We start from the raw sequence: 72,089 nt of genomic DNA on the forward strand, positions 1-72,089 counted from the left end.
TGCCAATTTTCCAATAATTAAATTATTTTAAGGTTCTATTAAATAAAAGGGTTTGATCAGAAAAATTTTAATTAACTGAGATAAGAATTGAAAACATTAAAATAATACAAAAAACAAGAAGAAAATCATAAATTTATCATTTGGGATTCTTAAAAAACAATTACATATCAACCATATAATGAGAGAACAAGCCACAAATGTTGGTAGAACCCATTAAATAGGGGGAAAGAATTAACTATGATAAGAAGAGTACTTTTTTGAGGGTTTGGCCTTTAGTCTCTTACATAACCTCAATAACAAATAGAAGAGAAGATATCATAAGAAAAACTATAGCTAAGAACAAGAGAAAACTAGATAAAAAGTGAATGATCCAAATGTATTTTGGATGTCCCTGTTTATACTCAAAATTAGGACGGACTCTTAAAGCATGACCATGCATATTAAATAGCATGGTCGTGCTTAATATCCTAAGCTTAGGCTTGCTTAAGGGAGCATGAGTGTTCTTAGGAGTGACAAGACATGTTTTGTTGGCATTCTAAGGAATCACAACCATGCATATTGGTAAGTATGACCATGCTTCATAACATGGTCATGCACAATGGTGTGCTTCTCTTGTAGCACGCTTGTGCTTGTGCATAAATCAAGCACAATCATGAATATCTTTAGCCTTTTGTAATTACTCTATTGTATGCCTTAATTGTACTATTTTCATTCTTTTTCTTATTTTTCCTATTTGTTGCACACTTAATAAAACAAAAAATTAGGTCAATATGTAGCATTTTGACGGTATAAAAAATAGGCCCCTTAATCAGTTAAGGGTTTTATCTCTCAGCTTCATACCTTACTCAATTTGACTACTTTTAAACCACTATGGCTTAACTTGGCCCCCATATGGTGTCAACTAAGGAGCTAGAATAGACTTAATACTTCACTTCAAAAAAAAAACTCAAGAAGGTGATGGAAACCTTAAAAGGAACTAGATTGTTATAACTTCTTCTTCAAATTTCTTCCTAGATTTCCTTCTTGATACTCTTCAAGTTTCTTCAAGGTCTCTGATGAAGGAGGAAACCTCTGAAATCACCTTCAATGGTGAAGGAATCTCTTCAAGTGGTTCCACTTCCAAGAAGAAGATAAACCACTTCAAATCTCTAGTGATGTTTTTGCGAACACACCACTTGGCAAACGGGCCAAGTTTCGTTGTACAAATACAGTATCGTCCTCAGGGATTTAAGAGTTCAATAATTCCTACTCTAATGATTAATAAAAGAGACGTTGATAAAATTTAGAGTGAAATAATGTGAGGTAAAATTTAGGCAAAAGTGTAAAAGTTATAAGAACAATTATGTGAAACAAGGACTGGACCCAGGAGCACTTGCTGACTCTTAAATTTCCTTAAAATAAATATGATTTCAACCTCATGACTTCCATGTTCAATTAGTAATTCAACAAGATCCCTCAAAGTTGAATCCTAAAGTAATTAATCTAAAACATGATTCCTCAATGTTTTGAGATCAACACTTTGCATTAAGAATAATGACTTGAACAAGGTGACTAAACAAATCAAGTCTATTCCTAGAACAAGAGATGTTTAGGTGTAAGATTCAGTTCGGGTTTTAAAAAACGTTTTCCAACCGGATTCAAAAACCAAGATTCATACAACAGGTGATCAAACCGATATAAGCATTAAGAGAAGAATCAAACACAAGTAATGCGACTAAAATGCATAAATAGATTTAAAAAATAGAAGAGTTAGTAGTTACACCAGGACCAATCCTCAATGGGTTCAGCCACACACGACCATTACAAGATCAAAAGAGTGAAAGAAGAAATTACAAGGTAGAAAATAAAGAAAAGAGGTTGATCTCCGTTCCCAAAGGGTCCAACTTCCAAGTCTTCATTCCTGCCCTGTTTTCTCTTCTTCGTGTGCTGCAAATCTTGCTTCTTTCTCTATTTTTTCGTGATGCCCCCTGTTTTCTTGATTTTCCCTTTTATATGAGCTTTAAAGCAGGGGCAAAAAATGATTTTTCCTCCCATAACTGCAACTGTAAATCAACAGCTATGGCTGTGGAGAGTCCTTCAGGGTGAAGAAACCTCCAACGCTGCAGCTGTGGTTTCGCAGCCATAGTTGTGGAAACTCCTTCAAGCTTAAGGAACCTCCAGTGCTGCAGTGGTGAAGCCACAGCTATGGTCGTGGATCTCTGGAACTTTTGCTGGGTCTTGGGTGCTCCATGGCTTTAGTTGTGAGTCCATAGCTTTAGCTTCAAATCTCTAGAACTTCAAAATTGCAATCCAGATTTCCACAGCTATAGCTGCAAAACCACAGCTATAGCTGCAATTTTCTAACCTCCTAATTCCTTCCCAGATTTCCACAGCTCGAGCTCCAGTTCTACAGCTATGGTTGTGGATCTCTGCCTTCTCAAATTTTCTGCACCCAAATGGAGGAAATTCATTAAGATTTTGCTACTACTCTTCTACCCTTTTAGTATAACTTGATTATTCCAATTTAGGGGGTAAAATAATATATATAAATATCTACAATTACCAAAAAGAGTACCAAAAGTTGAGTGTAAATGAAGAATAAAATAAACTCAACAATCTCACCACAATCTTAGGAAGAGGATAAAAGAATTGGATGTAAATCAATGAGAGATTTAAGTTTTTGAGAGAGATAATTATAGAGAGAAAATAACTCTTCAAACGTCAATGATACTCAAAATTTGTACTAAATGGGTACAAAGATACAATATATAGAGTTTAGTTGGCTTATAGTGCAAGTTAGATTAACCATGGTCAACTATCTTGTACTTAAGCTAACTAACTCTAGTTAAATGTCTATAAGTATAGTTAGTTGTCTAGAAGTTTGTGGAGTAAGCTAAGATAATCTTAGTTTAAGAATAACCAAGGTTAGCTTATATTAACTCCAACTACCTAATCTAATCATTACAACTACTAAACTAATGATTACTTTTAATAAGTTGTTGAAATATCACTATCCAAAACACTTACATGAGCAAGTGGAAGTCCAAACTTATGGGCCATAAAAAGATCTGGGTCATCCAAACCCAAATAAGTCTAACAAGACTTAGCTAGTTACACCTCTCCTAATCTACTAATTACACCCTCAAGTAATACAAGGACAAAATTACCTACACTAATTGACCCAAAATACAAGGCCAAAAATAGACTGATACAATCACTACTAAAATGAATTACATGCAAGAAAAAAATGTATAACTACAATAGGAGTCCTTTAAGGTAAGATAGGCCTCCAAAGATTGTGTGTTTTACAAAATAAGGGGAAATGCCCTAAAATTCTTCAAACCAACTTTATCAACCTTCATCATTCTTGGACTTATCTCTTCCAAATAGATTCTTGGGAAGTAAGTTTCCATCAGAAGGGTTTTCCAATAGTTGGACTCTTAGAGCACTACAACACATATTCATACAATAGGATATTTCAAATTTTAAAAATAATACCTCTTCTCTAATCTTAAGTTCACAACACGACTCAACAACATGCATTATGCTTCCATAACAAAGTTGTATACATCAACATGCCTCATGCATATAACAACACAACACTACATATCAACATGCTTCACAAGTGATGGAATCATGTCAAGGCCAAGAAGACCAAGAGGTGATACATTGAAGGACCCAAGAGGAATGAGTTAAATTTGAAGACCTTTCATATGATTGTGTACATAGTAGTTACTTCTATAGGTTTATTTTTCCTTTGTATTTGAGAGACACTTTCTTTCTTTCATTATAAGATATTCCTTTAAGTATTTAGGGTATACTACTTGGAGACTTTTGCTCCATTTGACCTTGTATTAAGGGTCATTCATTTTCATTTTTTCAATAGTAGAAGTGGGGTGACAAATAGTAAGGTGTGTAGGTGCAATTAGTAATTGGGCCAGAAATGGGCCTAGGCTAAATTTTACATATTGAGCTTGTTTTCCTCCATATTTTTCAAGGAATTGATTTAGCTACGTCTCACCATCATTTGGTGAACCTAACTAAACCAATTCCAAGATTTTTGGATTGGATTACATGTTGGAACAAGCCTTGGCCGCCTAGCCTATTCTCCTTGGCCAAAATTACTAGCTTGCTTTGCACACTTGGGAAGCTTGTGCTACAAGCTTCTAACTTAGCTTGCTTCCTAAGCTTCTAAGTTAGAAGCTTGCCCACAAACTGTCTAAACTAACTAGGTCGGTCAAGCTTAGCTAACTATGGTTCTCTTGAACCATAGTTAGCCTAGCTTGCACCACAAGTTTCCCTACTCTATATGTCTTTCTTCTACCTTTGTAATCACTTTTGATGATATATGAGATTAGAATTCAGAAAATTCTTTCTCTCTCAAGAGTCCAAACTGTGGAGAAATTTCTCTCCTTAAGAACCTTCACAAAGGAACCCTTCCTTTGTGCCTTGATTCTTCACAAAGGATTTTTCTGTTAGTAATTATCCGTCGGAAATTTCTGATGGACACATCTGTCAAAAATTTCCAACGGATATATATGTCAAAAATTACCGATGGAAAAATCTGTCAATTTTTTTTTTGTTTAATTTTAATAAATTTATTAATGTAACAACCTTCATATTTGGCCTCTCAAGGATTCTATTTCACGTCACTTCACTTTTCAACGTGTTTTGCCCTTACTACACAGTTTCTGGGAAACTTCCTAGAAGGTCACCTATCCCTATATTATTCCAAGTCAAGCACGCTTAACTGTGGAATTCTGATGAGATAAGCTACAGAAAGGTAGATGTATGTTGTTAGTATAAGTAGTACAAATTAATTCATTTAAGTCATTCTCAACTATACAATCTCATACTTATACTATCTTTGGATCCCTCTCATTTCAATGTATCCAGACCGTTATAAAAATATAATAATATATATAATAATTATATTACCAATAATAATAATTATATTATATTTAATTAATATTTATTTATATATATACTTACTTTTATAATTAATAATCAGATCAAAATTCGATCTGTAGCTCCCAAAAAGGGACTTATGTTTGCTTAGAAAAAAAGGTATCTACGTGTACAAAATTCACTTTTGCTCTTTTCCTCCAAGAATTATCCAAGAACTCTCCAAGCTTGAAGGAGGTTTATGGTACATCCATGTTTAGGGATGGTGGACATGTTTTCATGTCCTTGGCCTTGCCTTGGAACTCCATCACCTTTGAGGCCTTCCAAGCTTCCTTTGAAACCTTCTTTTGCTAATGTGGTCACCTCTTCTTCGGTGGCTCCAAGCTTTTCCTCTCTTCCTCTGCCTTGTTGGAAGGGGGACTCTCTTGCCATCAAGATCCCTGAAGATGCATACAAAGAGGGTCTAACAAGGTGCTCAAAGCATCTTCACGGGAGAGTGATTTTGACTAAGGGACAAAAACCACTCAAGGTAACCGATTTGAAAACTAAACTTTCAGTTTTGTGGCGCCACATAGAAGGATGGAACATCTTCCCTTTCAGTAGGGGCTATTTTGAGATAGAATTTCAGAACCACAATGATCTCGGAATGGTTCTTGCAGCTGGAACATGGGGCTTGGATTCGGGATTGCTGCGACTTTCTCTTTGGAAGCAAGATTTTAATCCAAAGAGTCATAGGAACTCTCTTGCTCAAGTATGGTTGAGAATCTTGGAGCTGCCTCAAGAATATTAGAGCCCAAGAATCATTCTTGCAATTGCTGCTGCAGTAGGAATGCCAATCACCTTGGATAAAGCAACCTTGCAGCAGACATATGGACACTTTGCTCGGGTCTTGATTGAAGTTGATCTTGCGAACAAGATTCTGACTCAGTTGCTGGTGGAACGTGAAGGTTATGCATTTTTTGTTACTTTTGAATTTGATAGGCTTCCTATGTTTTGTTCCAATTGTCATTGTATAGGCCATGTTAATTTTGCATGCAACGTGGATAACCATGCAGAAGAGGCTGGGAGCAAAGCCACAAAATGAACATAAGATGAATAATGGCTCGCGAAAAGAATCTGGTACAGCAGCTGTGGGGCACAATTCTGGTGTGTCTGAAGCTGATCAGCATGAAGGTGATACATGTGATCCAATTGCATCGAATGCCCAGTTGGTTGGTGGCTTGGCTCAGCCAAATCATGTTTTGGATAATCCAATTACTGGCCAACATGTAGTTGAAATAGCTGATTTAGAAAAGCAGATGGCTAGTGTTGAATTGTGGCAGATTGGTGAAGCTAGTGTTGGCTCTCATGGACTACTTCCAACAAATGAACTAGCTGCACCTGCATTGACTGAGGCAGATACTACACTGCTTGTGGCAGCTACACCTGATTTACATTTGAACCAAGGAGCTGATGCAGCTGCACCAGGATTGCAATTGATTCAAGGTACTGATGCAATAACGGTCACAGATACAAATCATGTTGCACCTGCTGCATTGTTGGATTCGGTCCCTGCATCATTTGCTGGAAAGGTAGATGCGCATTCTACAATGATGGCTAGTGCAGTAGCTGGAATTGATGCAGATGCTGATTTAGCTGCTAAAATTGAGCCGCAATTCCAATAACAGCTGCTAATACAGATAATTCTCTCGCAGACATGCCAACCCTGGAGGTTTTATCCATCAATCAAAGTTATGGTGTGGAAACTGATCCAGAGACTGCATCAAGTGATGAAACACCCCTACCTAATCAATATAAGTCTGCCAGAGACCGCATGAATCCTAAGGACTGGCCTTCTTGTGCTGAAATTGCAACAACACAAAGAAAATATAACGCCTATAAGCTGAGGTCTAGAACAAAGGCTGCCAAATCCTCTAAATTCTCTTAATTTGTTTTTTTTGGAAATTTAGGCAGTTTTAGCTATTTGTATATAGCTCGACTGATATGGTTTTGGGTTATAACACTTGATTGGCATTGTTAGCATTAGATTTTTTGTTTTGTAGATTTTGGTTTGGTCCCTCCACTTGTACTTTTTCTTTCTTTTATTCTTTTAGTCCATTTTGATATGTTGCAGATGATTGATGTGGATTGAGGTGCTAACCTAGTTAGGATCTCCTTTCCACATGGTGATGGCCTTAGCATATCCATCTTTTTCAAAAAAATAATAATAACAATTTACTTATTTATATTTAAAATTAATATTATGATACAATTTAAATTATTTATTATAAATTTAAAAGTTTAAATAATAATTTATATATTTTAAAATGAGAAGGATTATAATAACACCAGTGTAACTTTTACTAAGTATTACACCGCTCAATAACTTTATATTAAATGTGAATTTTGTAAATTCAACCGTTAGATTGAAAGTTCATATCACTTTATATGTTTATATCAAATTTTGTTAAAATTGAACAACAACTTGAAGGTAATCAAAGTGTTCATATTTTAGTATATTTTGAAATGTATATATTAAGTTAATTTTATTTTATAAGAAGAAGTATCAAATCATATATTAAATTAGGTTGTCACGTACCATTATATATACTAGGAGAAAGAGGAAACACACACTTCGTGTCTTTAAATATTTTTAAAATTAAAATAATTAAAATTTATTTATTTATTTTTTAAGAATTAAGGGTATAATTATCCATTATTTTGGAGACAAAAATCAGTTACAAGATCACGTATATTTCCCTTTATCTATTATATAGATAATCAAACAATTATTTAACTATTTATCTTCCATTCATTTTCTCTCTCTCTCTCTCTCTCTCTATATATATATATATATATATATATATATAGAGAGAGAGAGAGAGAGAGAGAAGTTATACTAACACTAGTGTAACTTTTACTAAGTATTACACATCGCTCAATAATTTTATATTAAATGTGAATTTTGTAAATTTAACCGTTAGATTACTATAAAAATATAATAATTATATTACGAATAATAATAATCATAATATATTTAATTAATCTTTATTTATATATACTTACTTTTATAATTAACAATCTACTTATTTCTATTTAAAGTTATAATTTAAATTATTTATTTTTTAATTTTTAATGATAATATAATTTATAAAATTATAAATATTTATTTATTAAATACTTATAAATTAAATTTTAACATTTTAAATAAATTATAAATTAATTTAATATATTTATTTATCTTAAAATAAAATAAAATTCACTAAATGTATTTATCTTTATTTTATTTTCTAATTATCAACCATTAATAAAATACTAACTTAAAATCTTATCTAATTATATCATAATATTTTCATATCAAATTTAAAACCAAATAATAGTTATACAAAAATATCAAGATCATATAGTAAATTGTCAATAAGATTTTAGTTAAATAATTTAAAATAATTAATGTTTCAATTATATTGTTAATTAGCAAATAATTTATTCCAAAGCTAATTAATTTTTTCTATATTAATTATTAGTAAAATTTAATAACTTTTAATTTAACAATTAGATCGATAAAATTCAACACACACCATGAGTTATTAAGCGGAATAACTTTACCAAGAATTATTTTGTAATTTATTTGATTCCTCCTCCTCCTCTCTCTCTTTATATATATATATATATATATAAAGAGAGAGAGAGAGAGAGAAGAGGGTTATATTAATACCGGTGTAACTTTTATTAAGTATTACACATCACTCAATAACTTTATATTAAATGTGAATTTTGTAAATTCAACTGTTTGATTACAAGTTCATATCACTTTATATGATTATATCAATTTTTTTTAAAATTGAACAACAACGTGAAGGTAATCAAAATGTTCATATTTTAGTATATTTTAAAATGTATATATTACATTAATTAATTTTGTTTTATAAGAAATCATCTTTGATTAATATATATAAAATTGAGTTAATCACCTATACACTACTAGTGTAAAGTTTTTTTACACTGGCAACCAATCATATCTTTTAATAGTACCATGTCAGTTGTTTATTTAATGAAATAATAATAAAATAAAATAATTTAAAAGATATGATTGGTTGCCAGTGTAAAAAACTTTACACTGGCAGTGTATGAATGATTAACTTTATAAAATTTTGTATATATGATTTAAGAGTAAATTTTTTTTTAATTTAACGGTTGAATTTACAAAATTCTCATTTAATATAAAGTTACTGAGCGGTATAATACTTAGCAAAAGTTATACGGGTGCTATTATAACCCTCTTCATATATATATATATATATATATATATATATATATATATATATATATATATATAATTTTATTGATCTTTTTTAATATATGATTGTCAATTTTTGTAAAAAGATTCTTACATTTTTAACAAATATAAATTTGTCGGAAATATTCCATCAGTAATATAATTTTTTCTACGATTTTTTTTCATCGTAAAAATAAATTTTGACAGAAATTTCCAACGGATAAATCTGTCAGAAATTTCTGATGGATTTATATCCGTCGGTTATTTTTAACAGATTTATATCCGTTGGAATTATAAATTTTCTAACAGATTTGTATCAGTCGAAAAATTTAATTTTCTGACCAATTTGTATCCGTCAGAAATTTATGTTTTTCTTGTAATGCACCATTGTTGCTTCTTTCAAACTTTGTAGCTTGAAACACATTCCGTGAAGGTCCTATTGAAGCCTCAAGAGAAGATTGGACATTGAAGATGATACTAATTGAAGAACAACAATCACTTCAACTAGGCTTGTCCACCAACAAGTTTCATTATAACTTAACATCTTACAACTTTAAGAATAAGCTACTTTTAGCTTTAAAACAACTTAAATCTTCATCTTACATCATCAATCTTCAAATATTCACCCAACACAACAATATATGACTTAGAAGATTGCAAGTTTTCAAAGGAATTAGGCGCTCCAAGCCATGAAGAAAGTATTCTAGGCAACATCCACTTTAATTGCTCTAAGCGAGCTCAAACAGAGAGCACTTCTGGGAGATATAATTATCTTATTTGAGTATGATTTCAATTTGTGTGATGGAAATTCGCTTAGAGCAACCAACGAGTGCTCAAAGTGAGCTAAGTTAGAGAGCATCTCTAAAATGTCACACTAGCTTGCTTGAGCGAGTGACTTATCGCTTTGAGTGAGCATACCCAAACAAGAAACATCACAATTATGCTACGAGGAAGGATTTAGATGCTTCTATGGAGTTAGAAGAAGAAAATGACTCTTTGACTTCAGAGCCTATTTCTCTAAAACTTATCTCTAGTTTTCTTAAGGTATGAACTTATGAAGTTCAAGTCGTAAGAAAACCTTATACCTTCTCCTAAACTTGGTCAACTTGGCCTTAATTCAAAACAATCCACAAACAACTAAACTTGTAAGCATTCCTTAATCTTTAAAGTTTTAAAGCATTAAAACAACACATCAACAAATATTCATTTAATTAATAAAATTAAATAAATAATAAACAAGAACAATATTACACTATATATTAAGTCAATGCAAGGAATCTATCAATAGTTGTTTTGAATTTCTAAGATAGAGAAAAATTAGAAGTTGAATTATTGAAATTTAATAATAAATTTGTTAGATGCTTAAAAAAGAAGAGACTCATTTGAATATTAATGTCTTTGATATAGTAGGCTTGCAAGAAGCATGACCTATACACAATAGAAAAAAAGAAAACTGAATAATAAAAAATACACAGGTACAACAAAACAGATTATAATGCAAACATGTGATATAAATTTTAGTTGTCCATGCTATCTATGCTTTGCATTATTTAGTGGTCATGATTTGTCTGAATCACTTGACACTTATACATCACTAGTACAAAAGAGATAATTTACATCAGTTATTTTAAGCTTTTTACGTCAGAAAAAAGTTCGACGTTAATGCGGGAGGACGTAAATTTATGTCGATTTTGAAAACTGACGTAAATTTACGTTGGACATTACCAAGGTCCGACGTAAAAAAATAGTGAAAAAAAACATAACGAGTGCAAGCAGAACGACCCATTTTGTTTTGAGAACGGATCGTTCTACATGGAGAACGAGCCGTTCTGCTTGGAGTACGGGCCATTCTACTTAGAGAACGGGCCGTTCTGCTTGGAGTACGGGTCGTTCTGCTTGGAAAACGGGTCGTTCTACTTGGAGAATGGACCGTTTTGCTTGATAGAACAACCCAGAAGAAAAGACCAACAACCCAAACAAATAGAACAACCAAAAAACTGAATAGAACAGATAGCCACAATAGCAATGCAAAGCAAAAAGGTGTTAGCGAAACCCTGATTCATACCTGATGAGTTGCAACAGTGTGCGAATGAGTAACGAAGAGTTCACCCCACTCTATAGAAGGCAAAAAAAAAAATGATTCAGCAACAAAGGAGAGGGAGAGGGTTTATAGGGAAGAATCTAGAAAAGTGATGATGAGATCCGAGTGAGTGAATGCGAGCGGGTGTACCTCCCACTCTCTTATTCGCTTTCGCATCTTTTTTTTACGTCGGATTTGGTAGGGTCCGACGTAAAATGTAAAATTTACTTCGGACACAATGTACATCCGACGTAGATTTTACATTTTACATCAGACCCTACCAGGTCCGACGTAAAAAAGTTCACAAAAATTACAAAAATGTCACCGCGTCTTTTTTACGTCAGATATTAGTATGTCCGACGTTAAAGAGGTGACGTAATATACTAATTTTTCACTGGTGCATGTAAGGTAGAGGAACGAATTTTCCATATATTATTATCTAACCTCTTCGTATTTTTAATAAAGGAAACTTGTAAGTTTCTAAATGCCTCACTAAATGTTTCTAGTATATAGTATTAGTTTACTCGTGAACTGAACATGGTGTCAAAATGCCTTACTAAATGTTTCTAGTATATGGTATTAGTTTGAGACCATTTTGCATTATTTGAATATTGGTATATTTTTTCATTCTATTTATGTATTTATTTCTATTAATTTGATTAAATTTGTATTTTGAAATAGGTTATTGAATTAAAATCACAAATGATTGAACAAAATATAACAAAAGAGAAGAACACAATAAAAGATTTGAAATAATGATGAGTTTTTTTTTGCACAAAATTATTAAGGTCAAGGACTTCTTAACTTGGCTCAAGCTTCATTGGTAATTTTTTAAATTTAAATTAATTTTATAAATATTTCAAAATATAAATTTTTGTTCCTAATTGCTTTACATTCAATTTTAGGTGATTAACTAAGAAAGTACACTACCAATTAATATGTCTTTAATCATTCTCCAACCGATTTTCAACACAAAAAATAGATCTACATTTGATAGCGAGAAATGTTGACTCTTTTATTTTAAGAAAATTAATATTTAGTTGGATATGTTTAATTTGTTACATTTTAAAAGTTGTTATTTTGGATATTACTAAACAATGAATTTTACTTTTGAGTTGATTAAGGGTTCTTTTGGATTTTTATTGGATGACTTATTCACTTGACTCATAAAATTTGTCGATTTAATATCATATTATATTTCATTTTTGAAATATTTATCCAATGTGCAGATTTATAAATGCAAACATAAAATGTTTGAAATATTATGCATGGATAAAATAAATTATAAAAATAAAAAAAAAATTATTTTTTAAAATAAACTTTGGTTAACAAGGGTTAAAATCAAATGTAAGGCTCAAAACTAATGTGTTCATAAGTCAACTCTTATGCCAACGAGGGTTAAAAGCCACCGATAAATTACAAGGATTTAATTAAATCCTAGGTATTGAACACAAAAAACAATGAAATTAAAAATTGAATATAAAATTAATGGGGGTTCAAAAACCCTGGTAAAATCCAAGGGTTTATTGAATATGACCTTAACAGAGGTTTAAAACCATTGATTGGTAAAATACAGGGGTTACACCACCGACCTTAGGCATTAACTATGGCATTAGCAAGGGTTTGTAAACTACGAGTATGTTATGCATTAAAAGGGGTTTGTAAACCATGAGTACTTCATGCTTTAATAGGGTTTTACAAACTGTAGGTATGCCATGCACTTCTGAGGTTGTCAAAAATCATCGGTAAATCGTTTGTAATGGAAGTTCTCAATGGAAGGAGGAATAATAGGAAATGCATTTTCCTAGGGTTTTAACTGCTATAATGTCAAAAATAACCTATGCTAACTCCATATTTTCTTGTAGTATATCTTTTGCCAAGAGTTTGGTGCTATCACACGGTGTAATAACTACTAGCCTTGGCAGCAGAGATGAATCAAATAGAAAGGTTTTTTTTATTAGTAAAAATTATAACCACATCATAAAGTTCTAATCTAAGATTTTATGTATATATTATTTTAATTCCAATAATATACTTATTTGTTTAATAACAAATTTTAATTAATAATTTTTTAATTTATTATTTTTTAAGTGTGAAATATTTATAATTAAAAATAATGACTCATTTTTATTAAAATTATGAGCATAAATAAATTAAATATTTTTCTCTCAACATAACTTACATGATAACCAAAATTAGGATTTAAATTCGATGTATATATAATTGGATTATGAAATATAAATTGTCATCGTAAGAACATATAATTTCTCACCTAAATCAAATATATGTATATATAGAAGAAGGTTCAAACAATACCGGTGTAATTTTTACTAAGTACTAGATGTTACCCTTGAAGAACCTTGGCTCTGATACCACTTGATGGAGTAGTTCCTTCCATGGATGATGATAGTGGTTGAAAGGAGACTCCTTGCCCTTGATCTAGGTTCACCAAGGGGTAGATAAAAGGAAGTATATGGGACAATAATGGAAGATGGGCGTGAGAAAGAGATGATAGGCGGAAGTGTTTAAGGTATGGTGTTTGGTGCTCACAAGGTTGGCTCACTCCAAGTGAAGGTGGAGGCCACTCTAGGTTTCCTACTCTCCAAGGGTGGAGATAGGAGGGGGTTAGATGAATCCAACCTAGTGACTAAGGAAGAGATGTTGAGGCATAAAATGCTCACTCAAAATCTATATATTCCAAAGTATTTACAAGTGGTGGGGTGTTGGGTATTTATAGGAGGGGAGGCATCTAGGGTTGCATTTGGAGTAGGCAAATGCATTCCAAATGAAATGCAAATGAACCCTAGATGCAACTTGGTGGCCAATGATGGAATCTATGGGTTTAGATTGGCTATATCTAGGTGCATGTTAAGACCATGCAACCTTTGCCCTCCACTTGGGCCTAAGCCTTTCTAACACCAAAAATAGGTCCAAGGTCACCAAAAAATGCGTCACCTCCTAATGTTAAACCCTAGCCCAAAATTAAAACCCTAATCATCTAGAACACCCCATAATACAAGGGTAAAATGGGAAATACAAAAGAAAATAAATTCTAAGTCCTAAACACCCCAAAATACAAGGGTAAAATTGGAAATACAAGAAAATAAATTCTATGACTAAAATACCCCAAAATACAAGGGTAAAATAGGAAATTAAAGACAAGGGAAAAATAGGAATAAAGAAATAAATGCTATAAAACTTAGGAGCTAAGGTCCAAAAAATGGCCTTACTATCCCATTCCTCTTGCCTCCTTTAGTATATCACCTCTTGGTCTTCTCGGCCTTAGTGTTATTCCATCATGTTACACCGCTCAATAACTTTAAATTAAATGTGAATTTTGTAAATCTAATCGTTAGATTGAAAATTCATATCACTTTATATGTATATCAAATTTTGTTAAAATTGAACAACTTGAGAGTAATTAAAATATTCATATTTTAGTATATTTTGAAATAAATATATTATGTCAATTTTGTTTTATAAGAATGAAATATCAAATCATCTTGGATTAATATAAAATTTTGTATATATGATCTAAGAGTAAAAATTTTTCAATCTAACGGTTGGATTTATAAAATTCACATTTAATTTAAAGTTATTGAATAGTATAACACTTAATAAAAGTTACATCGGTGTCATTTGCCTATATATATATATATTTATTTATATGTATTTACTCATCTTTCCAACCGACAATGGGAATTTGTTTCTCAACTCACAACCACTCTAATTATCTGCACACCGACAATGGGAATTTGTTACTCACTCACAACCTCTCTAATTATCTGCACCCGTATAAGTATTTGACAGGGCACACATTTATTGGCTGGGTCATAGATGTAGTGAATATCTAACAGAGGTGATGGTGATGGCATGCATTCATTCATTAGACAGATATTCACTACTCAGTGGACAGTGGTGATGATGATACCTGATATAGCGTTTTCAGTTTGCATCTTTAACGAAAAAGCAACAACTATGTAGTACATATGGGAAAATTCATCTCTCGTTTTTCCCTTGTCTAACATTTATATATGGCATGCATTATTTTGGACATGCTTGTTTTTATCTTTTTCTTTTCCTTTTTCTAACAAACTGCGACTAGTTTACATTATTGGTAAAACAAAATTTTCAAATTAACAAACAACTAGTTATCCTAAAGTTTTACATGTAGTGTATTCAATTAGCACACATTTGTCTATCATGAGCTTTTCTTTTTCTTACCACTTCTTAACTGAAAATGTTTCAATTACATGTCAAAAGATTAAATTAATTTTATAAGATGTGTTTAACTTTGATTCATTATTAGCTTAAAGATTTTTTCAAATTTTATTTAACTATTTTACCAATGAGTTGAATTAGAAGTTGTAAATTAAAAATAGGACATTAAATTGAAGGCTCTCACCGATTAGAGCCCTATAAAATTAATAATTTTTTTTCATTGAAATCATGATGGAGTATTTTGGGAAATCATAATGAGAATACATTAATAACATGTTTTTAATAAAAACTTTTCACTTTAATTACTTAACCCGCAGCTAGAGTAGCATTTGTCTAAATTTAATGATCATGAAGTTTTTTAAAATTTAAAGTTACTTTTAAATTTAAATTTCTTGTATAATGTGTTTTTGAATTTTGATATTTGAAATAAAAAAGAAAAGGAAGAAAATAGAAGTTAGCTTGCAAAATAAACATTTTAAAATCTTATTTCAAACCATTGCATTAAAACAATATTTTTTATGTTCTTTCTTAAAAAAAAAATATTCTGTTTGGTGTAATTTATTCTATTAAAAAAATAAAGAAATTCAAAATAAGTTACAATTGTTACCTAAAAGGTTTACTTATTTGTAAAGATGATGTACTTGCTAATAGAAGAGGAGTCATGACCTATTATTTGTACATTACCTAAAATTTCATTTTTCTTCTACCTTAGTTTAAAGCGTACTTGATAAAGCTAAAGCTTCTAAATTATGAAAGGACTACTTTATCATTACTAATTTTCTCTAACTCTAACTTACTCTCACCCACCAACACCACTACTTTTGATTTCTAAATTATGAAATGGTTATTTTGTATACCTATTACTTTTGCCCTAAACATACTTGAACCGCTTCCCCACTTCTCTCACCCACCAACACCATTTAGCCCAAAACAATTACACAAAACCCAACACTTTAATGGGGAAATTTTCACCTTTAATTAACCAGAGTCAATCTCCACTGAAAGGCAAGTTAAAAATAAAATCCATTCAAATGAAACATTTCCTTCTTTTCTTCGCAAATCACTAAAATATTTATTTGATTTCATTATAAAATATCTAAGTAATATAATATCATTTGTATTCTATTTCATTTGAAGTCATTTTAACCTATTTTGTTTCATTATATTCTAATCCATTGTGATCACCAATTCAAACAATATGTTTAGATCCAAAAATGACTTTTATTTCTAGTATCAAAACATGCATGATTTCTTTGGGACATATCAATATCTTTTTTTTTTTTTTTTTACAAGTATTACTTCTTTTTTATTTTTTTTTAAGAAATAGTAACATGTTAATCTATAACATATATAAAGATGATACTTTGATTTAGTATACACAATTCAACAACTTTCAAACTATTCTCTTTCGTTATCTCTCTTCCACTATTTTTTATTTTTTTATTTTTTACTTTCAATAAACCTCGTACTAATCATATATATTATAAAGGGGATATAGGGGTATATAATTAGTTTTGATCTTCACTTTTTAATAGATCATTATATTCTTCAGATGTAAAAAAAAATTATATTCTCTTTGAATAATTATATATAACCTTTTAATATTTTATTTATTTATAACTATTATAGATATGAAATATTTCTACTTTTTAATTATTATAAAAGGTTAAAATAAAGAGCTACTAGTTAACATCCTTAACTTTTTTTCCCGACTTGTCATTCGTTTCCACTTATCCAATTAACTGAAATTGAAGACATGGTTTCTTTCTGGGTACGTATAGATTCAAGGGAGTTCAATCTTAAAACCTAATTGTGGTTCTCCACTTAGACAGAAAGATAAGTTCAATAAACCTTAAGCAACAGACAACATAACGTCAAATTCATAATCATTTTGTTTCCCCAAAAGGGAAAAAAAAAAAAAAAAAAGATGAACTTCTAATAAGCCACCTTTTTCAAAAGACAAAGTTCAATTATTCTTTATGTTTTGGGTTTACCGAATTAAAATTTAGGGTTTTTTTAATCACACATTAATTCATGCTTCGTATATTTCTTAATTGTTATATAGCATTTGTCCAAAGAATACCTAGACAAGGCTTGTGGGCAAAAGTGAAATTTCATATTGAATGCATATTGTTGGTAGGTTTCTGGGTTCATGTGGTTTGAATTCATTCATTTAGGTTATGAAGCTTAAAAACTATATAAAGTAGGTTCAGCTTTTAACAAGAAAAACTGCAGTTGCAGTGTCCTGAGATGAACCTCTCAATTATTTTGGCGAAAATCCCAATTTATTCTAGATATTGCTTGGTTTTGAAGGAAAATCTGCAGGCTCTTGACCTTTCACACACTGCGACACACAGCACAGCCTTTTCAAGGCTTATTGTTCTTAAAAGCACTCAATTATGTACCAACTAACACTGTTACAACTTCAGTTGAGTTATTAAGAAATCTGTAAGAAACAAAATTGATTAATTATTTATTTTTCCTTCTTCTTTTTACATCTTTCTATGTAAAGACTTAACTAGGGTTTACCCTCGACTCTTTTAAAAACTAACCTCTACCCATTTTTACTATTGTATCATTGTTGGTCATGCCCCCGTACATTTGAAGGGGAAATCTTAGGATCAATCCTTCAGAAGGAACAATAATTGTCTATTAGGGTTTTTCTTGTTTGGCAGGCTAAAAAAAAAGTACTCTTCATATTTAAATACCTACGCAAGACAACAATATTAGGAAAGGATGGAGACTATATAATAGTGTGCCAAATTATTCAAGTCCGGGGCACTTAAATTCTTGGTGATTTATAACACACGTTGATCAATTAGGACACATGTATCTGCATCTTATTGGAGAGGCACATGCACCTTAATGAAGTAATAAACACACACAATTAGGTTAATAAACCTAATTTAGATAATTTTGTTACAGAATAATGAAAGTCAGATCTTTCCAAGTTGTGCCGTGCAAATCTCACTGCCATCTGCATGTGGTCCCTCTTTCTATGAGTTGAGTGGATGCTTTTTAAGAACCTAAATTGGTCCCTCATCTATAGCGCAGCTACCTATGATCTATTATCTAATCCAACTGATCACACTCAAATATCATACACCACATCTTTTGAAACTCATTATGACTCCTCTAGTTTAATTTCTGTTTCTGTTTCTTTTATGTAACTGCCTGCAAATTTTGATCTTTATTTTCTTAATTAACATTTAAGAATATTTGATATGGGAATAGTTCTAGGACAATATAACAAACCAAAAGGATTTCATTCTTATAAATATTCTTGTGTTTCACTCTTTCAAAGATATTGCTTTTATACTATCAGAAATGCATTAGTTCTTTAGATGATGTTATGTGGAATTCTCTAGTTTCCTTTACAACAGTGCGAATTTCTTGATTATGATATATGTGGTTGCACAAAAATTATAAACCCTTGCTTTTTTATTTATTGTCCAATTTCTTAAATGAAAAATGAATTGTAGCTCAGATCTCTTTCTTTTTCCTTTTTATCTTTCTCCCTTTGGACCGGCAGTTCTTAATCCAATATTGAAGCTTGTGTCTGGTACGTCTTCCCACACATTGAATAATTATATTGACAACAGTTAATCATTAATTCAGTGATTGTTCAGTATGTGGTATAAACAAGGGTATTGATATATTAACATTTGCTATAGTCCAAACACTTGATTGATTCTTTTATTTTCTCTCTATTTATCTTCTTATTTAATCATATTAATTATTTATCACATTTATATTTTTCTCTCTTTTTCTAGTCTAGTATATATATGATAACAAGGTGTACATCTATTAATTTTGTATGAACAAACCGAGGAAGTTACCACTGCCAGTTTGATTGACGTGTCACTTTAAAAGGATGCCACGTGATCATGTATGACCACTTACTTTTTACATTTAAATGCAAGAAAGATGAATGCTGTAAAATTAAAACTTCAATCTCGTTCATAAAATTCTTAATTGTAGAGTGAATTATTATTCGCTTGAAGGAATACGTTGAAATCTAAGGTTGGGGTCATCTGTTCAAATAATTAACATTTAGGTGCTCATTTTGGAAAGACTTTAATTCTAGGGTATTTCTATTTTCTTTCCCTTTCATTTCTTCTCTTTCTAGGTTATGGTGAAAGACATTGAGCAGAATAACCAGATAGCACCCAGAATTTTCTCTCTCGCGTAAGTTGGTTCATGTGATTTTAATACTTACCTGTCTTATCATTCTTCTCATGTTTTCAGCAAATCCATTCATATATGTACAATTTTCAACTTCTAAGGCTGTGATTTTTGCTTCAAATTTGGTTTCACAAGCTATCAATTGAGTAAATAGAGTTCTCTTCTCTTCAATTTTCGAGAAACATGTGGCTTCGGCACCGAAAGTTCTATTATGGAGCTGAAAAACTGATTTCACCGGGCTTTCATATTTTTGGAAACTACTACTCTCATAACCTTTTTATTTCTAATTTTATGATCTGTTTCTTTTATTTACTAACTAACCAAAATGGGAACATTTCTTAGACAATAATGCAACAATTTCTGTATAATTTTTTGATAAATTTTCCAACAGAAACTGTGTAATAATATATCACACAAAGGTTTCTGTTTCTAACACCCATGGCTAAAATTTTCATTGTTTCTCAGGGGGTCATTTACATATACCAAGGAGGAGAAAGACAATTCAAAGAAACAATCACAATGATGAGATAAGTAAATGATGATTATAATGTCAAGTTCAAGAGAAGATTCTCAAGCCAAGCAAGAGGGTGACACCAATAGTATCAAGTTCTCCAAAGCATCATCTACCACTTCAAGACAATGGTCAGCGTTCAGAAATCCAAGAATTGTGAGAGTGTCACGTTCTTTTGGAGGAAAAGATAGGCATAGCAAGGTTTGCACCATAAGAGGGTTGAGGGACAGAAGGATTAGGCTCTCAGTCCCCACAGCAATTCAGCTATATGATCTTCAAGACAAGCTTGGGCTAAGCCAACCTAGCAAAGTGATAGATTGGTTGCTTGAAGCCACCAAATTCGACATTGACAAACTCCCTCCACTTCAATTCCCTCAGGGTTTTGCTCAATTTCATCATCCACAAACCCTACTTCCCTTTCATGGATCAAGTGCTGCATCTCAACTTTCACTTGGACCCTTATGTGATGCTAGCTCCACATTAGTAAGGGATGGGGGAATTCAAAACCTCATGGCAAAATCAAGGTATTGGGAAAATATGGATTCAATATCAAGGTTGAAAGGCAAGGAAGCTGAAAAGGGCAAGTGGATCAAAACAAATGAGCAAGAGAATCAAGATGGTTACAATGACTTGCAAGTTTCTACTCAGAGGCTTTTTCCAATGGGTAGTAGTGCTACCACTACTCACTCTCTTTTACCTGGTTTGTTAAACAACACTATGTCATATAACTCCTACAATTCTGAGCCTTCTAGTTTGTCTTTATCCCAATTTGGAAGCCATGGATTTTTCCCTTCTCAGCAGGTAGATCCAAATAATCCAAGCAATGGTAATGGTGTGCAATTCCCATCTTCTTTGCCATTGCCACCATCTGGTTCTCAATTTTTGTTTGGTTCATCTTCTGCTACACCGTCAATTTTCACTACCTATGCTTCGTTTACAACACCTTCAGTAGACAATGATCCTAGACAGTTCAACCACATTCAGTTCTTGAACTCAGGTTCTCAACTCTTGCCTCATCATCCTCTCATTCCATCTCTTCACTCGTTCAATTCACCTGTCAGACCCTTCCCAGCAACACCCTATAGTTCAAAGCTTTTGGCTTCAGATAGCAACAACGACAACAGTCGTAGCCAACAAGACAAGGGTAGCACTTCTTGAATCTCCTCACCACTGTCCTTCATCAGATGTTAGGTTGATAGCTCTATATTGCAGACCTTAATATTATGCAAAGGAAGTGAGCAAGTATTCTTCATGTAATCACTCAAGAAGTTAAAGCACATTATATTTTATAGGCTTTCAACCAAGGTAAGTACATTCAAGTATGGCAATTGCTAGCTATACCTATGGGATGAATATATTTTGTACTTGAATCTTTGAGATTTCCTCTATACCTTGTTGAAAAATCATTCTGGGTACAAGTAAGAATAAGTACCAACCTAAATAGAGTTCTTTTTCTTGTATGCATATATATGATTTCCATCATTTGATTTAATTTATGTAAAAAAACGAAGAAAAAAAAATCATGTTCATTTTAATTAGTTTGCACAGCACAGTTCCGTGATCTAATGCGCTATAGCTTGAAAGGGTTTAGATACAATTTCATTGTGATCACTTCAAACATCTGACATTAATTAATGCATACGATGTAGTTTGAGAAGATTACCATAAAATAAAGACCAAGAACAAATTTAAGATGTTCTTGTGTATGGAGTAAATTTTGCTAATACAAAAATTAACATTTAATTTCTTTGTTTATAGTTTTTCTTTGGTGTTAATTGGAGGGACGGAGAAGAAAATGAGATATGAAGACAGGTGATCTCCCTTGTGTATAACATGAATACATATTATTGCTTTCTACTTAATTAGTATTCTCCAGTAAACTCGTTAGTTTTCCTTCCTCGAGTTGAGAGCTTAATATAGCTGACAAAAATAATTCTTTTACATATTAGTCATAATTTATATCAATGGATGTTTTATACTAATATAATTATATAAAAAAATATAATTATTGTTACAAAAGGTAGTGTGTTTGATCAAACTTCTTCTCCTGTATATTTTGATAACTATTTACTTATAAGTTTTGTTATTTGCATTATACATTGTTATGTCAAAAAATTAAACGTACAAATGACACGATTTTAGGAGCTCTCTACACAAGTAACTAAACATTTGTAGTGGACATTTATTGATTAAGATTTAAAAGATTAAAGTACTCTCACTCATTTTGTCACATTCACCTAAAGGAAATGTATTTTGTCTTAAGAAAGAGATTGATAAAGTATGCTATATAGAGTTATGCAACTTATCTTAAAAAGTACTTTAATTTGTTTTGTTTAATTTGATCACTCTTTGTTTTATTATTTTATTAACGGTGCTGCTTCAATTTATAAAACATAGAATCAGACATAAGATTTTTTTTCACCGACAAGAGCTGCAATTACCTACACATGTTATTTTAGTGCTAATAACATCAACTTACATAATTTTTTTTATTTATTTTGAAGACATATAATACCTTGGAAATTAACTTTATTGATGGTGATGATAATGGTATATATTATTTTGTACCATTGTCTAGCAACAGTTTATAGACGGTTAGCTCGCGGCATGTTTTGTCATAAATCTGTTCTTGTTCCAGGATGCATGATTCTTTTGTTCGTTACCTAAATGTCACTACATGAAAAATTGAACTGTGAAAAGATAAATAAACTGTGTCCTGTTAGTGATACAGTGTTGAACATAAAAAGTTTTATAACTAACACTCACTGGCGTGATATATAATTAACACGCAATCTGGGAAATTCATCATGCGTTCTAAATAATAAATGTGTACCGTGTCCTTGTGCATTAACATATATATAGTAACATTCAGAAGCTAGTCATGCAACCTAAATCTGAATCAAAATTAGTACAAATATTCAATACTGTTCAACAATGTGGTGAAAAGGAGTGTCCTAATTATTTGTAAGCTCAATTCAGAAGCAACTTTTGATGCCCTTTGGTTAGTGACTTATTCCCAATGCACGCAGCCAGCAATGCATGCCGACCTACAGCATGTGAAGGTCTGCCACAAACCTATATAGTAGAAAATAGCAATTAAAGATAATGTTGAACAAAGAAAAAGTTTGTAGATGCAACCAACCATGACACCCTATATATAGTAAAATGGAAAATTAAGGAAAAAGAAAGAATATATGTACTACCAAACCATAAAAAGGAAATTTTATTCACGATCATACATTGTGTTTGTACTATACTTTGTACAATGAAAAGAGAACTGTAAAACAAAATTATTAATGTGATGGAAAAATGTTATAAAAAATAGTATCAACATATAAATAATATCTGTTTGAATTATAATTAAAAAATTCAGTGAAGTTGATGTTAAAAAAAAAAAAAAGTAACAGTCTTCTGTTTTTTATTCAACTCAAATTTTCTTACAAATTCACACTCAATCAAATAGAAAAATAAATTGTTAAACATGTAAATGCTGCATTTAAAGTGAACTAACTCTAATTACAAGATATAAACGTAATCTAGAATATAGTTATGAAAATCATATAAAATTATATATATAAAGTTGAAAATTGGATAGAGTGAAAAAAAAAAAAAAAAAAAGGAAAAAGCTGTGAAATTGCATGCTACGGTCCAAAGGTCTGCAATCTGTATATATACATAGATGTGTGTGAAATATTGCAGAGAGTGTAGCAGGAAATTAGGCAATACGTCTTGTGTCTATCCTCATCTTTGTACCCTATTTGACAGCATCTTGATGAAGGCATGGAAGCATCCATCCACACAAAGTATGGAAAAGAGAGAAAAATGTTTCCGAATCTACAGTTCTTACTGACAATGAAAAGGAGGCAACATAAAATCACAGGCAGAGACTGAATTTGAAAGCAGTCTCTGTAGTAGACAATAATATATCACAGGATCCAAGATCAAAAATTAAATTAAGGAGACTCAGTGGTTGCAGCAGTTAGGTCCTTTAGGATAGAGCCATCAAAGAGAAATGACCAAAAGTTTTATATTTGTCTGTGTGGTCCTAATTAATTATTCATCGGCTTTAAAACATAGAAACAAAGGAAACAATTCAGAGTTGACAGGACATTATTTTGGAAAAAGAAAATTTATATTTGCTCACATTATATAGCTTGCAGGGTGTTACATTAGCCATTGTCTTAATTTTTATAGATGCTTGTTCAAATTGCAGTTTCTGACCAACCTCACATAATTAATGAATGAAAGAAAGAAAACAGAATTATACACTACAATTTATTACATAGCACTGCTGAAACTTTTGACCAGTATTATTCACAACCATTATTTGTTCGTTGACGTAGTTAAATGAGAGGAAAAGTGCTATGATAATGAATGGTTGGTTATAACTCTACAAGTCTAGTATTTTGTCCAGAGTTTTCTATTGTCAATTTTTATTATTAGAAGATGGATTTATTGGTTACCTTTAATTATGATTATAGCCTATGTGAAACAAATTCTCTCGGGTAACGATTAAAAAATTAACAAATAATATTTTAATATATATGTTATTTATTACAAATATATATTAATAATAATTATTAATTTCTGAACAATGTCCAAGATCACGTATGTAATGTTTTAAAATTGTTATCAGACCCTTAAAAGATATATTCTAGTGTTGTCTTTATAAATGAAGTTGTTTGATTTAATTCAGTTTGGAATAATATAATAAATTTAAATCACATCAAATAATAATTTTTAATTATATATATATATATTCAATTTTTTAAAATTCATAAAAAGAGAATTTAAGTTGATTAGTTTCACAATCATACATATCATTCAGTTGTATCCACCGTATAATTAATAATAAAATAAATTTAAAAACAAAGTTCAGATTGTTTTTAGATCAAATTAACATCATATTATAGATGTACATATGTAAAATAAAAAAAGTTCAAGTTAATTAGTTTTCTTTTAATCGGTAACAAAAATGTTAATTAGTTTAGTTGTTCCTTCCATTTAATTAGAGTTTATTTAATTAGTTCAAATCAATCAAATTCTTACAAATACCTATAACAATGAGTATTTAATAAAAAAAATATATTTATATAATTATTTTAATTGAAAAATATTTTTTATCACTAAAAATTACAACAATAATAACAAGATTTGTAGTAAAACTTTGTTTATACTATCCAATCATTTCTCTTATCACTGAGTCAACTTTAGTAAATAAAATATATTTTGAAATTGACAAATATGCACTTATACGATTTGGGTATTATTTCTTTTAATATATATAATAATGTTTTAAAAAAATTTAAAATGAAATTTTATCAGTCAAGAAAATATTTGAAAATGGAAATTAAGATTAGAAGTTTTGGAGGAAGAGATTACATACTTAATTGATTATTTTCAATTCTTTTATATAAACTCTAAGACATTATTCTTATTTATACTAGTAGTTTCTTTTAAATTAATGGTTAAGATTTTATTAATACAAATTTAATCTAATGACTACAAATAACTCTTTAGAATGTTTTTTTATAGATATAACCATACTTGAATATTCTAGATAATTCTATATATTATTTTGGAGATATTTTCTAAAGAGATATTATTCTATAACATGGTTCTAGAATTTGAGTTTGACATGTTTCTAGAAAAATTGTGTTTTTATTTAAGAAAATTGTACCTGAAGGGCACATTAGTAATCTTCTCGTATTTTGAGGGCCGAACGAGAGCTCTAATCGAATATTCCGGTAAGGGGGAGGTACTTGCAAAAGGCACTCTGACGCTCAAGTCAGGACAAAACACAAATATCGATAGTAATTAATGAACAATGACGTTAACTCGTGACATGAGTTATTTATACTGACATTGATGGGCCCGGACTCCTATGAGCCCTGCAATAGGATTACCATATTAGGTAATATGCCTCTAATCGACTTATTGGTGTGATTAGCTCTTAACTCTTGATTAGGGGTGATCCTTAATCCTTGATTAGGAGAGATAGCTGAGCTTATGGATCATCTGGTGGCCGATCAGTAGTCGGCTACCTGGTTCGGCCATTCAGGTGCCGATTGGATATCGGTCACCTGGTGGCCGAATGGTTTCACTAGTACAAAAATCAAATCTAAAATGAAATTTTATGTTTTTTTATTCATTAAAATTATAATGAAAATCACAAAGTCTAACGTAAGGAATTGTATATATTATATTAGCATCATCGTTAAGCAAATTCTAATAGATGAAATCCAGTTTATATTTGAGATAGGACTTACCTTTCTTAGGCTAATTTCTATTACCGCAACAAGGTTTAAGTCTAATTCTATATTTTGAGTTTGATACATATGATTGGTATTATTAATAGGTCTAATGATAAGTGTCCTTTTATGTGTGTATCCGATGGTGAAAGCAACATATTAATCTTTTAATCTTTTCATGCAAATATCAGGAGTGTTTAATACTTGGTCATGGTCATGGATGAAATCATTTTTATTAAAATGGTGTATTGATCTTTGATTTTGATGAAATCTTGTAAGTAATGAAAAATATTAAAGTCCCATTTTTATCCTGAATTAAGCTTAGTTGAGTACATTTAGGTCAAGTTCATCTCGATTGACCTAGTCCCATTTTTATCCTGAATTTGTTGACGAGCCTCTACTTGTTAAATAGTCTAATATATCAAATATTTAATTTGTTCATTGAAATTTTTAGATCTAATGCATTTAAATTAAATTTATAAATAAATAAAATGTATTATTAGTTAAGATAATTAATTTCTTAGATTGTGTGACAAATTTTAAATTATGATTAGTTAAAATAATTCAAGCAGACTAAGAGTATAAATTTTAAATATAAAATAAATAAATTAAAATATTACTGTATGTCTCTATTCTTATATGCACAAGCTATTATACATTGAACATGTAAAAGTTTAAACAAATAAGTTAATTTTTTTAATTTATGAAAATATTGACGAATCAAATAATCGTTGAACAAATCTAAGCCGACTTTCCTTATGGTGTGTTTGGATGAGGAATTTATATAGGATAATTCATTTATTTGAAGAATTTTAAATTCTTTGAGGTGAAATGTTTTGTTTGGATGAGGAATTTATAAAGAATTTGAAATTCAAGCATTTGTGAAATTCCTTAAAATAGTAGAATTTCAAATTCTCCCAAAAATGGGAGAATTTGAAATTCCTCATATTTGTTTTTCTTATTTCACTTATATATTTTATCTTATCTCTTCATTCTTTTAATTATTTTGGATATTCAAAAATATTTTTAAAATTGTTAAACATTATCTAATATTAATTTTTAAAATTATTAAATATTTAAAAATGGATTAATATTTATTTTTATAAAATTTAATTTAAAAATATCAACATAAAAATATATTTTTAAAATCAATTTTACTATGATGAAATAAAATTATCATATTTAACCTAACAATTTAAAATTTAAGAAATTTAAATTGACTCATCAAAACAAAATATTTTAAGAATGATAGAAATTGAAATCAAAGTAATTCAAATACCAAGAATTTAAAATTCCTTAAATTTGTAAAATTTTTCATCCAAACACACTATTAACGTTTTAAGAAGCATTCTAGCTATCATTTGTGATATTAGCTAGTTCCATAATGAACATATATTTGTGCAAATAAATTAATGAGTAAATTATATTAACATTTTTAGATTTTATTAAATTACATAATATTTCTTACTTTTCCTATTTTAAAAAATATTACATTATAATTTTTTAAAAGAGATATTATTATAAACGTTAAAAAGCAGGAAATATTAGTAAAATTTATTATGAATTAATATATAAATTTTTAACTATAATATTGATATAAAATATTTTATACTAAAAGCAATTTCAAATCTTAAACAATTTAATTAAAAAAATATAGACTGTTCTCATTTCTCAAAATCAATATTAGTAATTAAAAATATCAAATCTACCTATAGTTTTTAACTTTATTGTATTATTTTATAATAATTTAGGTTTATCTTTTAGAAGATCCTAATTTATAATTTAAATAAAATCTTAAGGTTAAAGTAAATATCTAAGATATGGGTCGATTTTGTGTTTTAAGATGTTTGATTAACAAAAGTTATATTTCACATACGCAAATTAGTCTTTGCTTATCAATTAAGGTTGAAGATATAAAAAAAAAACTGGTTAGATTTAGTAGGTCAACCTATTTATTTATATAATATAATAAAAAATTAATATATATATATTATTAAAAAATTTATAAAACAAAAATAAATTATTAATATTCAAAATATTTTTGTCTATACAATTTTCTATTTTCATTATAGGTTTATTAACTTACAACTTGTGCGTGAGTGTACGTCAACATACATGGATGATTATGAATTATTTCTCCAATAGAAAAGGATTCATTTTTTCTTCTATATTTATTTTAAAATTTAAATTTTAATAATATTGAGTAAACTTTATTTTTAAAAATAATTCTTTTTTATATAATATAATAAAGAGTTAATATACATATATTATTAAAAATATAAATAAATAAATAAATTTATAAAACAAAAACAAAAAAATTATCAATATTTAAAATATTTTTTATACAATTATTTTTTTTATTATAAGTTTATAAGTTTACGACCTGTACATGAATGTATATTAATATATATGGTTATACATAAATTGTCTCTTCGACGAAAATGATTTAGTTTTTCTCTTATGTTTCTTTTGAAATTTAGGTTTTAATAATATTGAGTAAACTATATTTTAAAAATAAATTTGTTAATAACTTTATTAAAAATTCTACTTATGGACCTAATTAACATTACTAGTATAAATAAATTTTTAAATAGGCTAATAGGTCAGCTCAAACTTTAAAAGAAATCATGTTAGACCTATAAAAAAAGTATGATAGATAAATTAATGGAGGAGCATGGACTAAGGGTCAAACCACCAAAGCCATGGTCATGGCTATAGGAGGATACATGAGAATTTGGCTAGTTCAGAGTCTATTGGACTTGGTGGAACCAAGTTGCTCTCTACATATGGGTCATTCATTGATATATTATTTTTCATGCTAAAAGAGAGGATATATTAGTATAGATAGTATTTTTCTTAGCCTTGTATTTTTTGCTTTAAGATTAGCATTTTTTGGCCTTAGGCTTATTGGGCCTATTTTTTGGACTTGATGGACTTTCGGTATTTTGGTACCTAATATTGGGTTCATTTTGTTTCTTTTACTATTTCCTAATGTTTAGACTATTTGGACCATTGTACTTTAAGTCATTAGATTAGGTTTTGAGGGGAAAAACATAATTATCCAAAGATAGTTAAATTAGGTCACATATAGGTTTAATTTGATATGCATTTGATGCACAAGTGCTAGTCTAAGGTGGGCTGCACTTAGGCATGACAACGGGGCGAGGCAGGGCAGGGCGGGGGCGAGGAACACCTGCCGGGGGTAAAATCTAGGTCCCCATCCCTGCCCCTGGCAGGGTTCGGGTTTCCCCGCCCCGCCCCCGCCCCTCCTCCTATTTTTTTTTCTTCTTTTTTTTTTCTCTTTTTCTTTTAAATAAATATGAAGAATTTTAAAAAATAAAAGAAAATTAAAATAATATAAATTTTTTACATATAAATATTTCTAATTTTGATTTATATATATATAAATAATTTTTTAATTATATTATTAATCGGGGCGAGGGCGGGGGCAGGGGCGAGGTGGGTATTAACATCCTCGTCCCCGCCCCTGTCCCCAATTTTATCAATCAGGGAAAACCCGAACCTGAACCCAAACCCGATAAACACAGGTTTTTCCCGTCCAAATCGGGGTGGGTTCGGGTGGATACCCACAGGGACGGGTTAGATTGTCATGCCTAGCTGCACTTGATCCGCATCAAATGACACCCAAATCAAGCCTAAATGGAATTAGAGTTGCACATGAATCTGCATTTGGACAACAACGAATTTGAAATTCAAATTCCATTTGAATTTCAAATTTTCAGCGCCAATGCACTTGACTTCTTTGTGCATGAATTCCAAGCTCTTCCTTGCCTATAAATTGAGCTTTCCTCCATATTTTGTAATCACTTTGAGAATCATATACAGAGCATTCTGCATTTTGTGCAAATTCTCTCATACTTAAAAAATCATTTTCGTCTAGCATTCTAGGGTTCCTAGAATCCTTCTATGTTAGGCACCTTGTGAGTAATATTATTTGCTTCCTTGGTAAGAGTGCTTCCAATTTTCAAAGACTTTAGTGTCTCTCACTCTGTTCTTCGTCATTTTGGATGGTAAATTCAATTCAAGAAAGGTTCATGAAACTTAAAGCATCTACATGAAAGATTCGTCATTCAATTATTCAAGATTAGTCATCATAAATAGATCAAACTTAGACTTAAATTTTATAGAACAAATCCAACCTATATATATAAAATTTGGTCTGATCTGACTTAGAGCGTGTTTGGATATACGTTGAAAACGTGGAAAACCACGTTCAACGTGGAAGCTATTATTAATAGCTTCCACGTTGAACGTGGTTTTCCACGTTTTCAACGTATATCCAAACACGCTATTATTCTTATCCTTATTGTCGACTTTGAAACACTATGTAAATTATGTTAAAAATAAATATGCAAAATGATCCATCTTTAGTTTTATATAACTTTTTTGTTATAAAGTAGAAGAATATATAGCCATAGAAAACATATTAAACAACATAATGCAATATTAAAATAAAATTGAATTAAGAAAAAAAAATATGAAGTCAATAACAATTAAGAAAAAAAGTGAAATTAAGAATATGCAATGACGAAGGAATGTGAACAAAAATTGAAATTGTGTAATGAAGTGCCACGGTAAAAATAATGAAAATGTTTAAGTAAAGAGAAGAATTAAGCTCACTATCATTGATTAAGATATGAAATATTAAAATAAAATTGAAATTGTTGTTTGTCTTTGACTAAAAAAAAACCTCTCAATCTAAATAAAGATATGGAAAAAGAGGGGAGTTCAAATTATAGCAAATAGAATTTGATGAAAATACAATTATTAAAAAAGATGATTTGGCCTTTCATTATCTGTATTAAAAAGTTTAACTCCCAATACGTTATGAAAAACGATTTCTATGTACCAATTTCTAGTTAGTCAATTTGCTTTTTTAGAACATTAGTGAATTAATATTCGATAAACACAACACAAATATTTGTGTAAAGAAAATGAAGCCACATCAGCTCAGTGTGTTTTTATTTTTCAAAAAACAATTATGTTATCTCTTAAAACCACAATAAATATTACATAATTATATATGTCAATCATTTCTTTATTCTATCTGTATGAAAGTCTAGTTAGTTACCAAACTATCTCAGAATAAATTTAAAAATTGTTGGTCAAAACAACTTTTAGATATAAAGATGTAAAAAAGTTATTATAATTTAATGATCATTATAAATAAAATCGTTAACTGTCAACTAAAATCCTAGTCAATATTTAATAGATACAACATTATAGTAATAATTTTGATTTATTTTTTATTGAACAAAAATTTAAGTTGATATAAAAATTATAAATAAATATATATATATATATATATATATATATATATATATATATATATATATATATTCACCGAACCGTATATATAATGCATTACACAAATATTTAATATACTGATAATACAGATTTTTATAATATTAGTAAACTATTTTTTACATGATATGTATCATATAATCATATTATTTATATATAAATATCTATAATGCTTGTAATAACAATTTAACTTCTGTCAGAAAAAAAAATTATGTTAATATAAGTTAACATTTATTCTTTAACACATAACTTTTTCTTTTCCTTGAGAAGAACGTAAAAATATTTCTCTGTAAATATATAAATACAGTACAAGATGGAGTAATTTTCTGTAAAAAAGACTTGAAAGTTAAAAACACTCGATTTTTTCTTATAAAGAGACATTAAATATTTTAAAATATACAAGTACGATTTCTTTGAATAAAAAATAGAAAAAGAAAAAAAAAACAAAATTAAAATCATGAGTGTGGTGAAATGACTAATACCTCTCAATGCTTTTGTTCGAACTACAAACAAATTTCCTATTATTATTATAAGAAGATGAAGATAATTAAATTAATAAACATACAAATGTCTATAATATGAGATTTTTGAATAATAATTAAAAATAAATTTAAATTTAAAGTAAATAATTTCATACTATCAATGCATAGACATATGTATTAATTAACCTTGATGTATAACATTCTTGTATAAAAAAAATGAATCCCAAGAAAGTTTTTGTAGTTGAGTTTGCATGCGCTTTGTTGGCGTGCAGACGAGTGCATACCTCTATTAAAGAAAATTAATTGGCTGAGTGGTCCTCTGTATATATTTCATGCTGTACCTTATAGAAAATAATGGACCACATTCTATATCTTCCTTTAATCTCTCCATTTGTTCACTAACAAAACAGCAAAATTTACAAACTCACATTAATTATATTCTGTTGCACCCCTAATTTATTAGGTTATTCATATCTCAACTTCTCTGATAAGATTGAGGGTTAAATTTTTCTTTCTGTTTTTATTATTTAAGGTTAATTAAAACAATATAGTTGTAAAAATATCACGGTTGTAAGTAAATATAAATATACCAAAGTCACTACTAGAAATATGCCATTTACCTAAGGATTTTCATGCGAAAAAATATTTGTAAGAAATTGTTGCAAAAATTCTTGCAAATATAAATCTCCAATAAATTATTGCAAATATTTTTGTAATTTTAAATTTGCAGAAAAGTCTTACAAATTTTACTACAAAATATTAATTATATGAATTTTTTGTTACAAATAAAAATTTCTAAAAAAATTTGCAGGAATTTTTTTATTTTCCTACAAATTTTGTTTTAAATATAAATTCGCAAGTAATTTATTTATTTTTTGTGAGTAGTATTTCCTGCAAATTTTCTTATTTATGATTATTTTTATTAATTTAAAAACTGAAGATATTTTTGAATACACATTTCCTTCTTCCTTCACTGTACTACTTGAGATAGTGACACCTCATCACCTCCGTAAACGTAAACGCACTATCTTTTGATTTCCTCATCATCGTAACACCGCATAACTAAGTCACCTCCGTAAACCTCCGCACACCGCACACCGCACACCGCACACTTTTTCTCAAGTAAGTCACTGTAACACTTCTCTCAACATTTCTCTCCTTTTCTCGTCCCGCATATGTTAGGGTTTTCGTTTTCTCTCCTTTTCCTAATTTTTCTCACCGCACAACACTTCATTTTTTGTGTGCTTTTGCATGTAGATTTGAAGTACCAACTCAATGAGATAGAAGACAATGCTTGTAATCTGAAAAATGTAAAAGCAGTTGGCTGAAGGTAAGATGTTGGTTGGATTAGGTGAGAAATTTAGACAAGGTTAACTAGGTCCTGTAAAAAAAGCTATCTCTGTGTAGAATTAGGTGAGAAAGCTGCTAAATCTTTTTCGTTAGTATCAAATTAATGTATCATATGTGTAGAATTAATGTCGTGATTCGTATTCTGTACAAAATAGGATGAATTGTTATGGGCTGCTTCTTGGCTATATAAGGCGAGTGGAGAAAGCAAGTACTTGAGCTACATCATTGGCAACCAAGGTTGGAGTCATGCGGTGTCTGAATTCAGCTGGGATAACAAATTTGTTGGGGCTCAGACATTACTAACGGAGGTCATTATATATTTAAAAAATTGACAGTAAACTATAATGTGACAAATTGGTATATATTATTTTATTTATCCTTGCATTGAAGGAAATATATATTAAAATTCTACCCCTTTTTATTTATTTTCTCCAGGAATTCTATGGTGGGAAGAAAGACTTGGCGAAGATTAAGAGTGACGCAGAATCATTTATATGTGCAGTGATGCCAGGAAGTAGCTCTGTACAAATTAGAACAACTCCTGGTATATATATATGTATACGTTATTCCTGGTATATATATATGTATATGTTATTCACTAATAACTTTTATTATTTTTATATGTATACGTTATTCACAGAACTTTTTTTTTCTTTGGTCATATGATGAAGATTTTTCTATGCACATGGATATCTTTTTTTTCTGCTTATATCTTTACCTGCATATCTAATCTTTGCCCATATACGCAATTGTGCATTCTAGATCTCTAGAATTCCTTTTACTAATCATAGGGAAAGGGGAGCATTCTGATTTGTGTGGTTTAGCATTGCTCATACCAACAATTGGAATAAATTATACCTTGCTTGAATAGGCAAAAAACCTGAAAGCAATTAGATATATAATACTGCACATATAATTAAGATTATCTGGCTAATATTGGTTTAATTTATATTTTAAAGAAGCTTGGTCTAATTACAAACATCTAGTGTTGACACACTTGCACTGCTCTGATGGAATAACACTAAGGCCGAGAAGACCAAGAGGTGATATATTAAAGGAGGCAAGAGGAATGGGTTAGTGAGGCCACTTTTGGACCTTAGCTCCTAAGTTCTTATTAGCATAGCATTTACTTTATTCCTATTTTGCCCTTATTTTTGATTCCAAATTTACCCTTGTACTTTGGGGTATTTTAGTCATAGAAATTATTTTACTTGTATTTCCAATTTTACCCTTGTATTTTGGGGTATTTAGGACTTAGAATTTATTTTCTTTTGTATTTCCCATTTTACCCTTGTATTATGGGGTGCTCTAGATGATTAGGGTTTTTAATTTTGGGCTAGGGTGTTAATTAGAGGGTGACGCATTTTTGGTGCTTATTGGGTCTATTTTTGGTGTTAGAAAGGCTTAGGCCCAAGTGGAGGGCAAAGGTTGCATGGTCTTATCATGCACCTAGATATAGCCAATCTAAACCTAAAGATTCCATCATTGGCCACCAAGTTGCATCTAGGGTTCATTTTCATTTTATTTGGAATGCATTTGCCTACTCCAAATGCAACCCTAGATGCCTCCCCTCCTATAAATACCCAACACCCCACACCTTGTAAATACTTTGGATTATATAGATTTTGAGTGAGCATTTTATGCCTCAACATCTCTTCCTTAGTCACTAGGTTGGATTCGTCTAACCCCCTCCTATCTCCACCCTTGGAGAGTAGGAAACCTAGAGTGGCCTCCACCTACACTTGGAGTGAGCCAACCTTGAGCAACCATACATTTTTCCCCACCTTCACCTATTCACGCCAAAATCCATCTTCCACCTTAAACGTCCCTTTTCTAAATCCTTTGGTGAGCCTAGATCTTTGGGCAAAGAGTCTCTCTTCAAGGAGCCGAAATCATCCATGGAAGGGAGGATTCCATCAAGTGGTATCTAGAGCCAAGGTTCATCAAGGGTAATATCTTGTCTTTCTTGTCTTCTTGGTTGTCTTTTTTCTATTCAGTCATTTTCTTCTCCTTGTCTTCTCTTGTGTGGCCGAATAGTTTTGGGTTCACACCTTGTTCCTTGTGAGCGTTCCTTGTCATTTTAGGTTTCCATTATTAGGTGTTGCCATGCTTTTTCATTTTTAGGTTTGAGTCTCATATGAATATGCTTTTTAATTTTTGAATCTTTTAAGTTTTGTCAAAGTTTTGTTTCCTATATTTTGTCAAAAAAATTCCATGTATGTATGCCAAACATGCATGAATCAAAAATATATGATAGTGGGCGTGACATATAGAAGCTTTCTAGGAGTCATTCATGCATGCTACTTAGTCCTAGCATGTTCTTTGTATTTTTGAGTTTCCATGTGTGAAATGCTTCCTTGCACATGCATCTAACTTGCTGCCCACTTTTCCCTTGCATTCCACTTGCTATGGTCTTTATTTGATGCTTAATAACCCTAAAAGAATCTAAGAGGTGTGCTGGAAATTTAGTACAAAACAACTTGTCCTAAATAGTACAAGACCAATTCCACTAAAAAGATTCTCTAAAACCCTCTAAGAACTTGCCACTTGTCTCCTTTCTCTTTCTCCTAAATTTGACCTAATTTTTCCACCCACAAGTGCAAAACCTAAGCAACAAATGGGCTGAACATTTAAAAAAAAGATTGGACCCAAGGAATAATAAAAAAAAATTGACATGAAAGAAAAGGAAGAAAAGAAAGAACAACAAAAAAAAATTGACCAAAAAAGGACTTGTTGCTAGACTTGTGGACTTGGACTTTTACCTATGCATTTGGGAGTTGGACTTAAGACCTTATTGACCTTATTGAACCTATTTTGAGACCTTAAGAGTGGCTGGACTGAAACACTTAAAGGACTTAAGCAAGTGGACTAAACACTAACCCATTCTAGTGCCATTCTAGGATTACTCTTTTGTGTGCTTCCTTTTTAAGTGTGTCTTAATTTTAGTTTGTCTTTTCTTTGGCCTCTTTTGTTTTGTCTCAATCAATTCTCTCTGAGTTTAGCTTTTCCTAATTGTGCTTTTTCAGTTTTTATTCCTTGGACTCTTGCTCTTTGGGTTGGTTTCATTTTGAATGTAGGTGAAGAACCTATCTAGCAAACTAGCAAACTTTTGGTGGATTTGAGTGGAGGAGTGAACCGAATCCAAACCTAGCCTTTGGAGGGATTTCAACCACACAAAAAGAGTGATTAAACACTTGGAGAGGACTAACAAGTTTTCTCTTTGTGAAGGAACCCAAGTGGAGGAGTTGAAGACCTAAAATTTTGTCTTTTCATATTTTTGCTTGATTTCTTTTGGGCCACTTTTATTTGGGCCTTCTTTCTTTATTTTTGTTTGTAAATTGTCCATTCTTAAACCTCTTCATTTTGGTTTAGCTTCGTGTAGTTGAAGGTGATTTGAAAACCTTCACCTAGGACTTCGACTAGACTATGCTTTAAGTGTTTTCCTTTTGCATGTTTTAAAGCTTTTGGTAGTATAATTGTTTAGGATTTTTATCTTTGCTCCAATTTACATTTAGAAGGCTTTTGCCTACTAGGGGTAACGTGCACACACACACCTTATTGTTGTGCCAACTTGTTTTGTGAGAAAAGTGGAAAGGGCTTAGTGATTTTTACTTGATAAGGCTTGGTTTTTAAGTGATTCCTAGTAGTCCACCTCCCTTTGAAAGTTCACTTTGTACACTTAGGCCTTTTCCTACCTATCTTGCACTTTGAAAACCTTTTGTGAAAACCCTTTTATCACTCACTCTTTGTGAAAACCTTTTTCAAACCTTTTTGAAAAAAAAAAATTGTGAAAACCTTTTCTTGATCAAAGATGAGTGATCATTCTAGTGTCCAAGGTCATAATTCTTGTAGTTCTAAGTCTAGTGTTAGGGATGAACTTAGGCAACTCAAAGAGTACCTAAGAAGAAAAGAAGAGGAAAATATAAAAAGAGAGGAAGAATTGAGAAGAAAAGAAAAAGAGTTTGAAAAAAATAATGCGGAAATAAAAAGGTTACTTGCAAAATTAGTTGAGAGGAGAGAAACTAATGGATCCAAACCTAGGGTTGTCTCAACTAGGTATCAAAATTCCAAAGAGGTTAGAATCCCTAAGAGTATGCATGAGGAAGAAAATACAAAAAGAGAGGAAGAACTTAGAAGAAAAGAAAAAGAAAAGAAAAGAGAAAAGAAAGAAAAAATGAAGAAAAGTATAGAGAAAGTTCAAGAGTGGTTAGAAAATGAAACACAACCAACACTCTTAGAGAAGAGTAAGGAGGATAATGTCTCCTCCAAAGGGCTTATGCTTAAAGAGAGTCACTTTCCCATTGAAAATGATTTAAAAAAGATTTTCTTTATTCATCAAGACCTTAACTCTTTCTCTCACGTTGCCACTAATCATGAAGTAGAGATTCAAAAACAAATCCTTTTTAAAGAAAAAGAATCTCAACTTCAAGATTTAGTGAAAAAGAAGTGGACTTCACTTAGTCCCACTTCTTGTGCTACTTCCTTGGTGGTGCCCAAGGAAGATAAGTCTTCCTTCTTTAAGACTTTTTCCACTTTAGTTCCCTTCATAAAGCACCCAACCTTAGATTTGTATGATTTGTTGGATACATCTCATGGTGTCCTATTTTCTAATTTTGATCTTGAGGGAAGTTCAAACACATTTGAACTTAACTTGGTTACTTCCCTACAAGACAAACTTAGATTATATGAGTTTTCTAAACTCCTCTTAACACCTTTTTCTCATATGTATCTAACAAATTATGCAATACAAAGTTGTTTAGGTAATTTTTTAGTTAAGTTTTCTTTATTTTCCAATACATACCTAGGTCATTACATTGGGCACCTCCAACAAGATATTTTAGTTCTTAGGACTAGTGCTTTAATGTGCTATAGTTTTAGTCTTTTTAAATTTTTAGGTTTTCGTTATACACCTAGACTTCATCATGGGGAGGATCCTATCCTTAACATTAGAGAGTCTAGTCCTTTTAATTTAGACAATCTTTTTAGCATTTTTAGTAGAACTCCTCTTAGGATACACTTTCCATTTCTATCATATACTATTACCTCTAATGCTTATTTTTATGTTTTTGTTGGTCATGATGCCCACCATGAGGAACCTCTTGATTTGAGGTCAAATCCTTTTCAAGAGGGAGGGAATGATGGAATAACACTAAGGCCGAGAAGACCAAGAGGTGATATATTAAAGGAGGCAAGAGGAATGGGTTAGTGAGGCCACTTTTGGACCTTAGCTCCTAAGTTCTTATTAGCATAGCATTTATTTTATTCTTATTTTGCCCTTATCTTTGATTCCAAATTTACCCTTGTACTTTGGGGTATTTTAGTCATAGAAATTATTTTACTTGTATTTCCAATTTTACCCTTGTATTTTGGGGTATATAGGACTTAGAATTTATTTTCTTTTGTATTTCCCATTTTACCCTTGTATTATGGGGTGCTCTAGATGATTAGGGTTTTTAATTTTGGGCTAGGGTGTTAATTAGAGGGTGACGCATTTTTGGTGCTTATTGGGTCTATTTTTGGTGTTAGAAAGGCTTAGGCCCAAGTGGAGGGCAAAGGTTGCATGGTCTTATCATACACCTAGATATAGCCAATCTAAACCTAAAGATTCCATCCTTGGCCACCAAGTTGCATCTAGGGTTCATTTTCATTTTATTTGGAATGCATTTGCCTACTCCAAATGCAACCCTAGATGCCCCCCCTCCTATAAATACCCAACACCCCACACCTTGTAAATACTTTGGATTATATAGATTTTGAGTGAGCATTTTATGCCTCAACATCTCTTCCTTAGTCACTAGGTTGGATTCGTCTAACCCCCTCCTATCTCCACCCTTGGAGAGTAGGAAACCTAGAGTGGCCTCCACCTACACTTGGAGTGAGCCAACCTTGAGCAACCATACATTTTTCCCCACCTTCACCTATTCACGCCAAAATCCATCTTCCACCTTAAACGTCCCTTTTCTAAATCCTTTGGTGAGCCTAGATCTTTGGGCAAGGAGTCTCTCTTCAAGGAGCCGAAATCATCCATGGAAGGTAGGATTCCATCATGCTCTTTATTGGAGAAAACAGAGAAGGGTGCAATTTTTGTGTCTACTATTGCATATGTTGAACCATTTTTATCCACACAAATACATTACATAGGTGAGTGACACTGTTTAGTGATGAAATTTATCAAGTAATGCAGGAAAATAGAGACATAATCCAGAGATCAAAAAAATTGAATAAGAAAGAAACATAAATGTGCCTAGATAGTAAAAAGAGAATCCCCTTATGCATATCCATTGTACCTCACCTGTGTTGCTCATGTGGGTCCTTAATCACTTTCCTTTCTCCTCACATAGACTATTGTTATAATAGGGTATCTATCACAATGCTTAAAAGAGAGATTTTCATGGTTTAATTTTTGTTCTTATGGATGAAAGTCACAAAATGTTAGGAGTTCATTTTGATAAAATAGATGATATATAATTTGGATTCTTACTTCATAGTAAACAATTTTTAACAACCTGTATAGAACTACTTTCTTAAGTCATCAAGATGGAAAATATGCATGACTGATTTGTATAATCTCATTATGGACTTCAGATTTTTTTTTCTTCCTTTTACCTGGGTGGTGTAACACGGTATTATGTGTATCTAATGTCTTTCTCGTAGATTTATTAATTGGATGGGAGATAATGTGTGGGCACAATTAAAGGCACATTGGGAGTCCTTAAGTTTCAAGAACAGGTCTGAAATAAATAAAAGAAATCGTGAATCTATAGATGGTGCATCTCTTCACACCGGTGGATCAATTCCTCATAGAGTGCATTGGAAGAGAATGGTATTATTAATTTATTGATATTTTTTAAAATAATTTATATTCCAAAATAATAATAAAAGCTTTTTTTTGTCAATTACAGAAGGAGGCAAAGTTAGGAAAGGATCCATCATTGAGTGAATTTTATTTTCGGACACATCAGAAAAAGGATCATAGTTGGGTGGGTCCTCATGCAGAATTTGCTTATGTAAGTTTTCAATCACTGATTTTTATCTCATCTGCAAATTAAATTCTTTGTTGTATATTCTAAGAGATAACTTCACTGTCAAATAGTGATTTATTAATTATCCTTCCAGTACTATCATTTTTATCTATTTTATCATTTTTATCTATTTGTTATTGATGGTTATAGGTACAAGTTATGGTGGATTGTAGATACAAGTTGACTCTAGTTCATGGTATATCATGCATACGCTATATCATTTATTTTTTAGTACATGGACTTTTATGCAAGGCATGATTAATTGTAGGTACAAGTTATGGTTGATTGTAGATAGAAATTGACTTTACTATCATGCATATGGTATATCATTTATTTTAAATAAATCTTCTCAACAGTTAAAACTCAAAATACCATGAACTGTGGGGCAGTGGTTGTGGTTGTGATCCTATACTTGCTCTTGATGTCTGGCTTGCTTTTTCAGGTGCCTGGTGGAAACTTTGAGACAAGTGGTGCTTCCATTCTCGTTCATTCTCTCCTTTACTTTGGTCTCATTTGTTTGTTCTTGATCTCCATTAAGGTCCACTTTTACATAGGCTAATCACTTCATTTGCCTCCACATTATATACTATAAATTCATTCTTATGTTTAATTTCTTGGACTCTTGTTCTTATTCAAAAGTAACAATTACGACTTTAGTTCAACCTTTGTATTCTCTTTCATTTTCATGCTTCGGTACTCCACATTATATACTATAAATTCATCTTTATGTTTAATTTGCATTTTTTCACCAAGTAATGTTTAATTTAGCTTTTAGAATTAATATTTATAGTGTTTTAACATTATCAAATTAGCCACTTTAATAGGTAAATCAAATCATAGAAAAATTAACCTTCTACATTTTATAATATAGCTGATTGCATAATTAGTATTTTTTTTTAAAGACAATATGGACTTAGTTAATGTTTCTGCACAGTTATGCAGAACTTGTATCTTGAACTTTTTTCTTTTGGTTGTTGTTTAGAGTCATTAGATTAACCTTTGAACTTTAAACTTACAACTAGTGCAAACACTATTTTGTCTCTTTTTAACCTTAACCAAAGAATGCCTGCCTATAAACTTGAGGTATGAAACTTCACAATCAAGCCTCAATCATACAGAACTGAAGCATTTATTCTACATAATTTCCTAACATAACTGGGATACAATTCCTCAGATTAAGATTGATCCATTTTGGCCCACAAACTTTGGCAACCAATTTTTTTCTTTAAGCCTTGCTCGAGACTATATTATTGACTTCTTAAATATTGAATATCTTCACTTGTCTGATAACTACATTGATTTGGTGAAAGGATAATTTAATACCATTATCAGTGATAGTTTAAATAGTCAAGAATTAATGTAAAATCTAGTTACCGAAACAAAAAAGCAAAGTAAGAAGCTAGCATAAAATTGAAAGCAATTGCAAAAAGATGACTTAAAACAGAACAAGAGATGCTTCCAAGCGAATAATTAAGACGGGGAATAATATTTTTATGGGGACTAATAGGCAGGAGCACGAAATTTCAGACGGTGGTTACAACTCGCAATTCCTGCGGAAAATATGATTTCTTATATTGCAAAAATTTCCTGCGGAATAAATTTGCAGCAAAATTTGCAGGAAATTTTCCTGCAAATTTTCAGTTCCGTAACAATTTCTTGCCATTTTGAAAACTGGCAGGTAAGTTTTCTACGACTTTTCTTGCGGTTTTGAAATTTTCAGCAAACTTTGCTGCAAATTTTAGGTATGTAGAAAAGTACCTACACATTTTCTTGCAATTTTTTTCTTAGGAAAGATTACCTGCGGATTTTTTTGCAGCAAAATCCGCAGGAAATATTTAAAATATAATTTTCCTTGCCAAAATTTCCTGCAAAAATTTATTATTTTCATGCAAAAATTATTCGCAAGAAATTTCTTACGAATTTTTAAATCCGTGGAAAATGAGTTATCCACGAAGGTTTTACCTGCAAATTTTAATTTGCAGAAAAGTTTGCAGGTAACTTGTTTCCTGCGAATTTTTGAGAAAAATTTGCAAGAAAATCCTCAAGTAATAAAGAAAATTCTAGTAGTGAGTGTTTGTTGTTTGGTTTTATGTCCATCTACTTATACAAAACTCATAAAAAGGTTAATAAGAATAAGGACCAAAATCATAATTTTGTTAGGATTTTGGGGACTTAGTATTATATATATAGGTTATTCTTTTTCCTTTGTGTAAGCAGATTTTAGATTCAACAATAAAAGTATTTTTCAGTTTCTTCATCTTCTCTCTTTTCCTTAATATGGTATTAAAAGCACTAACGTGACCATGGCTTCTGCTAAAAAATTTCTTGTTCAACATTTCTCCACCCTTATTCCCTATCGTTTTACTAAAGACAACTATCTCACATGGAAACATGAAGCTGAATCCACCATCAAGGGAAACAAATTGAAGAAATACATTCAAGGAGACGCATCAATCCCTCCCAAATAGGATTCTACGGAGGATAAGGTCAAAGATAAAGTGAGTGAAACTTTCGAAGATTATGTGCAACAAGATGCTCTTCTCAAATCTTGGCTTCTTGAATCCATGGAAGCTGAATTCAAGATTCAAATGGTAGGGTGTGAGTGGAGCTATCAAATTTGGGAAACCCTTGACACTTATTTTACTTCTCAAACGCGTGTTCAGATCAAGCAACTCAAGATTCAATTACGATCTATCAAGAAAACGTCCTCGATTACTTTGTATCTTTTGGAAATCAAGAAAGTTGTAGATACTCTTGCGGTAATTGGTGCACCTTTAAATGTTGAAGAACATTTTGATGCTATTGTCGATGGGCTTCCTGATGAATATGATGGCTTTGTCACTTCCATTCTATCTCGAAAAGATCCTTACACCATTAAAGAAATAGAGGCACTGCTAATGACTCAAGAAGACAGATTAGAATCATGAAAGAAAGTTGATGGTACCAACATGCAAGCCAATCTTGCACATGAAAATCACTCAAATAACCATGGTCGTGGTAACTATCAAGGTCGTAATGGAGGATTTCAAGGTCATGGTCGTGCTCAAGGAGGTAGATTTCAGAATACTGGTGGAAGGACCAACAAAATTCAATGCCAATTGTGTGGAAAAATGGACCACTCTGCTTATAATTGTTGGCACAGGTATGATCAAAAATTAGCTGATCCAAATCAAAACTCACATACATTTGTTTCTCAAAATACAGGTCAAAATCTGGTTGTTATGCAAGCCATGAATACTTCGACCCAAAATTTGCCCTATGATGATAGTTGGTATCCTGACTTGGGAGCCATTAATCATCTAACTCCTGATGTTAATAACCTTCAACAACAAACTGAGTAGTCTGGCCCAGAGAAGATACATATGGATAATGGCTCAAGTATAGGAATTTCTAATATTGGTACCTCTTATATTCAATCAAATATTATTGATCAAAATTTTATCCTAAAAAATCTCTTGCATGCACCATTAATTACAAAGAATTTCTTAAGTGTTTCTCGGTTTGCTCGGGAAAACAAGGTTTTCTTTGAGTTTCACCCAGACACTTGTCTTGTTAAATCTCAAGGAACCAAGACTACTCTTCTTCAAAGGAGACTTAGGAATGGTCTATTTTAATTTCAACATGTTAAACTTGTCAATCCCTCAACATACTTCTATGCAAAGTCACATGATTTAGCTTCTAGTAATAGACCCGTAAACAATTATGAAATTCTTCCTGTACAATCTTGTGCTTTTAATATTGAAAATAGAAGTACTATGTTTGATGTTTGGCATGGTAGAATTGCCCATGCTTCCAATAAGATTTGTGAATATGTCATGAGACAATGTAATATCCCTAAAAAAATCTCAATAAAACAAATATTACATATACTGCGTGTTGTATTGGCAAGTCTCATGTTTTGCCCTTTCTTAATTCTTCCACTGATTATATGTCTCTTTTTGATCTTGTTTACACTGATGTTTGGGGTCCCTCACCTTTACCTTCTAGACTATGATATAAATATTATGTAAATTTCATTGATGCTTACTCTAAGTTCACATGGTTGTACTTTATGCACAACAAATCTGAAGTTTTTACATACTTCAAACATTTCAAAACTCTTGTTGAAAATCAATTTCAAAGAAAACTTAAGTGTGTTCAAACAGATGGTGGAAAAGAATTGATGGACTCCTTCCACCATGGGAGAGACCAAAACATCCAAGGTGGGAGAGAGACTCCTTGCCACGGCCAAGATGATGGCTTTAGGGGCTGGACTTTCCTTTAAGGGTGGAGAAACAAGGAAGGTGGGCGTGAAAGGTGGTGGTTGGGCGACTATGAGAAAAAGGAGGAGGAAGGCGTCTAGGTGGTTCTAGTTTGGCTCACTTCACCAAGTGGAGATGAAAGCCACTCAATAAACCATAAGCTCACTCAAGGGAGGAGATAGGAGTGTTGAGCTTAGGAGAGCTTGAAGCCTAAAGGAGTTTTGATGATCACAACATAAGTGTACAACAACAACTTGGAAGCACATGTACAACAACAACTTACAACTTGGGAGCACAAAAACAAAGTCAAAGAAAAGTCAAGAAAATGCTATCACTACAAAAAAAGTCAATTTAGTCACCGAAATTAGCGACCGATTTTTTTACATCACTAATAGCGACATAATTAGCGACCGAAATAGATTTGGTTGCAAATTTTATTTAGCGACCAATTTAGCGACCGAATTTTTTAGTGGCAAAAATCTGTCACTAAATCGGTCGCTAAAATAATAATTGTTGATTAAAATAGCGACGGAACGGTTTCGGTCGCTAAAAAAATAAAAATGTTATTATTTATAATAATTTTAGGGACCAAATTAAAATTGGTCGCTAAAAAAAGTTAAAAAATTATTATTTATAATAATTTTAGCGACCAAATTAAAATCGGTCGCTAAAAAAATAAAAAAATTTATTATTTATAATAATTTTAGCAACCAAACTAAAATCGGTCGCTAAAAAAATAAAATATTATTATTTATAATAATTTTAGCGACAAAATTAAAATCGGTCGCTAAAAATAAAAAAATTATTATTTATAATAATTTTAGCGACTAAATTAAAATCGGTCGCTAAAAAAATAAAAATATTATTATTTATAATAATTTTAGCGACAAAATTAAAATCGGTCACTAAAAAGATTAAGAAAAATATTATTATTTATAATAATTTTAGCGACCAAATTAAAATCGGTCGCTAAATGTAAATTTTTTAAAAAATTTAGAAATATATTTCTTTTAAATGAAAGCAAATATAAAAATATATAATATTATTTTTATAATGATAAAAATATTAATGATAAGAAATAAAAATCAGTACCCCCAATAAAATTAATTTGTTTTTAAAATAATAGAAATTATATAATTTAAAATAGATAATTAATATATCAGGATGTATTAAAAAAATGAGAAACATAATGCTATAAAAGAAAATTAAATAATAATCTTTTTAATTGAATCTTTTTAAAAAAAAATTAGACTAATATTTATAATAATTTATCTAGAAAATTTATTTATTTTTCTCTTGAGAAATTTATTTCTCTTTTACCATGCTTAATATTTTATTACATTATTAGATAATATGAAAATACATAATTTATTGTGCTTTCCAATTTTGTTAAGATAAATAAACTTATTTTCATAATCTTATTTTATTTTCATTATTATTTTCAAAATTGACTTAAACATCTAGTTCAATTGATATAAACACGTTAGTTCTATTAAATTAAAAATAATTGGCTTATATAAGGATTAATAAAAATTTATCAAACAAATCTAAAATTGATAAAATATAATTAATGTTCCATTAGTTTAATAAATAAAAATTATAAAATAAATTATATATATAAATATATACACCAATAACACATGAGATCAATTACATAAAATACATTATACCATTTATCTTCGATTATGCTCGTACTACTTTGGGGTAGATATCGCTTCTTTGAGGAGACATGATTCTATTATTATATATGAATATGATCCCACCATGGGAAACTGATTCAACAACAACCACATTTTGAAATATTTTTATTGTTTAATGATAAATTAATTTTTAATATAAAAATATTTATTTAAAATATATCTAATTATACATATATATTTTAAAATTATATTAATTAAATATGTATGTAATAGTTTATCTTAAAAATCAATTCATTTAGATATTATAAAATATTTTATTTTAAACATCAATTAAATAATACCTTGCTACTTATAATTTATTTAAATATTTATAAATGAATATTACATTAATTCCATTGATTATTTTAATCCTTGTCTTTAATTTTATTATATATAAAAATTATTTACCTAATATATTTTGAAATTATTTTCATGAATCTTATTTTATTTCAATTGTTATTTTAAAAGTTAGGCTTAATCATTCAATTCAATTGATATAATTGTGCTAGTTTCATTGTTTAAAAGCAATTGACTTATACAAAAATTAGTAAGAATTTGTGAAACAATTATAAAATGAAATATTTTTTAGTAATTTTAAAAAATTATTATCCTTTGATTTTAATTTACTCATAGATGTTCATAATATTTAACTTATGATATATACACCTCCTTTTTATTACAATTACACTTGCTTTGTTTAAAAAGGCTAAAATTGCTGACAATAGAGTTTGAATCCACACACATACTTACTTGGAGAAAATCTTAAGTCTTCCCCCTTAAATAATTGGGCAAACCACCCGCTGGTTCTTTTTTATCAGTTTTTAATACATCACAATACGTTTCCTTGCTTTTTTCTCTATCAAATAGAATACGTGACTGTTTTAACTGAGTTTTTTTTTATTCGCACATTTATTTTAAAGTTTCATGTTGAAATAAAATTCCAACACAAATTAACATATTTTATAACTAATATCTAGTTTTAAACTTGATATGAAAATATTATGATATAACTTGATAAGATTTTAAATTAGTATTTTATTAATGGTTGATAATTAGAAAATAAAACAAGGATAAATACATTTTTTGAATTTTATATATTAGATTTAAGATGAATAAATATATTAAGTTAATTAATAATCTATTTAAAATGTTAAAATTTAATTTATAAAAATAATATTTTAAAAGAGAAGTGTTATAATAACACAGGTGTAACTTTTACTAAGTATTACATCGCTCAATAACTTTATATTAAATGTGAATTTTATAAATTCAACCGTTAGATTGAAAGCTTTTTTACTTTTAGATCATATGTACAAAATTTTATATGAATTCAAGATGATTTGATACTTCATTCTTGTAAAATAAAATTGACGTAAAATATACATTTCAAAATATATTAAAATATGAGCACTTTGATTACCTTCAACTTGTTGTTCAATTTTAACAAAACTTGATATAAACATATAAAGTGATATGAACTTTCAATCTAACAGTTGGATTTACAAAATTCACATTTAATATAAAGTTATTGAACAATGTAATACTTAGCAAAAGTTATACCAGTGATACTATAACCCTTCTCATTTTAAAATATAAAAATTATTATTTAAATTTTTAAATTTATAATAGATAATTTAAATTGTATCATAATATTAATTTTAAATAGAAATAAGTAGATTGTTAATTATAAAAGTAAGTATATATAAATAGATATTAATTAAATATAATATAATTATTATTATTGGTAATATAATTATTAAATATATTATTATATTTTTATAACGGTTCGGATACACCGAAATGAGAGGGATCCAAAGATAGTATAAGTATGAGATTGTATATTTGAGGATGACTTAAATGAATTAATTTGTACTACCTATACTGACAATATACATATGCCTTTCTGTAGCTTATCTTATAAGAACTTCATAGTTAAGCGTGCTTGACTTGGAGTAATATAGGGATGGGTGACCTTCTGGGAAGTTTCCCAAAAATTGTGTAATTAAGGACAAAACATGCTGAAAAGTGAAGTATTGTGAAATAGAATCCTTGAGAGGCCAAATATGAATATTTCGTAGCGACCGAATTTGCAACGTCTATAAAATTTAATAAAATAAAAAATAAATCTTTAGCGACCGATTTAGCGACCGATTTATTCGGTCACTAATTTGGTCCCCATACACATCAGCGACCAAAATCATTGCAACCATTTTGCGACTGAAATTTTCGGTCGCTAAACAGTGACAAAAAATTTTTGTCGCTAAACCAAAATTCTCGGTCGCTAAATAGCGACCGAAAATTTTTTGGTCGCTATATAGCTTTGCGACTAGGGTTTTTGCGACTACTTAAATTCGGTCGCTAAGGCAAATAGCGACCAATTTTAGCAATTTAGCGACCGATTTTGGTGGTCGCTAAATGCAATTTTTTTTAGGTGTATGTAATGGAACAATGTAATAGAGTTTAGAAATTAAGTTGTTTTGAATGAGTTTTTATATTGTGTGTGCTTAGTATGCTTTGTGCATAAGCAAATCTATATCTAAAGCTAAGTAGAGAATATGTGATGATGAATTAAGAAGATTAGAAACTTATTTTGAGGTGTAAAATGAAGTTTTAAAAATTAACTCAAAATAATTGATTATCATTAAATATAATCGATTATTCCAGCAATAGGCAAAATGAGATGCCTTGCTGCAATAATCGATTATTTGCCAAAATAATCGATTATCCCAGAAATGACTCTCTGGAATAATTGATTATCCAGCAAAATAATCGATTATATTGTTCTTGGTTGGTTTCCAGAAAACCTGAAGAACAAAATAATCGATTATTCTTTAAAATAATCGATTATCTGCGTCTGAGACTTTTATAAATAACTTGAACTTTTTGAAACTTCAGACATTGAGTTAAGAACTGATAATCAAACTGCGAAAAACGTTTTGTGGAGTCTTTGTGACCATTTTGGAGAGTTTTCTTTGTGAAATCCAAGAGTGAAAACATTTGTGAAAAACTTTGTTAGAAGATCATCATCATCATCATATCTTGAAAGGGGAAGATTAAGATTTGCTTCAAGAATTCCAGGTGAATTCGTTCCTTTATTCTTTGTGAATCTTTGTAAAATCTTAAGAAGGGTTTCTCAAGTGGTAAGGTTTCTTATAGTGGGTTTCTACAAGGGGTGCTTTCTTGGGGTCAAGAAAGTGGTTATCTTTAGTGTAGAAGTATATGCATGTGTGTGTGCTTGTAAACCTTCTTGCTTAACATAGTGGAACAAATCTTAATCAGGTGTTGATTAAGGACTGGATGTAGGTCACATGTGGAGTGGCTGAACCAGTATAAAAGACTTAAGCAATCTTCTTCTACCTTATCTTTTACTTTGAGTAATTGCTTGATTGAACATTAAAAATAATTCTTGATTAACATGTGTGTGTGAAAGTTGTTGGTTTAAATCTAAATTAGAACATTATATTTGAACCTCACAATTTTGTAATCAAGAAAGCATATTGCATTCATACTTTCATAACAAGTCTTTAAGAGAGCTTCATTTGAAAAATTCAGTCTTAGAAAAGTTTAAGTGAAATAAAGATCCTAAATACTCTGATAATTTTTAAAAGGTCATAGAATCCAATTCACCCCCCCCCCCTCTTGGATTGTGCCATTCTTTTCTAACAAGGAGGGGTAGGTCGTGTAGACCTAGTGACTAAGGAGAGGATTTGAGGCACAAAAGGCTCACTCAAATTTATATATTCCAAAGTATTTACAAGGTGCATGGTTTAGGGTATTTATAGGGGAGGGAGCATCTAGGGTTGCATTTGGAAGTGTATGGCCGAAATTTGCATGCCAAATGCACTTCAAATGAAACCCAAATTAACGCTAGATGCTACTTGGTGGCTAAGAATGGAATCTTTGGGTTTGGCTAAGCTACAACTAGGTACGTGATAAGACCACTTTCCAAGTCCAAAAATAGATCAATGTTCACCAAAAAATATGTCTAGGCCTATTTCTCACCCTAATAGAATACCCTAGTCCAAAAATAAAATCATATAATCTAAGGCACCCCATAATACAAGGGTAAAATAGGAAATACAAGTGAAAATAAATCCTATGACTAAAATACCCCAAAATACAAGGGTGAAATGGGAAATACAAGTAAAATAAATCCTATGTCTAAGATACCCAAAATACAAGGGTAAAAATGGGAAAAATAAAGACAAGGGCAAAATAGGCATAAAAGATAAATTCTATGATAACAAGGCTTAGGAGATTGATCAATATCCTTTAACCACAAGAAGTATGTCTATAGGTTGTTAGCTCTCTATCCTCTTCCAATCCCCTAGCCATGGACCTATTGATGGGTACCACATGAAGCTCCAAGGATGGTACTCCATCATCCCCTCCTTCTTGAGAAGGATTTGACCTCAAATCTCGAAGCTCATCCATTCTATTGGTCCCTTCAAAAGATGCGAGACCACAATTAGGGAAATAAACTACTAAAACTTTTCTACTCAATCCTTAAGTACATGATTAGATGGATGAGAGTGCTAGGGGTAGTGGGGAGGCCCAAAAAGGCATCACAAAGCATGCATATAAGAAAATTTAGAAAAATTTAATGGCCCCATGTAAGCCATTCATCAAATCATCTAGCTTAAGGATTGGGTGCCTATATTTATTGATGGCTTTCTAAAATTGGTGCACATCCTCCATTGACATCTTTCTTTGGCACCAAAAGAATGAGGATGACACAAGGGTTAAGGTTCTCTTGAACCTAGCCCTTCCTTATTTCCAAAGAAAAACTCTTTTCTTTTCTTTTATTTTTGTTTTTGTTTTTGCTTTTTTCCTCTTTATCTTTCTTGGCTTTCAATTTGAGTTGGTCCTCATTCACTTGAAAAGGTGATAGAGGACACCACACAAATTTCTTACCCAAGTGTTGGAAACTTATTTTATTCGTGAGGCCATCATGGATTGTTTTCTTGTCAAATTGTCATGGCCTCCCAAGCAAGACATGACTAACCTCAAATGGTACTATGTCACACAAAACTTCTTCTTGATATTTGCTAATGGAGATTGGTATGCTTGTTTGTTGGTTAACTACAATACCTCTTTCCTCATTGATCCATTGCATTTTGTAAGGTTTAGGATGAGGTTTTGTAGTCAAGGCTAGCTTATCAACCAATCTAGTACTACAACAATTAGAAGTAGACCTACTATCTACAATGAGAGAACAAGTGCTTTCTAGAACCTTGCATTTAGTTTGAAACAAGTTCTCTCTTTAAGATTGGTCAATTTCACTAGATTGATTGCTAAGGAGCCTTCTAGCCAATAATAAGTCTCCTTCACAAGGTAAGATTTCTTCCTCAGAATCTATGGCTTCATCTTCACTACTAGAGGAAGATGAAGTAGCTTTATCAAGGCTACTATAGTGGTCTTGGGCTTTTAAAACCATAGTTTTCTTTGTAGGACATTGAGAAGCAATATGTCCTCTTCCAAGACACTTGAAGCACTTAATTTCACTTGACTTAGATTCTTTGGAAGGTTCTTTGAAAGATGATTTTTCTTTTTCTTTTTCTTTTTCTTCTTTGGGATAAGGTTGGGAAGAGTGACCCTCCTTCTTAAAATTCTTGAAATAAGAGAGAGTGTAGTCTTTTCTAAAATATTTTCTCTTAAGTTGATGTTCCACTCTAGAACAAAGTTGAACAAGCTCATTCAAATCTCTATATGGAAGGAGTTGAACTTTGTCTCTTATTTCAAGGTTAAGACCACTTTGAAACCTTGAGATGGTGGTCCTCTCTTCTTCCCTTATCCCAGCCCTCATCATTAGCAACTCCATAGATTGCCTATATTCTTCCACACTAGATGACCCTTGTTTCAACCTTTGTAGCTTATCCATAAGCTCTCGGTCATAGTATGGAGGAATATGCCTCCTTCTCAAGGCACTACGGAGCTCATTCCAATATTGGATTGGGGGCTCTTGATTTATTCTCCTTTCTTTTCCTAAGGAGGTCCACCAATACATGGCATACCCTTGGAAGCTAAGGGTTGCCAAAGAAACCTTCCTTTCTTCACTCACTCCATGGCAAGAGAACAATTGTTCACTTTCATTTCCCAATCCAAGTATGTTTCTACATTATCTTTGCCATGAAATGAAGGAAGAGTGATGTTGGGTTCCTTATTGGAAGACTCCCTATGTCTATGTGCCCTTAGGGGTCTTTGATAGTAATCATCATTGTGATGACTACTATAAAAGATCTCACTTGGAGGTTGGGTGTGATGCCCTTCCTCCTCATGAATACTTGAAGGTATTCTAACCCCCTTTCCCTTTGAGGACTTAGGTTGGGGAAATCTAGGGTTTGACCCACTAGTTTCCCCTCCCACAACTAGTCTAGCAAGTAGTTGTCTTATTTCCTCATTATTTCTAGCATTTTCTTTTTCTCTTTTCTTAAGCTCTTCCTCTCTTTGTATATTTTCTTCCTTTTTTTTCTCAAGTATTAATTGCCTAAGTTCATCCCTAACACTAGACCTAGTACTACAAGAATTATTACCATGTACACTAGAATGATCACTCATCTTTGATCAAAAAGGTTTTCACAAATATGTTTCAAAAAGGTTGGCAAAAAGGTTTTCACAAAGAGTGAGTGATGAAAAGATTTTCACAAAAAGTTTTTAAGGTGTAAGATTGGTGTAAAAAGGTTTAAGTGCACAAAGTGAACTATCAAGGGAGGTGGACTACTAAGAATCACTTAAAAACCAAGCCTTTTCAAGTAGAAATCACTAAGCCTTTTTGACACTTTTCTTACAAAACAATTTTGCACAAGAATTAGGTGTGTGTGTGTGCACGGCTCCCTAGTAGGAAACTTGTATCCTTCTAAAACGAAACAAGTAAGAATAAAGAGCCTAAGAAAATATACTAATAAAGCTATAAAAACATGCAAAGAGAAGCAACTTAAAGCATATGCTAGTCGGATTCCCTAGGGTGTGGGAGCTTGAAGTCACCTTGGTGGTATTCAAGCCACTCCCACAAGAACTACTTCGAGTTACCCTAAAATGAAGAGGTTTAAAATGGCCAATTACAACCCAAAAATAATGAAAATCAAGGCCCAAAATACAAGAAGCCAAAAATTAAGCAAGAAATAACAAGTAAGAAAGAAAGAAAACTAAAAGTCTTCAACTCCTCCAATTTGGCTCCCCTTCACAAGGAACAAACTAGGTTAGTCCTCTCCTTTGGTGTTTGCACTCTTTGAGATATGGTATTCTTCTCCAAAGCACTTGGGACCCCACGGATTGAATCTCCACTCAATTCCCCAAAGAAATTTTGTGAAGGGTTTCTTGGAGGTAGTACTTCACCTACACCCAAAGATAACAAACCAACCAAGAACAAGAAGGAGGCAAAAGGAATAAAACTGAAAATGCTCAATTAAAAGGATAAACTCAAAGAGAGATTAATGAGACAAACATAAGAATTCCAAAGAAGACAAGCAAAAAATTAAGACACATTAAAAAGGCTAGCACACAAAGGAAAAGTCCTAGAATGGCACTAGAATGGAGTTAAAACTTTAATGGTTTTCACTTGTGAATTTTAAGTCCTTGTTTTGTAAATGTCCAGCCATGTTTTTGTGTCTCAAAAGGGCCCAATAAGGTCCAAAAATTCAGTCCAAGTCCAATTGCAAAAATTTCAGGGACGAAATTTTGGGGACGAAGTTTCATAAAGGAGGGGAGAATTGTAACAGCCCAATTTTTATAGAATGTACGAGGGCCCAAAAGCCCAGTGAGGGTAATTTAGTAATTTATAGGGGTGTTTTAGTAGCCCAGAACGGGCCGTTCCAAGTTACTAAAATAAAGGTGATTTAGTGGCTCGGAATGGGTCTTTCCCAAAATGGAATGGGTCGTTCCAAACTATTAAATTTGCCTATGATTCTTAGTTGGGAACGGGCCGTTCCAGATTTCAGAAATGGCCTTTAAACCTTATTAAGAATGGGCCGTTCCAGAGTTGAGACGGGCCATTCTAAAATATGACCGTTGAAAGTTTTTAATGCAAACCCAGAATGGGCCGTTCTGGTTTGAGAACGGGTCGTTCTGGATGTGAATTTTACTCATGATTTAAGGGTCCAGAACGGGCTTTTTTGGATTTGGAACGGGCCTTTCTAGAGACACCTGATGCCTATAAATAGAGCACTCTGACACTCCCAAAAAGCACACTTTTCACTTTTCTCTTCTTTTCTTCTTTGCTCTCTTCTTTTCCTTCTACACTCTCTGAAGACTGAGGGGCACTCAGAGGAGGAGACCAAGGGGATCTCTGTTTTAGTTTTAACTACTGTTTATCCAGGTACGAGGGAAAAGGGGATTATTTGTATGTAGAGTTACATGAGGGAATTGGGTAGAGGAAGAGTCCCTTAAGATTATGAGTAATTTTATAATTATTTCTGTTTGAGGAATTGTTGATCCCATTAGATTTTACATGTATTGAGGATTAGAAATATATATTTAATTTATAAGAATGATGATCTGGGAGAGAGAACGAAATTGTAGAAAAGTACCTCTGAGTTAGGTTTTGGAATAATTGGGGGTTTTACCATTTATGTTAAGATTATATTAAATTGGTAATTCCGTTGATTACGATTGTGATTGTGGTTCCTCACACTAATGACCAAGGATGAGACAAACATTGAATAAGTGATGCTACAAGGACGAGCGTGCCCCTAGCATGGTGTGGGATGAGTGAGGCAATTAACACGCATCACTTATGTCACATATGGCAGCCCTGACATAGGGTTAATTGCAAGACTTGTGTGGATTGTAATGTGATTGTGGTTCCTCACACTAATGACCAGGGATGAGACGAACCTTGAGCAAGTGATGCTACAAGGATGAGCGTGCCCCTGGTATGGTGTGGGATGAGTGAGGCAATTAACCCGTATCACTTATGTCAAATGTGGCGTGGCCTTGGCATAGTGTTAATTGTAAGATTTGTGTGGATTGTAATGGATTTGTTTGATTATGAATTGTGATATGAAGATGATGAATGATGATATATCTATAGAAATGCTTGTAAATAACATTTCAAGTTATGATGAGATGATATTGTGGATTTCCTTGTGTGCTTTATTTATAAATGTTTTCTTTTCTCACCGTACAATTTGTGGATGTTTTAGGTGAGGAAGATCCGGCTTTGAGTGGCATCTAGAATGTCAACCGTTGAGTTGTGGGTGTGCTCTGATATTGTGACATCGGGGCAGAGAATTCTAGGATAAATTTTTATATGTATTTAGAGTTATACCTTCTCTTTTGAAAGCAATTTGTAAACTCTCAAGTTTTACTTACTAAATTTCATTTTTAATTATCTTAGTTATTTATGAAGGTTTTGTGTGAACCCTTTTACCAACGTTGAATATTTTATTCTTTAGTTTATTTACAAGATTTATTTATATATGTGTTGGGGTAGTAAGGGTGTCACAAAAGGACAAGGGAATAATCATGTAATGATGTGCATGGAAAGGTGGCCAATCATGTATGTGTAGGAGGCAAATAATACATAGATTTCAATACAAATTTGGAGCATGCCAATGACTAATCAACATGCATGAATGACTTCTAAATGGTGCAGTAAATTTTCAGCCACCTCATGGAAAAGCACATACATCAAATATTTTCATTTTTCTCATACATCAAATGGGTGCATCATACATATAGGTTTTTGTCTTTTTGAGATGGGTGAGAGAAACATAATTTTGACAAAACTTAAGAGGTAAAAAGATCAAAAAGAGATGCAAGACATGTTCTTGATGTTCATAATATATTTTTCTAGCACTCAAGAGTAAAAGCAAAAATGGCACACAAGAACCTAAGACTCAAGAAAAACCCTAAAGCACAAAAGGAGGCTCATGAACAAGTAATGAACCATGGAGCAGTATAAGAAGACATTTTAAATAAGGTTTTCATGGATGACAATGAGACTCAAGAAGACGCAAATGATGACTAAAAAAAGATAAAGACTCAAAGAAATGAAGAGGAAGCTAGTTACCCTTGAAGATAACCAAAGCTCATGATACCAAATGATGGACTCCTTCCACCATGGGAGAGACCAAAATATCCAAGGTGGGAGAGAGACTCCTTGCCACGGCCAAGATGATGGCTTTAGGGGCTGGACTTTCCTTCAAGGGTGGAGAAACAAGGAAGGTGGGCGTGAAGGGTGGTGGTTGGGCGAATATGAGAAAAAGGAGGAGGAAAGTGTCTAGGTGGTTCTAGGTTGGCTCACTTCACCAAGTGGAGATGAAGGCCACTCAATAAACCATAAACTCACTCAAGGGAGGAGATAGGAGGGGTAGGCCGTGTAGACCTAGTGACTAAGGAGAGGATTTGAGGCACAAAAGGCTTACTCAAATTCATATATTCCAAAGTATTTATAAGGTGCATGGTTTAGGGTATTTATAGGGGAAGGATCATCTAGGGTTGCATTTGGAAGTGTATGGCCGAAATTTGCATGCCAAATACACTTCAAATGAAACCCAAATTAACCCTAGATACTACTTGGTGGCCAAGGATGGAATTTTTGGGTTTGGCTAAGCTACAACTAGGTGCATGATAAGATCATGCAACCTAGGTGCCCTCCACTTGGGCCTAAGCCTTTCCAAGTCCAAAAATAGATCAATGTTCACCAAAAAATATGTCTAGGCCTATTTCTCACCCTAATAGAATACCCTAGTCCAAAAACAAAATCCTATAATCTAAGGCACCCCATAATACAAGGGTAAAATAGGAAATACAAGTGAAAATAAATCCTATGACTAAAATACCCCAAAATACAAGGGTAAAATGGGAAATACAAGTAAAATAAATCATATGTCTAAGATACCCAAAATACAAGGGTAAAAATGGGAAAAATAAAGACAAAGGCCAAATAGGCATAAAAGATAAATTCTATGCTAACAAGGCTTAGGAGATTGATCAATATCCTTTAACCACAAGAAGTATGTCTATAGGTTTTTAGCTCTCTATCCTCTTCCAATCCCCTAGCCATGGACCTATTGATGGGTCCCACATGAAGCTCCAAGGATGGTACTCCATCAAGAATATACTGTGTTCTCTAAATTTTTGACAGATTAAAGTGTTATACACAAAATGAGTTGTCCATATACGCATCAACAAAATGGTACTACTGAAAGGAAACACAGACATATAACTGAGATTGGCCTTACCTTATTAGCTTCTTCTAATTTACCTTCTAGTGTCTAGGCAGATGCTTTTGCCACAACTAATTATGTCATCAGCATATTGCTCACTCCTAATCTTCAGTTTCAGACACCCTTTCATAAGCTTTCTCACAAATCACCTGACTATACTTTTCTCAAACCTTTTGGTTGTGCTTGTTTTCCACATTTGAGACCCTACAACAAACATAAAATGGATTTTAGATCCAGTCTTTGTACTTTTGTTAGCTACAGCCCTCAACATAAAGGGTACAAGTGTCTCACTAGTAAAGGTTCAATAATTGTGGCAAGAAATATGGTGTTCCATGAAACTGAGTTTCCTTATAAAGATAGAGTCCAAACTATTATTCACATGTCGACTAATGCGCAACCAGTGACAATGTTGTCTACAATTGTGATAGTTTCAACACATCATCCTATTCCATAGGTAATTACTAATCTTGTTCCTTCTAGGACCCCTACTGATATTGTTCCTTGTCTAGGTATACCTCTTGAGAATTCAAATTCTGCATCACCATCTCCTTATGTTTCTACTCAACCCAACCCTGAGACAACTTCATTTACTTTACCACAAACTGATTTTGTTGCTCCTACTCTCAACATATCTCAAACTATTCACAACACTCATTCCATGACTACTCGGGCCAAAGCTGGAATTTTTAAACCCAAAGTTCTTCTTGTTGCTATAGAACCATCCAATCATATACAAGCTCTCGCCATTTTTGAATGGAAACAAGCCATACAAGTTAAGTACAATGCCCTCTTACACAATAAAACTTAGAGTCTTGTTCAACTTCAACCCGGTAGGAAAGCTGTTACCTGCAAATGGTTGTTTAAAATAAAATATGATACTGAAGGTAAAATCAGCAGACATAAGGCCAGGTTGGTTACCTGTGGATTTACACAACAGGAAAGGCTTGACTTCACCGAAAATTTCAGCCCTATAGTCAAGCTAGTCACCATCAGGGTAGTCCTTTCCATTACTCTATCAAGAGGTTGGCCAATCCATCAACTTGACATTGATAATGCCTTTCTCAATGGCACTCTTCAGGAGGAAATCTATATGAAACAACCACCAGGTTTCAGTAATGGTAATGACAACATTGTATGTAGACTTCACAAGTCTCTTTATGGCTTAAAACAAGCACTGCGTGCTTGGTTTCAAAAGCTTGGCTCAACTCTCCATAGACTTGGCTTCAAGGAAACCAAAAGTGACACCTCTCTTTTCACTCTTCATACACAAGAATTTACAATATTTATGTTAGTGTATGTAGATGATATTATCATCACCAGCAGCTCCGGTCAAGCAATTTCCAATTTAATAGTTAAACTCAATGCAGAATTTCCTCTAAAAAATTTAGGCAAATTGCATCATTTTCTTGGTCTAAAAGTTCAACCAGCTTCAAATGGTGGCCTTCAACTCTCTCAAACAAAGTACATTTCAGACTTGTTAACAAAGACTAATATGTCAAATGTAAGGCCAATAAAAACTTTGTTTGCTACTTCAACCAAACTTCTAGCTTATGGCACTAATCAAGCTCAAGATCCTCAATTATATAGATCTGTAATAGGAGCACTGCAGTATGCTACAATCACTCGACCAGATATTGCTTACCCTATTAATAGATTGTGTCAATTCATGCATGTCGCCACCGGCCCGAAACGGGCTTTCGGCATTCGCGAAGGATGGTTGGACTCTTTTATTTGTTTAAAAATATGGATTGTCGCCACCGGCCCGAAACGGGCTTTCGGCATTCGCGAAGGATGGTTGGACTCTTTTATTTGTTTAAAAATATGGATTGCTAGAATGACTTATTCTCAAACTGAGACCTTGTCAAACGAGCAATTTTATTAAAAGGCTCACCAATCCATGTTAATCCCAAGCGGGACCCTCCATGGATTAGCGGTTTTCATAAAAAGGAAGGGTTCATGGAGTCGCCACCAATGTTTTACTCAAAACATTGGAAAAAGAAGTTTAAGGCAATCGATTCAAAAATCGACTTCGGCCATGACAACCAGAGTCGGGTAAGGGAGTCGGTTACGCGTGGGGAAGGTGTTAGCACCCCACAGCGCCCCTTTCGGGTTCCCTATGACAGATTATTTCTAAAAATAATAGTGCGAAATTACTAAATTACCCCTATTTATTCTAAACAATTATAACTTAACTATCTACATGATGACAGTTAAATATACACACAGAAAGCAGTAAAAGGAAGGTCTTAAGAAGAAACCTTTGAAGCGTGCTTTTATATTCAAGTAAAACTGGGAAGCTTTTTGGCGTTCCCTCGCTCTACAAGCCCGCTCGCTCCCTCCTAGAAAATTTTAACTATGGAAATCCGGAGGATTTCCCTTCGACTCAGTTCGAGACTCAAGCAAAAAGCTCAGAACTCGAGAACTTTGTCGGATCAACTCTCCGAGTGATTTCTAGGCAGAGCACTGCTCAAAAAAACCCAGAATACTCAAGAAGAGGGTTAAAACTCAGTGTAAAAGTGTGGAATGACATCCAAATGACGTCTTATTTATAGGGAACAGGCGCAATACGGGCCCTGGAGTCAATACGGCCCGTATTGAAGTTTTGAACTACAATACGGCCGTATTGAATTCAGTACGGCCGTATTGAAGTTCAAGAAACCTCAATACAGCCGTATTGAGTTCAGTGCGGCCATATTGAAGTTCAAGAAACCTCAATACGGCCGTATTGAGTTCAGTGCGGCCGTATTGTAGTTCAAAATGTTCAATACGGCCGTACTGAACTTTTGGGAGGCCGTATTGGGCTTCATTCCCTCCACTTCCTTATTTTGAGCTATTACAAGACCTCTAGACCTACAGAGAATCCTCCTAGGGCCTTCCATGAGTCCTTCTGGCTGACTTTCCTTCAGTCCTCAAGAGTCTTCAAGCTTTATTTCCTACCCGGACAATTTTAGGGGTCTACAGCTGCCCCCCCTTTACTTAGTCAAACGGTCTTTTTGGTGTATCGATTGACAAGTAAAGGAGTTGACCCAATTGTCCGGGGAATAAGCCATCCTTCCGACTTGTAGTGTCTTCCGGTGGAAAATTGTTGAGTAGCCTCTCCAGGTTGAGTATTAGTCGTCGCCTCTCCAGGCTCATTGCATACCTCGGTGCTCTCGACAACTGGGTAGCTGAGTACCGCCTCTCCTGGCTTGTGCATACCTCGGTGCTCTCGACATCTGGGTAGCTAAGTATCGCCTCTTGTGCATACCTCGGTGCTCTGGACATCTGGGTAGCTGAGTATTGCCTCTCCAGGCTTGTGCATACCTCGGTGCTCTGGACATCTGGGTAGCTGAGTATTGCCTCTCCAGGCTTGTGCATACCTCGGTGCTCTGGACATCTGGGTAGCTGAGTATTGCCTCTCCAGGCTTGTGCATACCTCGGTGCTCTGGACATCTGGGTAGCTGAGTATTGCCTCTCCAGGGATTTGTGATAGTTTTGTCTCCACAGTCCACGATGCTGCTTCGACGATTGTTTTTGATTTTTGTGCCACTGAGGGCTGGATAACGCAGGGATCCGTCTAGGGGATGTGCAGTTACTCATAGGTTCTTGTGTCCCAACTTTCCATTGCGTAGTTGGTACCCATTGAGGAATTTCTGTTTCCTTGGGGTGTAGACACGAAGATGCTCTTTCTGATGTGAGCGATGCCTTATGATTGGCTGACGTCCTTTTGACGGTGGTGGAGTATCCCGGTTATCCTTATTCGGGCGACTCTTTTTGTTTTTCTGGTTTTGTTGCCTCTGTGTAGGCTATTATCCACTGGGGATTTTGTCATTGATTTTGTCTCCACAGTCCACGATGCTGCTTCGACGGTTGTTTTTTATTTTGATGCCGCTGAGTGTAGACCCCTAAAATTGTCCGGGTCAGAAATAAAGCTTGAAGACTCTCGAAGACTGAAGGATAATCAGCCAGAAGGACTCCTCGAAGGCCCTAGGAGGGTTCTCTGTAGGTCTAGAGGTCTTAGAATAGCTCAAAATAAGGAAGTGGAGGGAAAAAGCCCAATACGGCCGTACTGAAGTCAATACGACCGTATTGACACTTCAATACGGTCGTACTGAAGTCAATACGACCGTATTGACACTTCAATACAACCGCAGCGAACTCAATACGGGCGTATTGAAATTTCTGAATTTCAATACGACCGTATTGAACTTCAATACGACCGTATTGAAGTTCAAAAATTTCAATACGGCCGTATTGCCCCTGTAGGCCGTATTGCGCCTATTCCCTATAAATATGACGTCAATTGGACGTCATTCCACACTTTTTCAGATAGTTTCAACCCTCTCCTTGAGTATTCTGGGGTTTTTGAGCAGTGTTCTGCCCTAGAAATCACTCGGAGAGTTGATCCGACGAAGTTCTTGAGCCCCGAGCCATTTTGCTTGAGGATCGAACCTAGTCGAGGGGAAATCTTTTTGATTCCCTTAGTCAAAATTTTGTTCTAGGAGAGCGAGGAGCGGGCTTGTAGAGCGAGGGAACGCCAAAACGCTTCCCAGTTCTTTGCGATATATAAAAGCGCGCTTCAAGAGGTTTTTTCTTAAATCCTTCCTTTTACTGCTTTCTGTGTGCATATTTAAACTGTCATCATGTAGATAGTTAATTTATAATCGCTTATAATAAATAGGGGTAATTTAGTAATTTTACACTGTTATTTTAGAAAATAATCTGTCATAGGGAACCCGAAAGGGGCGCTGTGGGGTGCTAACACCTTCCCCACGCGTAACCGACTCCCTTACCCAACTCTGGTTGTAGTGGCCAAAGTTGATTTTTAAATCAATTGCCTTATCCCTTTTTCCAATGTTTTGAGTAAAACATTGGTGGCGACTCCACGAACCCTCCTTTTATGAAAACCACTAATCCATGGAGGGTCCCGCTTGGGATTAATATGAATTAGTGAGCCTTTTAATAAAATTGCTAGTTTGACGAGGTCTCAGTTTGAGAATAAGTCATTCTAGCAATCCACATTTTTAAACAAATAAACGAGTCCAACCATCCTTCGCGAATGCCGAAAGCCCGTTTCGGGCCGGTGGCGACAGATGGCGACTCCACTGGGGAAGCCTCGAGAGTCAGTCCCATTTAGTGACAGATTATTTTTAACAAATAATAGTTAAAATTACTTCACTACCCCTTGCTTGTATTATAATATGTTTTATTATATGGCTTTAAATAACTGTTGTATGTTTAAAATTTCGCAATTGTTTGAAATACAAACTGTACACAAACCTTTGCACACAACAGTTCCCTCTATACCCGGGGGCATGAGTGATTAACCATAGGGAGTGGATGTTAGTACGGCCGGTTGTCGAATGGGTCTATAGGTGCCCGTAGACCGTTGTCGGAAAACATCACTCAAGGTGATAACCATGAACTTGAGTCCGACGGTGCGTTGGAGCTTTCCATCGACCTACGACGAGAGGAATTGGGTCCCTATAATGGGGGCACCTTGGGGGCCTTGGACTGGTGAGAACAGTTAGATCCTCCTTGAATATGCACTTTTCTGCAGGAGACCCCTACCTCGTAATTTGCTCGTGACTGTTCGTGGATGAGTGAATTGTGTGTGCATTTTTATGTGACATTGTATGAGCATACATTTGCATTCTTTAAACATACAACATCCCTAGTAAAATAAAAATAAATAGAAATAAGGATCTTCTAGTACGTGGTGTTAACATCTACCTTTATTGCATTCATATAGGTAGTTTTCCTTTTCACCCAAAAATACAAAAAATACAAAAAGGTACAAAATATCAAAAAATAATGATATTTACCCAAACCAAGCAATATCATGCATCATATCAGGAAAATCCCAAAAACATGATAATGCTTAGTTAAATAAACACTATGCATGCATATTCATCGCCATCATCTCATATCATGCATTATATTGTAGATTATGGAGAGGTCTAGGGAGGTGCAAAGGCCATTAAAGAAAGTGGACTTCCTATTATACCGTGCTGAGAGGTTGGATCACCTCTGTACCTTGATGTCAAGAGAGGCTCGCGTCGAGTTTGAGAAATCTTATGGGCGAGTTCTCGATTTGATGAGGATTTGTGTGGATCCGGCTTTTCTGAGGGCATTGGTTCATTTCTGGAGTCCCGATCTGCACTGTTTTGAGTTCCCCCAGTTTGACCTGGTTCCTACTCTAGAGGAGTACGAGCTCATGTTACGGTGGCCTAAATCAGCTGGGGTCTACCTTTTTCAGGGGAACCATGTGGCCATAGAGAGAGTAGCCACTCAGGTCAAACTACCACCACGATTATCTGCTTTAGTGGGGAACGGCAGTATCAAGGGTTGGAAGCTTGCTATGATCGAAGACCACCTTTCTTCCTTGGCTAGTGAGGGAGATTGGTTAGCTTTCAACAAGACTCTTGCGTTAGCTGTGTTTGGGACGATCCTATTCCCCTTTCACGCTAACACAGTGGACCATGCTGCCATGGACGCCTTCTTCGCTTGGGACGTACATATGAAGAGTCCCGTGCCTGCCATTCTTGCCGACACCTTGCTTTCTGTCAGCCTATCTCAACAGAAGCAAGGGAAAACTATCCGATGCTGTACCTCCTTGTTGTATGTGTGGGGCATCACACACTTTTATGCCTCTAGTCATATGGGGACTTTGCCCGATCCTTTGAGAAGTTTTTCGAAGATCCCCGTACGCCGCCGGTATGCTTCCGAGTGGAAGGAAGAGATGGAACAGTGGAGTATTGAGCACTTCACGTGGGTTTGTCCTTGGTTCCGTCCAAACAATGTATTGACAAGATGCGGCAATTATCCAAGCATACCATTAATGGGCCTCAGAGGTTGCATAACTTATTCACCTAGATTGGCTATGAGGCAACTCATGAGGACTCAAATTGTTCCTACTAAAGAGGAGCTTGGAGGGTTGTGTTTCTTCTTCGATTCCGAACATCAGAGGGACATGCACGCCGTCATTAGAGCGTGGGAGAAACCAATCTATGAGGGAGATCGAGAGCTTGGAAAGCCTCGGGTATCCGCCTCCACCGACTATGAGATATGGAGGAACGAGAGAGGGGTGTCTCAACCATCCACCCCTTGCGCAACCACAACCACAAGGAGGTTAATGCAAGAACAAGTCGACGCCTTGACCAAAAAGCTGGAAAGTATGGAAGCTCAAATGAGGTTTCTTGAAGAAAAAAATGAAGAATCCAGTTTTACTATTGATGGTCTTCAAAGGCAATGCAAGAAAAAAGACAACGAGATAGAGCGGCTCAAGGATGAGTGTGCTAACCTCAACGAGGAGACTACTCGGGCATCCAAAATGCCAAAGGTTGAACCGAGTAGTCAACTCCAAGAAGTCAACGCAAAGATAGCATACCTTGAAGCCGAACATGCAAGGCAGGCACAGTTGATCAAGAACATGCAAGACGATCTGCTCTTGACTCGATCCGATGCACAACAATGGCGGGAAGTTGCTCAACAACAAGCCGCAAACCTTTCCATTTTCCGCAAAAAGGAAAGGGAGGGACTAGCACAAATGGCTAGACTCCGAGAGGAGAAGGATCGAGCCGAAGACGAGCTTAATGAGCTACAGGCCATGATCAACTACTATACTCAGAAAGCGAAGGAGGCTCAGAAAATCAGTGACGATATGAGCCAAGCGGTCCACACACAGATTAAAGCAATGGGTCGTCACGTCGAGGAAGCCGAAGATGAGTGGCAAAGAAACATGAACCCGCCTGTGGGTTTTTACCGGCTTTTCTCTTATTGTAAAAAATTGCTTCAAAGCATTGTATAAAGTTGTACACTTTCTTTAATGAATAAAACAGTATTTTTGAGATTTATTGCCTTTGCATTTCATAGTCATTCATTTGCATTTATCTCTCCTGGTAATTTAATAATAAATATTAATAAAAAGAAAGAAATAATCGATGCGTATGTTCAGAATGGATCGCACGCCATTGGTCATTAAATGCAAACCAACAACTGCACCAAGCAAGCACACGGCGACTCCGTTGTTGGTAATCAAGACAGACGAAAGGGAAGGTCCGACACCGTTAAGGATCATCGCTCCAAGGCCTTTCCCCTACAAAACAAATAAGGTTGTGCCATGGACATACGACGTCCATTCTTCTGCCGACAGCGACATCTCCAACATCGCTGGACTTGGGGGCATGACTAGGAGTGGCAGGATCTACTCTCCCGAAGATCTGCACGATAAAGCTCCCAAGAGTAAAGGAAAAGAAAAGGAGAAAACCGAGGAAGATAGAGAATCCGAGGAGGAGACTGATGAGTTGTTAAAATTCATCAAACAAAGCGAGTACTCCATCGTGGATCAACTTCACAAGACACCAGCAAAGATCACTTTGTTGTCGTTGATCCTAAGCTCCGAACCGCATCGGCAAGCTCTGTTGAAGGTCTTGAACGAGGCATATGTGTCGCATACCATCTCCCAAGACAAGTTTGAGGGAATTGTTAGCCACATCACGGCTAATGATCACCTCACTTTCACCGATGAAGAAATCCCCGCCGAGGGACCTAATCACAACAAACCCTTGCATATCTCTGTAAAGTGCAAGGAGTACCACATCGCAAAAGTCTTGGTGGATAACGGATCTTCCTTGAATGTGATGCCCAAAAGAACTCTTGATCAAGTGGCAATCAAGGGAATCCAAATGCGCCCGAGTAACATGATCGTTCGAGCTTTCGACGGTTCTAAAAGAGAAGTGGTGGGAGAAGTCAATCTTCCAATCCAAATTGGACCTACCATCTTCAACGTCGAATTCCAAGTGATGGATATTACTCCTGCATACAGCTGTCTCCTAGGCCGACCTTGGATTCATGATGCGAAAGCTGTACCCTCTACGCTCCACCAAAAGGTCAAATTCATTGTGGGTGACAAACTGGTGATTGTACAAGCTGAAGATGACATACTCATCAGCAAGCCATCCAACATACCTTATGTGGATGCAGCAGAGGAAGCTTTGGAAACCGCCTTCCAAGCATTGGAAATTGCCAATGTTGAAACGTTTCCCCGAGAAATGAAGAAGGTAGCCCATATGCTCACAAAGAACGGATACTTGCCAGGACAAGGATTGGGCAAGTACTCCCAAGGAATCCCGGAGCTACCTATTATCAAGGACAATCCGGGGAAACAAGGGTTAGGATACAACCCTGTTAAAGATCAAAGAACAAAAAGGAATCAAGATCCTTCTCAACGTTCTTTAAGCCAGATCTTTAGGAAGGCTGGTTCACAAACATCAAGGCCAGTTGTCGTCATCAAGTGTCCTTTTCCTTCTAATAGGGATGTGTAAATTCAGTGACTATTAGAGATCACTCCTCGGGGACAGCCCGACCCCCGAGCCTTGATAGGGCACATGTTTCCATTATGATTATAATAAAATCATTCTTCATTATTTCTTATTGCTTCTTTTCTTGCTCGCAATAAAATTCTAAACCATATTATTTAACCCTGTTCGAACGAACATAAGTGAGGTTAAAATCGTCTTAATAATTAATAAACCCGCATCATTTTTATGTGGAAGAGTGCATGACAGCTTGGAGCACCTTTCCTTGGCATCAATAAGTGCCATCATGGATAAAGAAATCCTAAAGATGATAAGCTCGGCAGAAAACCCAAAAAGGGGACTGCGCAAAAATAAGAGCAAAAGACCCGCTAGGAATCCCACAAAAGGGTGACCTAGGCAAAAATTAGGGTTACAAAGTAATGAACAAACAAAAGCCCGCTAAGACATCACAAATGGGTGTTTTAGGCAAAAGTTAGGGCCGTCAAAAAAGGGAACAAAATAAATCCGTGATGGTACCATCAATTGAATTCGACAAGGAGCTCAAGAAAAGCTATCCAAGTTGTCAAAGCACAATCATTAATAACGAAGATGTGCTTAACTTCATAAATGTTTAATCGAACAAACCTAAACACAATAAGCCTGCCATTGGCCAGCCATTCTTACAAAATCCATTTTTCAAAAATAAAACAATCCCCTCTAAAACACAAACTTTTGAAAAATATACCTTTTCCTTCTTTCCTCTCTTGTCCCCAACGATTTTTGAATAATCTAGTGGAAACATGGAGATATAGTGGTCAATAGGAGGGTTGACACATCTTCTAAAGGAAGGGAGAATCATTTGGTTGATAACACCAAAAATCAAATACGCATCGTTCCTCGGTTACAGAAATCGGCAAAGCACAGTCTGTCTGGAGGAATGGCAAGATCCAAACAAAGAACGCATCGATTAATTCTTTTGAAAAACTGAATCAAATAGAATTAGGTGCATACATGCATACAGATGATAGGTGTACTAGAAGATCACTTATTCTCTGTTTATCCAAAAAAAAAAAAAAAAAAAAAAAAAAAAAATCATAAATCAGAAAAATCCAATACGCCCGTATTGGTATTAATACGGTCGTATTGGAGTTAACGTTAAGGACAACGTTTCAACTCCAATACGGGCGTATTAAAATCCAGTACGCCCGTACTAAACCCCAATACGGTCGTATTCAATCCAATACGGTCCGTATTGATTGTAAACTTTGTACATCAACGGAAAGGCCAATACGGCCGTATTGAATCCAATACGGGCCGTATTGGCGGAATTTTGCTTATAAATAAAGACTTCCCCTCCCTCATTTTGCATACCTTTCTTCATTCTCCACATTCCTTGCTTGTGAGTGCATTCCTACAGAGATTATCGGAAATGGCAGAATCTTCTCGCAAAAGGCAGAGAGCCCCAGCCAGACGTGTAATGACAGATCGACACCGGGACCGGCTACAGCTTATAGAGACGTTCACCATCGAGCCGTCAAGAGTGCTCGATTTTGAGCTTCTCCAAGCAGTGGGCTTGGAGAATGATGTCAGGAACTACTTCGACGCCATAGGATGGGGATTTGTCCTTAATCCACCATCCCAGCTATATTTGACGGCCACGAAGGAGTTCTTGGCTACAGTCGGCGTCACGGAGTCGACTAACAGCTATGGGGAGGATGTTTGCGCGGTGGATTTCTGGATGAATGAAGGATACCGCACGCTGACGTTGGACGAGTTCAACGTCCAGGCAGGGTTTTTCAGCCGCACTGATCAGCTGGCCTTCCGAGATGCCATATGCGAGTGGCCTGATCAGTGGACTCCGGTTGAGATGTGGAGTTTGCTCACTGGCCGACGGGATTATCATTCAGGGGTGAAGGGCTCCCGGCTCCCGACTGCTCTTAGGATCTGTCACAAGATCCTCACCAGTACTATTCATGGCAGGTCCAAGAGTCAGGAGTCGATTACACGACCGGATCTGCTGGCCTTATATTGCATGGCCACCGGCCGGAAGGCCAATCCTGGATATTTCTTCCTTGAGCACGTGAAGAAGTTTGGGGTACGAGAGGGAGGAGAGTCCAGACAGGGGTACATCTTGGTTGCCCCACTCCTCTCACAGCTGGCGGAGACATGGGGATGTCCCGATGGTGCAGAGCCAGGGGCATTGGCGCCAAAGTTGATTGGTGCCTCCACCCTGATTAACATGAAGATCATCGCTAGATCGCCAGGAGGGGGGTTTGTGCGAGTAGATGGCCTCGAGACCTTCGACGACCTCCTCAACAACCTCGACTTTGAGGGAGGCGACACCCCGCAGCCAGAAGCTAGCACGTCACGGTCGGACAGGGGATACTTTGACGCCCGCTTCGACACACTGCAGCAGAGCATTGACATGCGATTCGATGCTTTTCAGCAGAGCATCGACACGCGATTCGATGCTTTTCAGCATAGTGTCGGTACATGGCAGCAGAGTACCGATGCTCGACTAGATACCTTGGTGCAGAGGTTCGACAACCTCTCCGTCTGGATGCATCGCCGCTTCCCGGACTCGCCACAGGACCCGCCAGCAGAGGAGTGAAGACTGGCTTCTGTTTTATTGCTTTTTCATGTACTAGTTTGGTTGGGCTTAGCCCCATTTCTCAAATTTTTCTTGTACAAATTCATTTTTAATGAAATTTGCAACTTTTGAATTCAAAATTCTCTAGCAATTTAAATTCTGTACAGCAAAAGCCTAAAACATAAAAAAAGGCAAAATACAGAAAAAGCCAAAAAATAAAAAAGGCAAGGATACAGAAAATCCAACAATCAGTTTGCACAGAATAACTGAGCCTGGAGAGGCTTGCCGAAACAATACTCCTCATCCCCCACATTAAAGAATAACTGAGCCTGGAGAGGCTCGCAGAAATAATACTCCCCAGAGAAACCTCAACTCACGCTCTTGGACTCAAAATCCCCAGCAAGAGCTATCAAAGCAAAATCGACGACATTCCCAATGGAAGTACGATCACCCAAACAGAATATCCAAGTCAAAGGACTTAAACTTCCTCAGTGAAGATAGCTCTCCAACTCAAGTGTCGAGTGAGGCTAAGCCTGTAGAGGCTTCCTAAATAATACTCTGGGATACATAAGATCCCCAAATCCCCAGTCGCCTACTCAAGAGGCATCCCTGCAGAAGGAGAAAAATAAAAATAAAAAATCAATAATCATTCCCCAAGTGGAATCTGGCTCTCAGCCAATCATTGAACGTCAAGCTGATACGCCTAACAGAAGAGGCTAATCAAAATCAACGACAAAATCCCCCAGTGGATAACAGCCTACACGGAGGCAGCAAAATCAGAAAACCAAAAGAGACACCCGAACAAGGATAACCGGGATACTCCACCAACGTCGAAAGGACGTCAGCCAATCATAAGGCACCGCTCACATCAGAAAGAGCATCTTTGTGTCTGCACCCAAAGGAATCAGAAATTCCCCAGTGGGAACCAACTACGCAATGGAAAGTTGGGACACAAGAACCTATGAGTAACTGCACATCCCCTAGACGGATCCCTGCGTTATCCAGCCCTTAGTGGCACAAAATCAAAAAACAACCGTCGAAGCAGCATCGTGGACTGTGGAGACAAAATCATCACGAATCCCTGGAAAGGAGATATTCACGCTACCCCATCGTCACAAACACGGAGGTATGCAGCTTCCGGCTCGGGCAATGAGCGAAGCTATCTCTGGAAAAGGGGTAGTCACCGCTTACCGTTGTCACAAAGGTACTTAGCTTCCGGCTCAAACAAAGAGTGAAACTAAGCCTGGAGAGACGGTACTTACAGCTTCCAGCTTGGGCAACAAGCAAAGCAAGGCCTGGAGAGGCAAAACTCACGCTGCTCACCGTCGTCACAAAGGTGCTTGGTTTCCGGCTCGAACAAAGAGCGAGACTAGGCCTGGAGAGGCAAAACTCACACTGCTCACCGTCGTCACAAGGATATTTAGCTTCCGGCTCGAACAAAGAGTGAAGCTAAGCCTGGAGAGGCGGTACTCAACCATCAGCGTCATCAGAGGCGCGTTGATGTCCAACTTCCGGCTCGGGCGTCGAGTGAAGTTGACCTTGGAGAAGGTAAACTCAGCTACCGAGGATGTCAGAAGCGCCGAGGTATGCACCCACCTGGAGAGGCTACTCAACATTTTTCCACCGGAAGACGCTACAAGTCAGAAGGTCGGCACAATACCCGGACAATTGGGTCAACTCCTTTACTTGTCAGCCGATACACCAAAAGGCCGTCCGACTAAGTAAAGGGGGGGCAGCTGTAGACCCCTAAAATTGTCCGGGTCGGAAATAAAGCTTGAAGACTCTCGAAGACTGAAGGATAATCAGCCAGAAGGACTCCTCGAAGGCCCTAGGAGGGTTCTCTGTAGGTCTAGAGGTCTTAGAATAGCTCAAAATAAGGAAGTGGAGGGAAAAAGCCCAATACGGCCGTACTGAAGTCAATACGACCGTATTGACACTTCAATACGGTCGTACTGAAGTCAATACGACCGTATTGACACTTCAATACAACCGCAGCGAACTCAATACGGGCGTATTGAAATTTCTGAATTTCAATACGACCGTATTGAACTTCAATACGACCGTATTGAAGTTCAAAAATTTCAATACGGCCGTATTGCCCCTGTAGGCCGTATTGCGCCTATTCCCTATAAATATGACGTCAATTGGACGTCATTCCACACTTTTTCAGATAGTTTCAACCCTCTCCTTGAGTATTCTGGGGTTTTTGAGCAGTGTTCTGCCCTAGAAATCACTCGGAGAGTTGATCCGACGAAGTTCTTGAGCCCCGAGCCATTTTGCTTGAGGATCGAACCTAGTCGAGGGGAAATCTTTTTGATTCCCTTAGTCAAAATTTTGTTCTAGGAGAGCGAGGAGCGGGCTTGTAGAGCGAGGGAACGCCAAAACGCTTCCCAGTTCTTTGCGATATATAAAAGCGCGCTTCAAGAGGTTTTTTCTTAAATCCTTCCTTTTACTGCTTTCTGTGTGCATATTTAAACTGTCATCATGTAGATAGTTAATTTATAATCGCTTATAATAAATAGGGGTAATTTAGTAATTTTACACTGTTATTTTAGAAAATAATCTGT

General features: G+C 33.9%; 2 protein-coding genes across 4 annotated transcripts; both read left to right on the plus strand.

Annotated features, from left to right (window-relative positions):
- Positions 1-18,729: 18,729 nt before the first annotated feature.
- Positions 18,730-21,604, plus strand: LOC109814272 (transcription factor TCP5). 3 transcript variants are annotated; one of them, XM_020378652.3, is made up of 3 exons: positions 18,730-19,002; positions 19,570-19,628; positions 20,091-21,604. In XM_020378652.3, exon 3 carries the CDS (start codon positions 20,161-20,163, stop codon positions 21,292-21,294), a length of 1,134 nt encoding a protein of 377 aa, XP_020234241.2. In that variant the 5' UTR covers positions 18,730-19,002; positions 19,570-19,628; positions 20,091-20,160; the 3' UTR covers positions 21,295-21,604. The 3 variants fall into 3 exon arrangements, with proteins under 3 accessions (XP_020234241.2, XP_082932895.1, XP_020234240.2); XM_083076769.1 differs by lacking the exon at positions 18,730-19,002 and adding an exon at positions 19,076-19,329; XM_020378651.3 differs by lacking the exon at positions 18,730-19,002 and adding an exon at positions 19,381-19,463.
- Positions 21,605-33,168: 11,564 nt separating this feature from the next.
- On the plus strand, positions 33,169-41,818 carry LOC109794213 (uncharacterized). The gene is made up of 7 exons (XM_083076770.1): positions 33,169-33,316; positions 33,452-33,524; positions 33,700-33,852; positions 33,980-40,367; positions 40,447-40,551; positions 40,717-40,762; positions 41,009-41,818. Exons 4-7 carry the CDS (start codon positions 40,212-40,214, stop codon positions 41,026-41,028), a joined length of 327 nt encoding a protein of 108 aa, XP_082932896.1. The 5' UTR covers positions 33,169-33,316; positions 33,452-33,524; positions 33,700-33,852; positions 33,980-40,211; the 3' UTR covers positions 41,029-41,818.
- The last annotated feature ends 30,271 nt before the right edge of the window (positions 41,819-72,089 follow it).

The sequence above is a fragment of the Cajanus cajan genome, chromosome 6 (assembly GCF_000230855.2).
Source record: "Cajanus cajan strain Asha chromosome 6, NIPB_CcT2T_4, whole genome shotgun sequence".
Classification (NCBI taxonomy): domain Eukaryota; kingdom Viridiplantae; phylum Streptophyta; class Magnoliopsida; order Fabales; family Fabaceae; genus Cajanus; species Cajanus cajan.

Bases quoted from the DNA above. Each gene is read 5' to 3' on its own strand.
- LOC109814272 (XM_020378652.3), top strand. From the start codon at position 20,161: ATGATGATTATAATGTCAAGTTCAAGAGAAGATTCTCAAGCCAAGCAA.
- LOC109794213 (XM_083076770.1), top strand. From the start codon at position 40,212: ATGGGAGATAATGTGTGGGCACAATTAAAGGCACATTGGGAGTCCTTA. The intron at 40,368-40,446 runs GTATTATTAATT...TGTCAATTACAG, and splicing joins GAGTGCATTGGAAGAGAATG to AAGGAGGCAAAGTTAGGAAA. The intron at 40,763-41,008 runs GTATATCATGCA...TTGCTTTTTCAG, and splicing joins CAAGTTGACTCTAGTTCATG to GTGCCTGGTGGAAACTTTGA.